This window comes from Mytilus galloprovincialis, chromosome 2 (assembly GCF_965363235.1).
Source record: "Mytilus galloprovincialis chromosome 2, xbMytGall1.hap1.1, whole genome shotgun sequence".
NCBI classification, from domain to species: Eukaryota; Metazoa; Mollusca; class Bivalvia; order Mytilida; family Mytilidae; genus Mytilus; species Mytilus galloprovincialis.
This window is the reverse complement of record NC_134839.1, coordinates 97,874,521-97,926,302: the sequence shown is the minus strand read 5'-3', so window position 1 is coordinate 97,926,302 and position 51,782 is coordinate 97,874,521. Positions and strand designations below refer to the sequence as shown.

Genomic DNA, 51,782 nt, shown 5'->3' with positions numbered 1-51,782 from the left:
CAGAATGACTGGAGAATTTCATCAAAAGTATCATAAGTCATAGGTTATTGGGGACAGGAACATGTTTTTTTTTACCCTCCACCTTTATTTCCAAAGTTCCCAATTTATGGTTTTCTATCAATTTCAATATGAACATACATTTAGTATGTTATGAACATTTATTTAAGTAAGGAGCCTGTAATTCAGTGGTTGTCGTTTGTTTATGTGTTACATATTTGTTTTTCGTTCATTTTTTGTACATAAATAAGGCCGTTAGTTTTCTCGTTTGCATTGTTTTACATTGTCATTTCGGGGCCTTTTGAAGCTGAGTATGCGGTATGGGCTTTGCTCTTTGTTGAAGGCCGTACGGTAACCTATAATTGTTAATTTCTGTGTCATTTTGGTCTCTTGTGGAGAGTTGTCTCAACATGGCAATCATACCACATCTTCTTTTTTTTTTTGTAATCAATGAATTTTGTAAAAGATTTAATGACTGGAGAATTTCAGAAAAAGTATCAAAAGTTCACATGAATAATTTTAGCGCTTATCTGTATATTATGAACATTCATTACTATATAAATAAAGCGTATTTACTTTCAATTCTAAGTTTACTAATCGATCCATGGTGATCATTGATATAGTATACAGACCCTCTCTATTTAATAAACTCTGTGACTGCCGTGGATAGTAAACTTGAAAATGATAGCAGATAAAATTCTGAAAATACACTTTATTCGTAGTATATGTATGTTCAAAGCATACAGAAAAACGCAAACCGGAAGTCTAATCTGACTTAAAATTTCGTACAATGACGGGACAATACCCGGATGCCTTTTTTCTCGTTTTTCTCCTAAAATAACTCAATCTGAATAATCATATGAATGGATGACAAATGCGACTATGCACTGTACCTATAGGACACAGAGGCGTGTTGATTAATTTATTGTGGAAAGAAGAGAAGCGACACCACCCGCGAAATCGCGGGGAAATAGAGCGTATGTAAACTGTAAAAAAAAATATACTGACTGAAGAATTTCAGGAGAGGTATCAAAAGTCAAAGGTACTTAGGGACTGGGCACATTTTTTTTGCCTTCCACCTATTTTCCAAATACCCCGATTTTTATACCTTCTGTTTTTGTAACAAAAACAGTTATTCATAGTAAATAAATGTATGTAAGTATACAGAAATATATCCGCAGTGACCGCCGTTGATATTAATCCATAAGCGGATCCCAAGGGGGAGGGGGGGGGCTGGGACCCTGCCCCCCATTTCGTTGAAAAAAAATTGTTGATTATATGGGGAATCACTGAAGCATGAGAGGAACGCCCGCCCCCCCCCCCCACCCCACCCCACCCCCCGTTGAGGTCAGTCAGCGCCCCCTCCCTCATGTTCTGGATCCGCCACTGTAAACTAATTGATAGTAAATAGCAAATATTATTCATTTTCGTTTTCCTCCCTAAATAACCCAAACTGAAACACGTTAAGCAAGGATGATACATGCTAGAACTCAAAATGATAGCACAAAGCAAATTTATATACTTTATTCATAGTCTTTGTATGTTCAAAGTACAGAAAAACACAAACCGGAAGACTAATCTGACTTAAAGTTTTGTCCAATGACGGGAAAATATCCGGACGCATTCTTTTTCGTTTTTATCCCAAAATAACCCAAACTGAATGATCATAAGAATGGATGACAAATGCGACTATACATGTTACCTATAGGACACAGAGGCATGATGATTAATTTATTGTGGAAGGAGGAGAAGCGACACCCAAAATGAGGTCTTCTCGTTTAATAGTATAGATTTCAAAATTTCCAATACAAAAAGGGAAATAACTCTCATATGGAGCGTTCATATTGCTTCGGTCGAAACTGGACAAATCATCCGAAGGATATAACGAGCAATTATCAATGAGGAGACAGACAGACAGACACATGTGTCATAATTCGTCCCGTAAATGGGCGTATACAAACTGATTAAGACTTTTCCTGTCATGTAGTAAAGTTATATTTTCCGTTTTCATTAATTGAAATGCTGTTTTTGCTACATGAAGTTTGGTTTCTTGAGTAACCTCAACATAGGAAAAAAATCTGAATTAATAAATCAAACAGTTTCTCAATGAATTGCAATTCTAGATTTATCATTTTTTGATAAAGACAAAAAAAGTCTTCCAGTAATTTTTTCAACCCATCCCAATTTCAGACTCCAAACTTTTAAGAAGAAAATGTTTTAAGGGTTCCGCGGAACCCAGTGTCTCGTCTACTTTATGAATCTAATAAATGTATTAAGGACTTTAACTGTAGATTGTATATGTAATGTTAATATACAGAAAAACAGGAAATATATTTTACAAAATTTCCTTCCAGACACTAGCTTTTGATCATAACCAAGCTTCTGTCCAAGTTTGGTAGAAATCCAGGATAGTTTAAGAAAGTTATAAAAATTTTAAAAATTTTAAAAACTAGAAAGAGAGATAACTAATGATTTCTATTTTTGAAACAATTTTGTTATTAAGAAAAAGAAAAGTGTCATATACCGGTATGAGTGTAAACAATATTTTATTATGAATTTAACACATCTTATACAATATAAATCCACATTGTGGCAAATAAGATTCAGAAACATGCAACACGTGCGTATATTGGTCGGTCTCCTTGTTGAATTGGATGCAATGTACAAAATTGACTAATAAATACATGATCTGTTACATATCAAAAATATCATTTAAGTTTCATGATGAACTGAAAAAAGGAAAATATGCAATTATTTAGATGAAATGCTAACAGGCATATTTTGTAAACCTTTTAAATTTAATTATGAGCATTTTGTACCATAAAAATAAATGAATCTTTGCATTGGTAGTATGTCTAATTGTGTACAAGACATTTTCTTTTTAAATTAATGCTCAATTTGAATTTTTGAACATGTGAATGCAGGCAGAAATATTTAAATATATGAAATCAATTACGTTAGTCATGTTAATACTTGATGAATTATACCTGGATACAATTATAAATTAAATATCACATATATTGGTATTTGACAATTTGAAGAACTAATAACCAGAGACTTGTAAGATCATATAACACAATTGTACTATATATGTCTATGTAATAACTACCAATTTCGTAATAGATTTTATTTTGATTAAGAAAAACAATATTCATGTTTAGTGATTTTGTTTGATCTGTAACATAATAAAATAACCTTTGATATATATATCTGTCTGTCCCAAGTCAGGAGCCTGTAATTCAGTGGTTGTCATTTGTTGATATGTAAATATTAACTTTGTTTTTCGTTCATTTTTTGTACATAAATTAGGCCGTTAGTTTTCTTGTTTGAATTGTTTCACATGACCTTTTATAGCTGAGTGACTATGCGGTAGGGGGTTTGTTCATTGTGGAAAGCCATACAGTGACCTATAGTTGTTAATTTCTGTGTCATTTTAGTCTCTTGTGGATGAGTTGTCTTATTGGTACTCATACCACATCTTCTTTTTTATATTTGATACTTTTTTCTTAATTCTTGTTTTCTTCTTTTTAAGTCTTTCCAACTTTAAAATTAACGTCACTGAATGGCCAAATAAAAATATATGTGTGGTTCCAGTGACCCTACCTTCCCTACTTTTTCGTCTTGAAATTAGCCTACCCTAAAGATTTTATTGTCATTTTTCATTAAGCACTGTTAAAGTCAGAATGATGCTCCCATAGACTCAATGTAAAAAAAAAAAACATAAAATAAAAAAAAAATCCCTACCTACTTACTTTTTTTCAGATGTAACTGGAACCACACATACTATTTTATTTGGCCTAATTAACAAACTAAGAATTTGTATACTATAAAAAGAATCTTACTTAAAAACAATGCAACCAAAAAAAGTGAAATAGATTAAAGCAAAGATAGTTTTAAATTAGATCAAGAATTTGATACTCATAAATCCTTGTATGACATTTAGGCAAACAGCTACAATAAAATTGCAGTTGATTTTTTTTTTTAATTCTTTTTAAATTGATTCAAGAGTAAATACTGGGACTAATGTTAGTAAAATAGTCCCAGGAAAATATGAGTGATAAACCTATCAAAATTCATTTAATAATTTCAGTCATTTTATTTATCTTTTAGTCGATCAATAATAACTTTAAATTGCACAATTCAGTCTGTTGCGAAATCCTATCGTCAGTAAAATCCTTATTTACAGTAGTTTGGACATGTTGGGAAGGGATTAACGAGATAATTTTATTCTAAAATCAACACACATTATATTTGAAATTTAATCTTGATTTTTAATCTTGAATATTATGAGTGTCAAAATACCGTTAATGATTATTATCACTATGGGACACGTGTAAACAAATTTACCGATGACATTTAAATATCTTGATAGACATTCTCGGGACTTTTCTTATTTATTTGAATGAAAAGTCCGATGATTTCGAATTATAATCTTGTTGTCCCTCACTTTCAACCAATAGAAAACCAAGCTTTTGATTGCTGTTCCTAGCAACGACTTTGGATTTCGTATAAATACAAGAAGTTATGAAGCAAACATTATTATACCTTATTTCTCACACGACACCTCAAGTCACAGTGAGCGAAGGCCTTTTTGTTCTTATTTCAGTAACAAAACAACTAAATCGTCAACATGGTAAGTCAATTTCAATATTAAAACTTTTTATTGTTGTTTTTTTTTGTAATTATGTATTTAAGAAAATTTATTATTTCGATACCGAATAGTATAAAGGACAAGTTTCTTTTCTTTAATGTTGTTTTTTTTTCAATTAAAATTAACTGAAATTTAAAAAGAAAAGTAAAATGAAAAAAACATAAACTAGGCATGAAATGGAAGAATAATCTTGGAAAGGGATAACTAATCTAGATACTGCCTTATATGAAACATTTGATGATTTTTTATTGCACTAGTCGATTTGTCTGACTGCTCTTGAGGGTGTTTTATTAGTTTTATGTGTAAAAAAAATAGTATAAACCTTGATTTTTTAATAGTTTTGGTTCAATTCAGAGTTTTTGCTGATATAAAAATATAATTCCTTCATGTATGTCAAATCACAGAATAGCATAACTGGTATTTCCCTTGATTTCTAAGACGGTCATGTCAGCTGAAAATGTTTAATGTCAATTTTTATTGATAATGTCATGTTCATAAATGTTTGTATTTGCTTTTTCAGCGAGAGTGTATTTCCATCCATGTCGGACAGGCCGGAGTCCAGATCGGTAATGCCTGCTGGGAATTGTACTGTTTGGAGCACGGTATCCAACCTGATGGTCAGATGCCCTCAGACAAGACCATTGGTGGTGGTGATGACTCCTTCAACACCTTCTTCAGTGAGACTGGAGCTGGTAAACACGTACCAAGAGCTGTCTTTGTCGATCTGGAGCCAACAGTAGTCGGTAAGTTTAAGATTCAGTACTTTTTTAAAATAACTTATTTTGGTATCACAGAAAAAAATATAGTCGAAAGATATTAGCCTATGATACTTATTCCGTCATATGAGATGAGTGAACGTCAATATAAACTATTCAAATTATATACAACTATTATGTTTAATTTTGTCAAGATTTGTCAGTTATATCAAACTTGGTCATAAATCACGTGATACATTGATTAAATGGACACGTTTACTATCATGATTATACATGTTTAAATTCTTTTGTAATTGCTTTTCATTCATGTTTTATTTAATTGATCACAGTTATTATCCGTATCGTCAAGTATACGCGTAAGTGGTTAATTGATTTTATTTAAAGGTAAACGTCACAAGTTTATTAAACCATTATGATAAGAAGTTCTTGATTGGGGTCCTTCATTTGTGATTCTTTAATTTTCTAGGCCATTTTTCTTTGGTATTTATCTGTTTTCTCATTGTTCTCTTTATATATGTACATGTATTAGCATCACATTACTTTCTGTTCTTATTTTTTTAACCATTTTTCTCTATTTTTTTATATTTTTGCCATTATTATCTACTATAGTGTTCTGTAAACCACCTTCCACACACCCGACGACTGAAACTACCATAGAAAGGTTCTTTTTATTAATCATTTTTTTATTATTTACAATTTCAGATGAGGTCAGAACTGGTACATACCGTCAACTTTTCCACCCAGAACAACTGATCACAGGAAAGGAGGATGCCGCTAACAACTATGCAAGAGGTCACTACACCATTGGTAAGGAAATCGTCGACTTGGTCTTGGACAGAATCCGTAAATTGGCTGATCAATGTACCGGTCTTCAAGGTTTCCTCATTTTCCACAGCTTCGGTGGTGGAACCGGATCTGGATTTACCTCCCTCCTTATGGAACGTCTCAGCGTCGACTATGGAAAGAAATCAAAATTGGAATTCGCTATCTACCCAGCTCCACAGGTCTCCACCGCTGTCGTTGAACCATACAACTCCATCTTGACCACCCATACCACCCTTGAGCACTCCGATTGTGCTTTCATGGTAGACAATGAGGCCATCTACGATATCTGCAGACGTAACTTGGACATCGAGAGACCAACATACACCAACTTGAACAGACTTATTGGTCAGATTGTCAGTTCAATCACTGCATCACTCAGATTCGATGGTGCTCTCAACGTCGATTTGACTGAGTTCCAAACCAACTTGGTACCATACCCACGTATTCATTTCCCATTGGCTACATACGCCCCAGTAATCTCTGCAGAAAAGGCATACCATGAACAGCTCTCTGTTGCCGAGATCACCAATGCTTGTTTCGAACCAGCTAACCAGATGGTAAAATGTGATCCACGTCACGGAAAGTACATGGCCTGTTGTATGTTGTACAGAGGTGATGTTGTACCAAAAGACGTCAACGCTGCCATTGCCACAATCAAGACTAAGAGAACCATCCAGTTCGTCGACTGGTGTCCAACAGGTTTCAAGGTCGGAATCAATTACCAACCACCAACTGTTGTACCAGGAGGTGATTTGGCTAAAGTACAGAGAGCCGTCTGCATGTTGAGCAACACAACCGCCATTGCTGAGGCCTGGGCTCGTCTTGACCACAAATTTGACTTGATGTACGCCAAACGTGCTTTTGTCCATTGGTACGTAGGAGAAGGTATGGAGGAAGGAGAATTCTCAGAAGCCCGTGAAGATTTGGCTGCTCTTGAGAAGGATTACGAAGAAGTTGGAGTTGACTCCGTAGAGGGTGAAGGTGAAGAAGAAGGAGAAGAATATTAAACAGTGATATAAGAACATTACATTTTGAAACTACGATAATATTACCATCACAACAGTGTTATAACAAAACCTTATGCACACGGTAAATAAATAAAACTTTAAAGGATCGTTTACATCTTTGAAAGTTAAAATATGTTGTTAATTGTTGACATAAACTTGCTATAAGACCAAAATTAAAAGTTTATTTTACTGATATATACTAGTATTGCTTATTTTCTGCTTGACTTGGTTTGTTTATGACTACATAACTAATTTGCCTTCTTCAACTAATTTGCCTTCTTCAAAATATTGGTATGCATTGGAATGGTTTATATTTTCCCGAACCTATGTGTTGTGTTAGTTTCTGTTGTTGTTGACAAATTAAAGGGCTAAAAGTTTGTTTCCGTGAGAAACTACTAATTGTTAAAAGAATACACACAAACTAAGAGGTGCGATTTTTTGTGTTTTCAAGTGCAATCTTATCCTACAGTATATTGGTACAAAAGCTAGATTTATCTCTTTCAGTCTTATTAAACAGGACTTGTCTCACATTGTTCATGTCGGTTTCTTTTTAAGCTTAATATACGGTATAGGTTATCTCATTGTTGATGGCCACACATTGATCTATATTTCCTTAACATCACGTCTTTTGAGCTTTTATCTATACTGTATACATTAAGAATAAAGTGCGAGTGCTCCCCTGCTTCGTTTTTTAATAAAGTTGTTATGTAAAAATAACCATTCTATTCACAAGAAGACTAACAAGTACACATTGGCTTTAGTGGGGTGTCGACAGTGTTTAAAAACAACTGAAAGTTCAAACATACCATTTTGATTGGGGACTAACAACCTTTTTTTTACTGTTATTGTTTGCTTTTAGCATCTAGTGGCTTACATTTCATGCACGTTCAGGACGTAAATAAGGGGTTAGGTTTTCCAAAAAAAAAAAAAATACCAACTACATGTATACAACTTTTAAAGACTCAAAATACTGAAGACTTTACACGTTCATATATTCACATTTAGATGTTGTCGACCGTTCTCGTATATCATAACATATCAATGCCTTGCTCATTAGATTCGATATATTCACACGAAAAGACGAAGTAAACAAAGCAATGGAAACAGAACAAAAAGCTTTACCAAAGATCATCAATAGCATGACCAATGTCTTAAGTTATAGGAAAACGTATAAATTTAACAGTAACTACCAAATCTCTGCCCTGAACGGCAACTTCTGAACATAAACAAAACATTAACGTAACCATAAACGAGGTTGCTGATTTCGGAAATGTACACAAAAAGAACAAGGTTTTTGTGTACTCAGCCCTGGCTTCTAATATTTGAAAAAAAACTAGCTTGATATTCAATACAGAGACAAAACGCACAATTAAAATCAACACAGAGAAAGGTACACCACATCATTATGAAAATAAGGGAGCGATATGATTACCAATGAGAAAACAATGCACCAGAGAGTAAAGACGTAAATATAAGCAACTGAAGATCACGGTATTACCTTCAACATCGAGGAAACCATTGTAAAGTAAGATATAAAAGTCTCAGAAATGACAAAACGTTAAACAATTCAAACGAGAAACCTAAAGGCCAGACTTAAGAGAATAAACGAAAAACAAATATGACAGACATCAAAAAACGACTTCCTCTGAATCTCGGGCTTCTGAATTGGGACAAAAACCAAAAGGGGCGGTGTTTAATATGTATTAGAAATCTCAACCCTTCCCTATCCAGAGACAATGGTGTAACAGCACAACAAACTGTAAATTAGATTATTTAGAAGCACAAAAATAAGTACCGATATAAGAGTACTCGCTTTCTTCCCCATGCATGATCTCTTCGTCAAAACCATTGTGATAACTCTTAGAGGTGTCTTATTGGTAATCATATCATATCTCCAAGCCTTATTTGCAATTATTATATTTTCTTTTTACAAGAATTTTGACGAAAAAAAACGAGAATTCATTACTTAACAAGATTTGCCGGAATAAGCATGCTTTACAAACGTGATTATTTTATGTTGATGGTCTTACTTTAAGAATCTAATAAACTTAACATTATCAATGGTCGGTGAAAATGAAGAGAAAAAAAAACTAACTAGACAGACATTAAATACCTTACAATCATTCCATACACAACATAAAGTTGACATATAGCTTATAGTCAGATGAACCAGGCCAGATGAACATGTACGCATAAGCATAAAACATTTCTTTAAAGTCGTTTATATATATATATAAGTATTTTATGCTTATGCTTTGGTGTACATGTCCATCTGTCTGTGTTCATTTTTTAATCCATAGGCGGATTTAGCAGTTTTGGTTGATAATATTAGGAATTACTTAAGCATGACTGGAACGGACACTCTCTTTTGGCAGTCAATGCCCCTCCTCCTTTATGAAAATTTCTGGATCCAACACTTCAATCAGTCCAGTCGGACATACTGCTTATGGTATATTAGAAGAGGGTCTAATTATTGAAACTTGACATTGACAAATGAAATGTGAAAACGGCGAGGTCAAGATCTGAATGATGACCCTGACAGACAAATTAATTACTTACCTTAAAAATATTATAGTATAAGATAAGTGTGCACACGCTGAAATGTCTAATCTACTTTACTGACTGTAGATTTTATGTTGGAAGTCTTTTTAAAAGATAAAGGTTGTACTACAAACTTGACATTTTTTAAACTTGAGATCCATGACAATGTCATTTAAATCATGCCATACAGACATGAACACCTACAAGCAACTATTCCTTATACCAAATATAGTTGACCTATTGATTAAGGTGATTAACAATTATTAACCTATGCAATGTGAAAATGAGGTCAATGCCAGATCATACCTGCCAGACAAACACGTATACCCTTCAATGATTCTATACATCAAATATAACAGACCTATTGCTATTAGTAATTGAGAAACAGACCGAAACCAAAAAACTTAATCATTGACCAATGAAAATTGAAAATGAGGTCATGGTCAGATGATAAATGCCAGACAGACAAGTTCACCTTACAAGCATTCAATAAACCACATACAGCTGATCTATACTTATAGTATCCGAGAAACGGACATAACCACATAACTTTAATCATTTGCTTGATCACCGATTCGTAAAATGAGGTCGAGGTCTGGTTAAATCTGTCAAACAGACAAGTAGATCTTCCAAGAATCCCATGTATACAAGTTGATGCCTTCCGAGTCTTCTTCCTCTGAAATATTAAGCTTCATACAAAGTAGTTTACAGCCGATCCTAGCTGTCTCTTATAATGATATTTTCGTAGCAGGCAAGATAATAAGTAACACTAGCTTCACCTGGGGAAAATGGTAGTCTTCTACTGGTGAGAATATCTAATTGCACAAACTAGTCAGTATTACTTGTGCTCCAGAACATTTTGCGATTTACACTTTGAACCTATCATCTATAGTTAGGTATAACGAGAAAGGGTATTGCCTTTTTATATTTATTGATGATCAAACTTTATAGTCGATGTTGTTTAGATAAAACAATAATCTGTGTTTTTAATACATATATTGATATAGCATAGTTGCACAGGATATTTTTCAATTAGAAGAGGCAACGTGATGGCAAATGCTCACTTAGTCCTTCATAAAAGGTGTGGATAATTCTGGTGCAACAACTCCATAACAGGTTAGTCGATTTCTGATTTTTTTTAGAAATTTCAATATAAGATATAGTCAAAAACTGCAAAAAATCTGTCATTTCAGGGGCAATAACTCAAAAGAGGTTTTGCATTTTTCTCCACTTTGAAGGGAAAACCGTATTGTAGTGCTGGTCATTTATTAAATTCCCCTGTTTAACCTTGCTCCTATAGTTGTGAATTTAAAAGAAAGACTGAAAATTGGTATAAATTATTCATTCAGGGGCAATTTCTTCTTGTTTGGTTGTCAAAATTTCGGAAAGGTTTGGGATAGATGGAACAAATCATGTTATTGCTTTTAGCTATTTTTTTTTTACTAATGTTTAAGATGAATACTTGAAATTTATAACCTTGATTATTGTTTAATTACTAAAGATATTTGCCCTTAATTCACAAGTAAAAATAATAAGTATTGGTGCATCTTTATTTAATAGTATACATATTGTACATTTTTTTTTTATGTCTGGCAATCCCTCGATTGAACTTTGACCTTCTTTTCTGAGAAACAACTATTGATTATTGCAGTAAATATCAATACCTGGGCTTGATGAACATCTAAATTGGATATTTACAATGAGGGAAATAAGGAAGTCGAAAAGAATATAGGGTTATTGCATGAATATTGGGGAATATTGGCCCGAGTAGAATTTTATATTGCACAAGCTTGCAGGTGCAATATATATGTTCTACAAGGGACATTATTCCCCAATATTCATGCAATAACCTTTTTATTGTATAGCAATATAATATTTGAAAGTAAAAATTGGTTTAAACTAAGATTTTGTTGTTGATGATGTCATGAATTTTGATGATTTATTGCACTATTGCAATAATATAGGGTTATTGCATGAATATTGGGGAATATTGTCCGAGTAGAATTTTATATTGCACGAGCTTGTGAGTGCAATATATGTTCTACGAGGGACAATATTCCCCAATATTCATGCAATAACCCTTTTATTGTATAGCAATATAATATTTGACAGTAAAAATTGGTTTAAACTAAGATTTGAACGCTGATGACGTCATGAATTTTGAAAATTTATTGCACTAGTGCAATATTAGAATTTATTGCACGCTAACTTTTGGTTACGTTCTGTGGGAAATATTATATTGCTATACAATAATAGAATTTATTGCACGCTTACTTTTGGTTACTTTGTGTGAGAAATATTATATTGCTATGCAATAACAGAACTTTCTGCACACTATATACAAAGTTCATTGCATGTGGCGGTATGGATTATGACATCTTTACATAACTATTTGAAAGTCATGTTCAGTCTGTTTTATTATACAGATGGAGTATTTGGGGCATTTCAGAACACATACATTTAGAATCTGTTCAAATCAAAGCGTGCTGATACTAACTGGGTGCTTCAAGAACTCTTCAAATCTAGCTATAAATAGAGATGTTGGATGGTCCACAGTCAGAACAACAATATGTTTTTTTTTTAACTCTTAAAATATGACCTGACAAAAAGTCAATGATTTAAAAGACAAGTTAAACAGTACTTTTATATCAATAGAATCTGTAAATACAGAAACAAAATAAGAACGTTCAGACAGTACAAAAATTATCTTCAACCGAGTAATTGCGTAAATCCGTAAAGTTTAGAGACTATCGTAGAACTCTATCAAACTTTTGTTGTGGCTCTGAACCAATTGCTATTGAAACTGGACATTACACCAGGCAATGTAATCACCAAGACATTTCACATACATCTCCACAATATTATACAGACATCCAAACAGAGTTAACGTTTCTTTATTCTACATTGCCTAGAGGTATAGGAGAGGGTTGAGATCTCACAAAGCATGTTTAACCCGGCCACATTTTTGTGACTGTACCAAGTCAGGAGCATCTGGCCTTTGTTGTCTGTTCTATGGTCGGGTTGTTGTCTCTTTGACACATTCCCCATTTCCATTCTCAATTTTATTGTAAGTTTTTTATTTTTATGTTTTAGAGTTAAGTATGATGTCCATTTTCACTGAACTAGTACCCATTTTTATTTAGGAGCCAGCTGAGGTGTATGTTTTTCTTGCTGCATTGAAGACCCATTGATGGCTTTTGGCTGTTATTTGCTCTTGGTTTGGGTTGTTGTATCTGACATATTCCCCATTTCCATTCTTAATTTTATTAACTAGTAAGGTCTAGAAAGGAAAAACATTTTTTAAAAACATTGACCAGGGAGCATTGTTTTATAAATAGTGATGTAACAACACATGTACATAACTGTGACACCGTCCAACATGTGTAGTCAATATAATACTCTAAAAAAGGCTCATCAATAACAATAAAGAATCACATGAAAAATATTAATTTATTATCCTTCACAACTGTGTGAAGGGTTAACTGTACATTCTCTCTCTCACATTCACACTTAAAACATTGTCTGGTCCATTAAAATGAAAGACTTATATAAAATACCAATAAACATCGCGTCAATACATATTCTATTATTTTGATTCCATATACAATTGATTCTTTAAATAAACTTCCATTACACCAAATCTAATTTCCCCGATTTCAATAACTTTTTTCTAAGAAGAGAATTTCATTCTTTAAAGCATAATAGGGAAGTTATCATTGACACTAGCATTTAAAACTGCTAATATTATTGTCAGTCTAACAAAATCCTTAAAAAAAAAAATGAAATTAAAATTCTCTATTTTTTCTCTCAAAAATCGATCTTCAGAATACTTAAATGACATATTTATGAACACAATAAAAATATTTTTTTACCAAATGAAATTAGTATCATTCAACTGATACACTACTTTACAATGATACAAAAATCTACAAGTTACTTACAGACTCCAAAAAGACAATTTCAAAGGAAGAAAATAGAGAATAGATAAGAAAATGTATAGAAAAAGTGAAATAAGTTCAAAGGACTGTGGATTTCTATAGTAAAGGAATAACACTGAATTGAAAATTTGTGCGTCTTCCTTCTTTAATCAAGTTACCAATGTCAATAGGTGAATGAATTTGGTCACCCTGATCATTTAATATCACAAGTGGATGGATTCAAAGACCAACACATATAAGTTGCATAGTTTTTCTGATTTGATCAAGTTTTGATTCTTTGTACTATATTTAATCCTATTCATAAGCCCTTTATCTTAAAAGAAAAAATAATGTCCCACATTGATGTTGGTCGAAAGGACAGATGGGCGATATTGGGGCTTATAGAGTGACAAGAACAGTAATCTATATTCCAAATGTTGTTACTTTAAATAGAAGTTTATAAAACTGACAACAAAAAACTTTCTATTCCGACAATAAATATTTTGGCATACTTGCCACAAATAAAATGTGCTTCTTTTACAGCTGAATATATAAAAGTCTTAATATTACAAGCATAATTCTGTAAAAAATTTCTTAAGATATACAACATTTAAAATCTCATGATTAAGAAACAATTTCTCTAAAATGTAAAGGACATGATTGACCAGATTGAAGAGGGACCAACTCACACTTTTGCATAAAACGTGAATCACACAATCACACATTACCCTTCATTTTACACAAACAACTGACACATTTCACTTTCTGTACAATCATTTCATAAAATACAAATCAGTAACAATTCTCACATATCAAACAGCTTGCTCTTCAGGAGCAAACATAGGGGAGATAATATACTGTAATTTGAAAGACATCTAGAGTTCTCTCCCCTCATTTGCCTTTCTTCCTCATTTTGGCAAAGAAATAAAATTAAATTAAAATTTTCATGTAAGACAACCTAATTACATCTTAACTTGTAAAATCTATTGGGACAATCTTGGCACCAAATATTAGGTTGTACCAGATAACTTGCACATCTTAAAAAGTAAAATCTTTTCCAGATCACCATCAGGAGTGTTAAAAGGATGTGCAAATCACTGATAATACAACACATTCTAGCACTTATTAACTAAAATAAATCTTATTGCTAAAATATAAAAATTTCAATAAAAATTGGACAATTAACAATCTTCATCACACCTATTATTTTCTGGTGTTATTCTAAAAATACAACAAATAAAACCGATGTCATGCTGATGCAGTATAGCCTAGATTCACATCTTTATTAAAGATTTATAATATTGTGACGGGAGTATAGTATGTTCAACTGCCAAGTTTGAATAATATTCTAATGTGTGCTTTTTTGAAAATAAAACCCTTGACTTACTTGTTTTCTTGAAAACTTTTTTTATTCAGTAGTGAGCTTAGTTGTATAAGAAAATCTATTTTCATGAAATAAATATATTGAACTACAAAACTGATGGCTAATTTAACTTTAATTTTAAATTTAATCAAGTTAAAACTAATTAATAATTTCATTTAACAAGACATAATATGACCTACTGGTAATAATCATAAACTTCCAGAGTCCAATATTTGATGCAAACAAAATTTTATAACTTGCACATGTGCATGAAAATATATGTAAATATAGATGTATATACTAACAGGAAGTAGCTTGAACAGAATTCCTCAGCATAGCTTTCTAAGTTGAAATCCAATACGGAATATTCAAAAACATTAATTTTGAGTTAAAATGTATAAAAGATTTAAACATGTATGTGTAAAAAGAGAGTGAAAATGCAAAAGTCCTGAAAAAAAATTATAATAACTTTGGGTTATATTTTTCCAAATGTGATATAATATATATGTTAGGAATGTTATTTGCCAAAAGCTGGAATACATTATTTTCTATGCAAAAATAGATTTTCTTATAACAAGATTTTTTGCAGCTTAGAATTGTTCACAGTATTTCCTAATTACAGAAGTTTGAACAATGAAATGTCAAAATAAATACCATAAGAAGCTTTGTAAGAAAATAACCCCAAACAGACTTGATTTTATACCTCTTTCCTATTATACATGCTGCTTTACCTATCATTCCATCCCATGCCCTTCATTTTCCCCTCTCAATCAAAGTGTGCATAACTAACATGTAAACAGACAATTACACAAGCAGCTAATTACACACAGTCATCAGATTCATGTAACAATTAAATGTCCACATTTTACATGGCTGTATTTATATTCAATCAATAGTTTACCTTTGAGAAGAAAAAATGACATCAATTTACCGTTTGACTTTTTTTTAACACTGAAAATGTTCATATATTCTAGTAAACTGTGTATATGTTCATATATTCTAGTAAACTGTGTATATGTTTTCCAATACCTGATTAAAAACTTTTTTATCAAGAAAAAACCTTCTAAATGTTTTCTTTTTTTTTTTATGTTTCATTGTGTTTAAAGTTTTATAATACTTAGTATTAATAAAATCTATTGTGAATTATTTACAGACGCTGTTGCCGCCTGCATAATACCAAAATATGATCCCAAAATATTATAAATGTATACATGTGAATTGATTACGGTAATCATGCTGAAAATAAACACAGCCATGAATAACAATTTACTGGACTTCACAATTTCATGAATTCAAAACAACAATTAACGCTTTTTTGGTTTTCTCCAGGGTAAAGTTCCCTGAACAAAAGAGTCACAGATTGGCAAGTGTCTCTCCCCGTCACAGTTTATCCCCAAATGTGAACGAAGGCTGACTAGGCTGATTAATGCTAGAATTACTGTTTATTCCAATGTGGTTGTAACTACCAGTAGGTCCTTCAATAGGATGTCTGAAATAGAAACATTTTTTTATAAATCATACTTCAACAATAAAATCTGTTTTTTGTAGGATGGCAAATGTAATTCTTATTGATACATCAATTACTTGATATAAACATATATACCTAAACAATTCTCATGAAGATCTGTTTTTTTAAACAAGTTCACAATAAAAGCAATTCTCCATAAAATTCATGATGTTTCTGAGAAATCAACTAAATTTGGTATACAATGAATAATAATTAATCCACAGTAAAACAAAACCTATTAACATTTTCATGCATAAGCTGATTTAAATCAAAGCACAACAGCGCTGTAAAAACAGTTGACACAAAGTTATGTTTATGCGACAAGAAGTTTTCATCTTTATGTAAAAGAATAACAACTGACACAAGATAAATACAATCAAATTCACAGAAAAGACTATAAACATCTGTTTTTATAATATTTCAGAATCATAGGGTAAAGTGGTGAGGCTTGTTTTCTCAATGGCTCTAAAATGGTTGATGTTATCTTGCTGTCTGCATCCTATTTATATAATTCTTTATTTATATTGTTCAAATCCAATGTTATTTCATGCTTGGGAATACCATTACAGTTGTTTCAGTTTATGTCCTAAATTGTCATTTATAGTTACATAATATAATTTTTCCACTTGTCAGGAGCTACCAACTAAATATCTAGCACTGTTGCATATCTAAAGAAAAAAAAAGAAAAAGGAAAATAAATTATCGTCTAGAAATTAAAGTAAAATAAGGAAAACCAATCTAATATATTGATTGTTTTTAATTACAAAATGTATAAATTTAACAAATGTAAGCATCATAAATTGAAACAACATAGTGGCATGAAAGTATATACTTGTATCTGAGGGGATAAAACCAAATGTCTTTTAATGTAAAATGAATGCCTTTTTTCACATTTTGTACTCCCAGTCATCTGTGCCATACATTTATTTATTAGCATAAGAATACAGATTTTGGTCATTGTTAGCCTCCGATCTGTGTTTGAATGAATTTTGCAATGATGGATGAAGGGAAATTTACAAATTGTAAACATTTTTTATTTGAGTTGGACAGGAATATGATGCTTTAAATGCAATAATGGATAAAAAGTTAAGGTGAAAGGCAGTTACAATAACATCTGATGAAACAAAACACTTTGCAGAAAAATCTGAACGATTTGATGTACTCTCAAGTTACAACCACATGCATGGTCTTGAAATTAAATTGTTTAATACATTTCACTAAATAACAAAACTTTTATCATAAAAGAATCTCTATTTTTTTACTTTGACCAGTGTGGCATGATTCTCTGTCACAAATATGTCAGTTTTATGATAGCATAAAGGCAAAAGCAAGGGTAGGTTTAAGATAGTCATGGGTACTGTAAATTCAGAAATTATTGCAATGTTTTTATTATTGCCAAAATTTGTGACAGAGTTATAATGGTTAATGGCAATAATTTAAACTCACATTTTGAAACTTTTTATATGAATCAAACAGAATTTTCTCATGTTGCAAAAATAGAAATCCCATTTAGGTCTAAAATGACAAAATCACAATAATAAATGCACGCAATAATTTCTGAATTTACCCTAGTTTTACAATACTTACCCTTTAGATCTTATAGATGTAGGTTTAAGATAGTCATGTAATGACAACTGCATCACATCTGGTCTTTCCTCTTTCTTATACCTGAGACATGCCCTAATAAAATTCTGCAATTCAAAGAGAATAATATGATACAAATTCTCAATACTCCTGGATATTACTGGTAACATATCTTTATACCGGACACTAAATTTGCATGGTCAGATTAAAAAGTTCAAATGGGAGGGGCAAGGCATAAGGTTTTGCCAAATTTTCTGTATTAAGGTTTGTCACATAGAACTATGAACCACTAGCCCACCATTTTATCTTTTTTTTTCTTTCTATCTCTTCAATATTACATTCCATTACAATTCTTTTTGAACTAACTAGAACTGTGTGTCAACTTACAAAATGATATATCACCATTTACAGGAGAACAGTACTAAATATTGCAATATTGGAATAAGTAATTTTTTCATCTCCCATTTAACAGATGCGACAAGGATTATATTCCTTTAAATGCATCCTAAGGTAATGATCTACATGCAAAATTTCATCAATATCCATTTAGCAGTTTATGAGGAGTCTCATTGCCAATAGAATGCATTACTGAAGTAAATTCCACTAACCCCTTATTGCATGTAGTCACATCCTTACATAGTGTTCTTAAATTTCATCAATATTAATTTAGCAACTAATGAATTAGGCTGACAAAGCACATGCAATTTACTTTTTAGCCTAGCTCTTATAGTTTTTGAAAAAATAGCAGGAAAAAGTCACTAAAAAATAATAATCAATTTTTATGAGGGGCAATAACTCATATACAGGTGGATAGATTTAGTTTCCATTTCAGAGTGGATAGACTTTGTTATGCTGACCATTTTTACCAGTTTTATCTGACTGCTGTAGATTTAAAATAATAAGTCAAAACTGTTGCTCTACTTTATGAGACGGTGGCCATGTTGGTTGATCAACCTTGATGAAATCACAAACTTTATAGTTATAATCAATATGTACACAAATATGATATACCTATAAGCTGTATAGCTTCTGGTTTGAACTAAACATTAACATAGTTAACTTGACATCCTATTTATGAATCAGAAAAACTTCAATCGATTGAAAACTTTCAGAGGAGAACATTTTGAAAGAAGGTTTACAGACAACGGACACTAAGTGATTACAAAAGTTCACTTGGCCCTTTAAGCTAAAATGTTCAAAGCATCACAAGTTTTTTTATGAAGTGTGGACAAACAGATTACTGTATACAATAAAAATTCAATCTATGAAGGACTCACAAAAATTGTTTACACTACAACTCAACAGTATCAACGTCTTAAGAGAATGAACTATAACACATAAGAGTCCAGCAGTTAGTAGACATGCATTTGTTGTTGGCGATACATGTTCCATGTGTTCAAAGAAGTTGATGTTACTGGTTTTACTTGACTGGACCATTTTCAAAACACTATGTTAAATTTAAATTTGTCTACAATGGGGATATTTTTAAAATTACCTTTGCCTCAGAACTGACTGGAGGTTTTGATGGAAAATCCACCTCTGTTGCTTTAAGAATTGTATTTTCTTCTAAAATGGCAGCTTGGGATAAATTATGGCCAAACGGCTGAAAAGAACAAAAACATTAATTGTAGTATGACCAGCACATTTTATAAATGTAACAAGATTGCACAGAAAATAAATAATCACGAGTTAATTAATCTGAACTAAACCTTCATGCATTCCTAAAATCTGAAATCATACACTTCTAATATAAAGCTTGAAACAAAGTGCTTGTGAGCACTGAATGTAATGATTGCATTTATTTTGCATTGGAAATGAAAAAAAAATAAAAAATTGCATTGCATTGAACTTTGGAAGGCATAATGTTCAATAAAATTGGAGGTTTAATTGTATTTTGTTCAACTACTATTATAGACAAAGGAAGATAACTTCAATTTAAATATTATTCAATAATATTTTTAAAACAGATACTAGATTAAATGCACCATGCACAATTCATATACTTTTCTTGACAGGTATGATTATACACAATAATCATTTTGTTACTTGAATATCTGAGTATATATTTTATTGATAGATTTCTTGAAATGAAGATGAATTTGCTGTATAGAATGCTGTGTTCTGTGCACTGTTTTGTGCATCTCAAAAGTAGTGATTAAATTTTGACATTGATAACTGTCATGTTATATTAGGATTTTATTTCTTACTTGAAGAATAATTTTATTCAATCTCCAAGCAAACAACTCCAACACAAATGTCCATTTTGATCTTGGGCTGTGTATAAAGTACAACTAATTTGTTCTTTAAATTTAAAATATCTTTCTTCTATTGTCTAGTAAACTTACCTTTTTACCATATAAACATTGATAAAATATGACACCAACTGACCACACATCCACCTTGGAAGATATTTTTGGTGGATTTTTCCCAACAACAAAACATTCTGGTGGCAAGTACCTAAATCAGATCAAAATAATTGGTACATCAGAATACAAGAAAATGTGTCCATAAGACACATATGTTTGTAAAAATATCCAAAAGTCAACATGCTTATTTTAACCTATTGATGCTTTTATTCTTTGAAACTAAATAAAATTTGTCATTATGTTAAAATTAAAGATTAGTTAGGGGTTTGAGAACTCTCATTGTAAACAAACAGTAAAAATTTGCAAACAGTGAAGGTGATGCAGCCAAATCTTGTTTTTGATCTGTGGTTGGTGGTTATGAGCATTGAATATTCTTTTCAAGACATTTGGTTGTGGCAAGGTCAAGTGAAAATATTCCTCGATCAATTTACCAGCAAATTTCCTGTGAAGTTTTAGGGATCTGAGCTGGAGGAGTTGATGACACAAATTAGGAATCTGATTCTATAACTCCTGATCTTTTTATTGATCCTCTCTATCATGGGTGTGGTCATCAGAAATACAGCTGGCTGGGCCATTATCAATATTTCTTAAAACTGCTTTTTTTTTTTTAAAATTCATGCACATTTTTCCATTGCTAAAAAAGGTATATTTTGGCAAAAGAATCATTGCGAATAACAGATCTAAATATAGCAACAAATTGTCTTCTGAAATATTTCATTTCCCTGCAAACTGAACTATGACCTACCAGTATGTTCCTGCCCCTTGAGATGTGAGATCCATGCCATCAGAGGTAATGTTCTCATCATCCATAATTTTACTGAGACCAAAATCAGTGATTTTGATCTCACCGCTAACAGACCCGCTACCAAGTAATATATTTCCTGTAATAAAAAAATCACCAATTAACGACAATTACGACAAATTATGATACACATACAATACTTTTAATATTCATTTTACATATTATACTATTCAACTCCTTTATAGACCAGTGGTTTGTTGTGGCAAGGATATCCAGTGGTTAAGTTCATGAAGTATTTATTTTGAAAAGGTTTATCTACTAAAGCCTACATCCTTACAATTACTACATGAGCAACATATACACATTCTTAAGGTAAGAATTGTCAGTTAGCTGCCTATCTGAGGATCTCTTTGTCATGAAAGATCATTAATATAAATACTGACTTGATTTACAGTTGTAGTTTAATATCCAGTAGCATCAATACAAAATCAACTATACAATACAATTGGTAAGTTTTGTAAAACATGTCCACCTACAGATCACATCCGTTGTTAAGTGTATGGCTTTCTTCTTACGTAAGGTATTGAATTAAAGCCTCTTCTGATCACACATTTAATGTCAAGAAAGCTTCTGTTTGCATCTGTGTATTCAGATCAAAGAAAATATTTAACTCTGCAGTGTGTATAGGTAATTAAAATTGTGAGTGGAAATGGGGAATGTGTCAAAGAGAATACAACCAGACCAAAGAGCAGATAACAGCCAAAGGCCACCAATGGGTCTTCAATGTAGTGAGAAAATCCCACAACCGGATGGGAGCTTCAGCTGGCCCCTAAACAATGATATGTATATAGGTGTATTTAGAATAAAGTCAAGAATTTTTTTCTTCAGTAAATATTGGCTTATTCATTCCAAAAAATGTATATAGGTGTATTTTGAATAAAGTAAAGAATTTTTTTTCTTCAGTAAATATTGGCTTGTTCAGTCCAAAAAAAAAATTCCAAAAAAAAAATGAGACAAATTTTGTTTATATTGGTGTATTCAGACAAAAAATAAGAACTTCACTCTTCAGTGTTGGTGTATTCAGATAAAAGCAAAGACTAAACTTAATAACATTGAACTTACCTGGTTTAAGGTCATAATGAATCACAGGTGGTTTGATCTCATTTAAATATTTCAGAGCACTAACAGTTTGGGAGACAATGGACCGAGCCTCTTTCTCCGGAATGGATTTATTTTGTTTAAGATAAAAGTCCAGATCATTCCCTTCACAGTATTCCAGTACTGTACAAAATCTGAAAACATTCAATCCAAATTAGTTACATAAGCAATTCTGTTTCATTCTTTGTTTCACTTTATTATAAAAATAATTTCATCGTGTTCTTTTAACCAAAACTTGTGATCTTGAAAGACAATTAATATTTATACTTAAACAATACCACAAGTTCAGACAAGTAATATTTAAACTTATACAATGCAATGCTTCAGACTATCATTTCAAATAATATTTGTATGTTTCAAATCTAGACCATATGCTGTTGTTTAACATCTTTGGTTGACTTAACCTGTCTGCACTCCGACTAAACCTTATATAAAAAAGAAGATGTGGTATGATTGCCAATGAGACAACTATCCACAAAAGACCAAAATGACACAGACATTAACAACTATAGGTCACCGTACGGCCTTCAACAATGAGCAAAGCCCATACCGCATAGTCAGCTATAAAAGACCCCGATAAGAAATGTAAAACAATTCAAATGAGAAAACTAACGGCCTTATTTATGTAAAAAAATGAATGAAAAACAAATATGTAACACATAAACAAACGACAACCACTGAATATACAGGCTCCTGACTTGGGACAGGCACATACATAAATAATGTGGCGGGGTTAAACATGTTAGCAGGATCCCAACCCTCCCCCTAACCTGGGACAGTGGTATAACAGTACAACGTTATAAACTTCTTAACACTTAATGTGCATTAAAAGAGTACTAGAGCACACCCGCAAAATCGTGGGCATTTAGAGCTTGCTTGAAAGTATGCAAACTGTTGTAGGGAGAACTTTTGTAAAAGATTTTTTGTCTGGAAAATTTCAGAAAAGGTATCAAGATTCATAAGTATTTGGAAACAGTTTAAGCCCTCTCCCTTGCTTCCAAAGTCTGTTATTTTTTTCTGTTACATTCCATTATTTTCGCGTTTCTATATACTATGAACATACATGTACTATATTTAAAGTGTATTTGATATTAACTATTGAATTCAAGTTTCTTCTCTTAGGCGATCACTGCTTAATTAATGACAACATCAAAAGTTCAATGAAGGATAAAAAAAAAACTTAATTCACATAGTTTTTTCACTGACCCCCCCCCCCCCCTTCCCCTCCCCCACTTAACTTAATTTGGAAAAAAATTGATTGACCAATATGGATATATGTTAAAATCAATGTCGATAAACAAAACTTGCAGCAGTTAAACCCTCACCCCCAAACTATTTGATTTAATTTTTTTATCCTACATAGATCTTTTGATGTCATCCCTTATATAGAGTCTATATCAAAGTGACTGATGATAATTATTGTCCTGTCCTGGAGTACTCATATGAAATTTATGTGCAAGTTTTAATCTAGGAGTCCTGTTTGACTTAAAGCGAAATCGCGGGTATTTCAAGCTTGGTTGAAAGTATGTTAACTATTTTAGGATGATTTTTTGTAAAAGATTCTGGAGAAGTTAAGAAATGATATCAAAAGTCATATATGTACATGTCGTACATGGAGATAGGACAATATTTTTAAGCCCTCTCTCTTTTTTTTAAAGTCCGTATTTATTTTGTTTTCTGTTATATTCGATCAATTCCATTATTTTCACGTTTCTGTATACTATGAACATATGTATCTATATTATAAATATTAAAGTGTATTAAATTTTCTATTAACTATTAATTCTAAGTTTCTTCTCCATGGCGATCACTGCTATATTATATAGACAGTCTCTATATATTAAAGTAGTATATTAATCATAGTATACATGCAGATAAACGCTAAAATAACTGTCCTGTCCCCGTCCGAGTACTTATGAAAATTATGAGCAAGTTTAAAGCGAGGTATAATAGAGAACTGGTTCTTACGATCTATACACCATGATATGGACAACTTCCTGATTGGCTTATTTATTTTTTTTATCTATCATACGATTGGTTCTCAATATTAAATCCGGAAGTCATATCTGACTTAAAAGTCTGTTTGAATACGGAATCAATATCTGGACACCTTCATTTTCGTTTTTTCCCCAAAATAACCCAAACTGAAGTCATAAGACTGGATGACAAATGCGACTATGCACTGTACCTATAGGACACAGAGTTATGATGATTAATTTATTAGGGAAGGAGGAGAAGCCACACAAAAAAATGAGGTCTTCTTGTTTAATAGTATCGATTCTCATTTTCAAAACACCCTTGCTATGATCATGATGATAAGGAATTGTAAAGTCAGAAATGTCACTCCTAAATTAGCGATACGTAGGGTATTCTCTCCATTAAAAGATAATTCTACGAGGTGTTTAGAGTAATTTAAGCATCTTATTGGTTAAATTAATATAGGGAAATCCCTATCTGGTATTTCCTTCATTCCAACATGACTTAATTAAAATGGCAGATGATGTAGTTTTCAGACATGAATATTTTTGGAATTCCCACTCAAAAATCTATATCAGGATTCTGATGCCAATACTTATACAACTGAATATTAAAAATCATTGCCCGACTGTAAAGTTACCTCATTGTATATATTTTAATGTTATTCATTAACGGACACATATTATGCCAAAAACTTAACTTTGTTATTAAAATCAGATACTTACGAATTATTGTCAATCTCAAACACATCATATAACTTGACAATTCTGGGGTGATCCAGACTTTTGTGTATGTTATACTCTCGAAGAGCATGTCTGAAATAATAAGATAATATACAAATTGAAATATTGAATCTGATATTTTATAGATGTAATTGGACCTTAAAGAAAAACATGAATAAAACGATTTTGAATTATAAGCTCTACCTAAGTAAAATATTAGGTTTGGGATGTGTAGTAACACTTAACTGTTACATGTGAAGTAGCACTTAGTTTAACGAACAAATACAGTTCTTTCCATTATAATGTAAAAATAAACAAAATACTGACCAATATTTTCATTTTAAAATTTTATAAATCACTAATTCCGCAAATCGTTGTTCTCATTTTCATGTCATTGGTCACCTATGGCACAGACATTCAAACATCCAACCTTTTAAGGGCTTTTGATATGTTCAAAATATTTGATTGTGTTGTATTTTGAGTTTTATTTGTTTGATTTTTACTCCATGCCAACTAATAAATGCTGTAATGGTTTCATCAAATCTTATGCGTTCTAGTATTGAAGTAGTAATTTTATTTCAAACATAAAATTAATTTAAATACTTCGAAAATAATGAATATTTAACAAGATTTTTAAGCGGCTAATACTTGACAGTCACGTTTTAACCAAAACATGAACAACTATCTTTAACATTGGTAAATGTCAGTCTATCAATACTCAGACTTACTTGATATAGTTAGCCTTTTTGTCATCCTTCCACTCTCTATTGAGTTGGTGGATTTTACAGGCCACATATCTCTGCTCCTTCAAGTCAAATCCCTAAAATATTTGAACAATTCGTTATTATTACAATGATACTGAATTCAAATAGTGTTTTGTCTCAATTCTTCTTCACATAGAAATACTCAAATATTTTGCAAAATGAAAGTGTATCTTAATAGAAACAATATTGTTATGAATCATGCTTAAAAAAAAAATATATCTTCAAAATTGATTTTGAATGAAGACAGTGTAAAAATAAATGGAAATATTTTAGATCCAAAGTGACTGAATTTACTACCTTCTTCCTTTGGAAATCTGATTTGGATTATTTCTAATGTCCGTAGATAAGAGTATCTGTTGAATATCGACATAAGTTTGTTCAAATAACCAGAATCTACTGTATCAACATAACTTTGTTCATAAATTGACTTCTGTGTGATCTTACTGTATTACAATATCTCTAACAAATCCCCTAACTTAAATATGGAAAAAACATTCCAACAGTGACCTAGCACCACATTCATTTATGAATGTGTGAAGTGCACAAGTTATTTATCTGTGTGTATTTTCAAGGTAAAAAAAATGAAGATTTTTCTTTCTTTTGAATTCATGGATAATTTATCCTTTAATTACATTGTCATTGACCATGTGGACTTTTAACAGAATCAAAGTAGTTTTTCATAAGCATTCTCAATTGTTTTGAAAAATCATTCACAACATCCTTAAAACACACAATGTTGTATGTCAGAGGAATGAAATTAGTGCATATGCTTCACATGTAAAATTATTGGTGAATTATTATTAACCTTGAAAAGTCACAGTATTTCATTACACCAATGTTATAATTACTGACTAAGATCATTTTTGACAAAAATATGTGATTAATTCAATATTTGATAGGTTCAAAGTTCTGATGCTAAGCAATACACTACTGACAAGTTGTAAACAGATAAGATAGAGTAATCAAAGAGCTGAATAGCTCTGAGGGGAAAGACGGCCCTTGTTTCTATTTCATTTTTTTGGGGTGGGGGTTGGGGGTTATCTTTTGATAGTCTTCATATAAAGAATGAAAAAAAGAACAGCTAGAACATGTGGAAGGTTGACACTATTGGAATCAATTGTTGTTTAATGTAATTTCGTTTCTTTAGTTTAGGATTCAATTTAGACCAATGGAAGAGATCTGCATCTTCTAAATCTAAACATTCAATTAAAGTTGATAGTTAATTATCTAAAATTCAACTAGTTGAATTCTGTCATTTAACAACAACTACAATTATTTTTGAAATCTTAATAGTGTACGACTGAACTGTAGGCTAGGGCCATTTTCCATTTTTTGTGACAGTACTCTTTAAATTTTTAATTTTTTTCTTAAGAAAGTTAGGACTGAAAAATCTATTCAGTTTTAAATTTCCATTGATAAAGTTCCCAGTTATATCTCTCATCACAGGGATACAGGTACTAATAAAAATAACAATATGATTGATGTAAACTGTGTGAAGCTTGTTTCCAAATCCTACATTTTGAAATATTTGTAAAATTTCATGAATAAATAGGTTTAAACTACAAAATGCAACATTTGTAATTTTTTTGTAACTATTACAATGATTATGTTGGTACACAAAATTTAGTTTTAATGAAAGACTACTTATCATATACTAAATGTCACATTTAAAGTGTTTATTTTAGTGGATAATTAGCTCATAAATTGAGGTGCTCCTGAATTGGAGGAAGATTCTCAAAAACAGAGTTTTACAGAAAAAAATGGAAAAGATCGTTTCTCTCCCTGATCTCATGTAGCCCCTCGGACTTCCTGTTTACTTTGAAAGTTGTTGACCTACAAATTAAAGTATTGCATGTTGATGTTTAAATCATCTACAGCAAACATCATTATGTTTAAATTCAACAAATACTATTTTTTAATAAGTGCACAATCTTTGAGAATGATTTAAATAACCAGTGAAGGATATCCCTGCTTATGCGTAGTGTGGCATTCCAACAATGACGTCACTATAAAATATAATGTAGGTTGGATATATTTAGAATATCTCGTCATACTGATTTTTCCGGATTGTAAAAGAAACGTAAATAGTGTAAAGGAGAGCTCGATATACGATAATTTCGAGAGAAACAGAAGGGAAATGTGTAAAAAAGTGTTTAAAGTCAATTTATTCATTTGTGTCTCCCCATCTCATCATTCTTAGTAAGATTTGTTGGGGGGTTTTCCACACTATAAAAACAAAATGAATGATGTGAGGGAATGTCACTCTGGTCAACCCCATTGGGGATTGACGGCTTGAAGCGGTCTTCCCCAAAAATTTGCAGCTATTCCAGTAATTGTACTTACTTTATGGACCTCACTAAATCCTCCTTTCCCTAATAAGTTAAGGAGAAGATATCGGTCATTCAATATAGGATGATCTTTAAATCTGTAAACATATAATCACCATTTATTACTTTCACATTTAGGGCAAAACTTTCTTCTCTTCTTCTTTTCAGTATTGAATACTAACTCGTTTTTTTTGTTTTTTAATATTTAGTTATCTATGTTTGTAAAGTGTTTAACAGTAATTTTTGATAAGGTAAAGCATGGAATTATTAAATATTAATCCTAATTGACACAGAAATTCATGAACTTATCAAAGCTACTACCTATGATGAGATAGATGTTTTTCTTGAAAATCTACATTTTTTTTAATGTATACAAGAATCACTAATTTATTCTATATATAAACCTCCTTACCTAGAACTATCTTCATTATGAATTCTTTTTAATTCCCTAATATGTAAATTTCTTTCTCTTTCTAATTTTTCCAGTTCTAACTGTACATCAGAATCTTCCTTCTTGAGAGACGCTTGCCGTAACTTTAGAATCTCATCCAATTCATAATATTCTGGTACTGATAAACTGTTAAAACAAATATTTATCAAATATTAACATATATGGTAAGCATAAAAACATAGTTTCTTAAGGTGACATAACACTAATCTTGTTGGTCGATTGGTTAAGAAAGCTGAATTTTCCCCTATAACTACCACATTTGACAAGCAAACAAGAATGTGTCCCAAGTACACAGAAGCCCCATCCGCATTATCATTTTCTATGATCAGTGGACCGTGAAAATGGGGTAAAAACCCTTATTTGGCACTGAAATTAGAAAGATCATATCATAAGGAACATGTTTACTAAGTTTCAAGTTGATTGGATTTCAACTTCATCAAAAACTACCTTGACCAAAAACTTTAACCAAAACTTTAACCTGAAACTGGACAATTATAAACAGTAACATAATGAAGTTTAATAACAAGATTCTTACAATATCTTAAAAGGAATGTAGTCACAAAACAAGATTCATGAATAAATGTCCAGCCAGTCAGGAGGAGTTGTGCATACAACAGAGATGCAAACAGTTTTTTTTCCTGTCAGACATTGGGGCCTTCAGGGTACCAAGTTTTGCCAAACCCATCACATTTCTGCCAGACCTATATTTTCACTCAAAATTATCTATTTTTGTAATATTATGAAAAAAAAAACCAGCCCCCCCCCCCTTTTTTCCATTTTACCATCCCTTTAGTAGATGTAGAGTATAAAAAGTATTATCAGTTTCACCTCAAGAATTTTTTTATTTTTCATGAATAAATGTTAGTAGTTAATAAAAATGAAATTCTTACTGTTATAAATAACAATGAAATGTAACTGTTTTCTGTTAAGGGGTTTCCCGAATTTTCCCGCCAAAAAGCACATGGCTTTCAACAATTGTAAACAAAGCATTCAATTTGTGATCATGGATTACAGCTTTAATTAATTGAATTTGGATATAGATATTCAACTTAAGGTACAGTCAGGCAATGTTTTTAATTTTTTTATGGATTAAAACTAATTTGAAAGAAAAGTTTAAAAAATAAAACAATTTTTGACATCAAAACAACAGACGATCTGAAATATATTATGAATATTCAGTGACCTATATATTTTTGGAACTCTGCTAGGGGTCAAAGTTACATCATTTTTCAAGCCAATGGTGTGTATTCTCTGTTACAACTAATCAACTGCGTTAGATATAAATATTTCAATAAATTGAGATGTCAAAACTTACCATTTCAAAACAGAAATTTATACTGCAAAAGGTTTATTTTTTTATTTTTTAAGGAGGGATATTTGGAAGTTGTGTCAGGCTATAATATTTATCATTAAAACAGTTTGAACTCCCGATTTCTATTATGTAATCGAAGCCTTGCATGTTGTTCTATCTAATCATGCAACGTGGTTGTAAAATCACAATTTTATAAACAAAATACTCTGCTGGGACCGACAGGGAAATCAGTTTTGGCTGACCCAAGCAGACTAAAATATTGCCGGCCATCAGGTCCTGCAGAGCAACTAGTTTTGCCGGACCTGCATAAATTCTGCCCCTTAGGTCCGACAGGTCCGACGATTAGTTGCATCTCTGATACAAGACACATGGACAGACAGTTGATGATGCAATCTCTTTTTGTGGCAGTTTTCAAGATAAACGACAAAACTTGCAATTTACCAATATGCTCTATTTATCGCAATGTTGGACAGCAGTACATCAGAAACAATTTTTTAATTATATACACCAATATTGATTGTCGCCAAGTTTGGCTAAATTTGAAACCAGTAGTTTCAGTGTAAAACTTTTGTATTAGTGCACAGACAATGTACACCATGTGATGAGAAAAGCTCACTTTGCACTTCCATCAGGTGAGTTTAACATTAATCTCATTACTGAAATGGACATCATTAATTAGTTGTTCATACCTTCTTTCTTGACCAGGTTTTATGAAATCTGGCTTTATACTTTTTGGTCCAGCACCACCGGGTTTCCGTTTTGTTAAAACTTTTCTTTGCCTTTCAATTTCTTCACGATCTGAGGCAACTCTTTCTTGCTGCCTACAAATATTAAATCATGTATAATTTGAACAATAGTACTGGTAATAATCATTTGAACTATTGTACAACTCAATTCACACAAATAACATTTGGTAAAGTATTCACAACCCTGAACTCCCTAAAAAATTTGGTAAACTTAAACCTTGGCATTTTTTAATTAAAATACTTTGAACTCAATTTTAGGAGTTAACAGTCAGAAAGGAGCATACTTAATCCTAACAAGAGTGCACACGCTGAAATGTCTCGCCTTCTATACTAATCATTGATATTATGTTGATAGTCTTAAGTATAAAGCTTTATTACAACTGTCTCATAAACTTAACATTAACCAAGATAACTAAACAAAGACCAATGAACCATGAAAATGAGGTCAAGGTCAGATAAACCATGCCAGGCAGACATGTACAGCTAACAATGCTTCTATACAACATATATAGTTGACCTATTACTTATAGTTTAAGAAAAATAGACCAAAACACAAAAAATTAACACTGTGCAATGAACCGTGAAAATGAGGTCATGGTCAAAAGAAACCTGCGCTACTGACATAAAGATCATAAAATATTTCCATACACCAAATATAGTTGACCTATGGCATATAGTATTAGATAAATAGACCAAAACTTAAAAACTTAACTTTGACCACTGAACCATGAAAATGAGGTCAAGGTCACATGACATCTGCCCGCTAGACATGTACACCTTACAATCATTCCATACAACAAATATAGTAGACCTATTGCATATAGTATGAAAAAAACAGACCAAAACACAAAAATTTAACTATAACCACTGAACCATGAAAATGAGGTCAAGGTCACATGACATCTGCCCGCTAGACATGTACACCTTACAATCATTCCATACATTAAATACAGTAGACCTATTGCATATAGTATGAAAAAAACAGACCAAAACACAAAAATTTAACTATAACCACTGAACCATGAAAATGAGGTCAAGGTCAGATGACACCTGCCAGTTGGACATGTACACCTTACAGTCCTTCCATACACCGAATATACAAGCCCTATTGCTTATAGTATCTGAGATATGGACTTGACCACCAAAACTTAACCTTGTTCACTGATCCATGAAATGAGGTCGAGGTCAAGTGAAAACTGTCTGACAGACATGAGGACCTTGCAAGGTACGCACATATCAAATATAGTTATCCTATTACTTATAATAAGAGAGAATTCATCATTACAAAAAATCTGAACTTTTTTTTCAAGTGGTCACTGAACCATGAAAATGAGGTCAAGGACATTGGACATGTGACTGACGGAAACTTCGTAACATGAAGCATCTATATACAAAGTATGAAGCATCCAGGTCTTCCACCTTCTAAAATATAAAGCTTTTAAGAAGTTAGCTAACACCGCCGCCGTAGCCGCCGCCGGATCACTATCCCTATGTCGAGCTTTCTGCAACAAAAGTTGCAGGCTTGACAAAAACTCAAACAAGTAATCTAATCCGGAAAACTTTAACAAACATTCATGTATCTATTTCTAAAAACTTATCACTGGAGCAAGACAGAGGAACCTGTCATTTGTTAGTTTTGTCACCACAATCATTGGGAACAGTCATTTTAGATTTTAGATTTTCTATACCACATATCCTTATTTTATACAAGCCAAGGTTTTTGAAACACTAATTTGTTTTTCAACTCTAAAATGTATTGAAAAAGTAATAGACAGGCAATATCTTGGAGACATGAAAAATTAGGATAAGTCTGTCTAGGCAATGGAACCATTAATAGACAAAAGCAAAATTTGAACAGATATTTAAAGTCATACTTAAGCAAATCTGTGAAAGCCCATCCATCATTCCAGTTCTCTACAAATGTAGCTCCTTGTCTCTGTGTAACAAACTGACCCAGTCGCAATCTGTTACTCATACTCTTTTGTCGTGTTGTCTTCTTTTCTAATTTACTCTGTAGAAATAAAAACATATGTTTCATGTGTTTTGAGCCTCCAAAATTTAGGCTAAAATGCAAAGGAACTATAAACCAAACTGTATTACTTACAAAATTTATAAGTCAGCAAACACAATTGTTACTTTACATAAAGTATATAATTCCATTTCAAAATCACAATAGATTATTCTTAAAGCCGAGAAGCTATAACTTTCAGAAAGCAGTATTTTTTTATTTTTTCCATTGTAAATTAATACAAGTCTCTCTTGCATTTGGCTAAAACAGATAAATATTTGGAACAGTATCACAGTTTCTGTGTGTAATCATTTACAATAAAGAGCTGCGCTACAAGCGCATGATACGCCTGTTGCCCTTTTAGCTTGTCTTTAAATGATTTTTTTTACATTAATTAGGCTGTTAGTTTTTCTCATTTGAATTGTCATTTCAGGGTCTATTATAGGTGACTATGCGGTATGGGCCTTGCTCATTGTTGAAGGCCATACGGTGACCTATAGTTGTTAATTTTCTTTTAATTTTTGAAAGGAAGCTGAAGTCAACAAATATAAACAATTCACTAAAGTTTCATAAAATTTTGTTAAAAAGTGATTATGAGTGATTTTACGAAAAATGGAAAATCCCCCCTTTTTTAAGCATAAAAATTCATAACACAGAAATGTAAAATCTGAAATTTATAAAAATAGAAAGGGAGCATACATCAATAGATATAAACAATTCATAAAAGTTTCATTAAAGATGGTCTAAGCGTTTTTTAGTAATTGTCCGAAGTGTGGATGACGGACGGACAGACAACGGCCTACCATAATATGTCCCGTCTTAGACGGGCATATAAAAATTATTCAACTACAATTCAGATGAAATTGGTTACATATTTTAAACTACAATTCAGATGAAATTGGTTACATGTTTTTAACTACAATTCAGATAAAATTGGTTACATATTTTTACTTATTGATTAATATAAGGCTCACTGTGAAGAGCCTTACACACAGCTTGTTACTAAGAGGCAAATATTTTGTGTTCAATGACCAAGTGATTGGTCAACGGTTTAAAGAGAAGTGCTGCCAAAAATAAAAGGTTCTAAAAACATGTGTTATGCTGCTCTTTGGTCAGGTTGTTGTCTCTTTGACATATTTCCCATTTCCATTCTCAATTATAATGAAAAAAGTTCAAAAAAGATATGTAGCATTCCTTCTTTCACATCAAAGTACAATGTGAATACAACTTCATTGGTTTCACTTTATTTTGGAATACTTTGGATTCAAGTATGGTCATTGGCACACAGTTATTGTGGAATGAGGAAAAACTACATTTGCTTGATGTTTGGTTTTTCAAAAGTGGATATCATCTTGTAGAAAATTTGTACTTCATTAAACAATTAAAATTTGTGGATCACATTTACCTTCAAAAAATTATCAGGGTAACTAAGAATGGTGTGTTCATGTTGGATAATTTCTACATCAATATGTACTTACCTTTTCAATGAGGAGAGATTTATTTACATTTAAACATTTCTGAAGATTTTCTTTATGTTTGTCTATTAGTTTCTGTTGTGCAGTAATTTGCCGTCGCTGTTCATCATTTTGCTGAAAATAAAATAATAAACAGATATATTTCTTCTGACAAATTTAGAATGAAGCAAAGAAAATACAGTATATACATGGACGCCCAACTTAGGCAAAGGTTTTAGGTTCTTTTAATGCAGATTCGAAGAAGACCAAAAGTGATGATATTTTTATTCCCCAGTCACCCTTGAGGGTCTTTCTTATTATACTAACCAAATTAAAATATGTGATACAATCTAGTCAGATAAAAGATCATAACTATACTGAAAAGATAAATTAAACTTGTTAGAAAACAAATTATTGACCCAAAACGTGGTGTAAGGGAAATAACTCTTTCTCAAATTAATTCAACTATCTATAAAGAAGATTTCAAAAATACAGTTCACCTGACCAGACAATATAGTATACATATAAATAACTATTAGGAAGACATCAGCAAATCATTGTCATATATTACCAAACGAGCTGGTCAACTGATAATATATATGTTAAAAATTACTAATATTTACAGTGTTATGGTCAATCTCCATTTCTTTATTTCATTTAAAAGATCAATATTTTTTAAGGATTCAACCCAATTTATTCTTAAGTAATATTCAGTTACCATTGGCTTGCATGTGAATCTAAATGAGTTTTGACAACACTGTTCCTTGTGGTCAACAATATTGCAAAGCATAGAGGTATAAAACCATCTATAATATGGAGACTATATATGGAGTGGACACATTTGGTGTGTATTATGACGTGACAAACATCATGAGCATTATCGGTGATTGTTGATGTTAAATGTTCAGCATGAGAAAGGTGCATACAGAAGCAATTGTCTGCTTCAAAAAGTTTTTATTTTTACATGTTCAATCAAGGATTTTTCCTTTGTGAGGAATGTTTAAAATCAAGTGTTCCCTATTGCTCTATTGAGGAAGCCATCACAACAAAACACAGATTTAAGTGCACAGTCCAATAAGCTATCACAATTCAAATGTTTAGATCAGAGTAAGCAATTGTTCTGTCTTACTAACAGTACAGACATTTATATATATTGATGTATAAAGGGAGTAGTGTACGGCAGGGCATAACCAGGTGCTCCGCAAGGCGCAGCTTTATACGACCGCAGAGGTCGAACCCTGAACAGTTGGGGCAAGTTTGGACAAAACATTCAAGCGTGATACAGCTCTGAATTTGGATTGTGATCAAATTTTTGACATTACATGGTGTTTTTTTTACACAAAACAAATGTCAAGATTTTACAAATTTTACAATTAAAGATTTCTTCTTCAAACTTTTTAAATCTAAAATTAAATAGTTGACACAGAATGAATGTGGTCTAATGAACTTAAAAGTTTGTTTTTGCCTTTTAGCAATTCACTATGCTGTTGAATATTAATCCTCTCAAAAAAATGTTTGAAGAAATTTTCTTTTTATGTATGAAATCTGAAATGAGAAAAATTTACCCCCCCCCCCCCCCCCCCCCCCCCCCCCCCTTTTTTCACATCCCCGTTTCCCTTTTTTCCAAAACTGATATCAAGTCAAATTTCTAATGGAGTTTGCAACAATAACTACTCTTTTAAATACATCATAAAATATTAAAATGTAAAATAAAGTGCTTGTTATCACTGAATGGTAAAGATTGGTTGGTAGTAAAAGTGAATATACATTGTTTATTGTATAAAACAATAAAAAAAACTTCATCAGCAACATTTTATATTGGCAAATTTCCAATGAAGTTATTTACATAAAGTTATTGGCAAATAAAAATAGAAAATGACATCATAGTCATGTCTGGCAAATGTCCAACATACATTATCTAAAAACATTTTAGATAAGATAAGGAAAAACAGCTTCATCAGCAACATTTTATATTGGCAAATTTCCAATGAAGTTATTTACATAAAGTTATTGGCAAATAAAAATAGAAAATGACATCATAGTCATGTCTGGCAAATTTCCAACATATATTATCAACTACTATTCTATACAAAGAAAGATAACTCCAATTGAAAATTAATTGCTATTGCACAATATTGTGCAATTAGATATTTCTTGCTATTGTGCAATACTGTGTAATTGAAAATTTCTTGCTATTGCACAATACTTGATATGGAATCCTGATTTGGACCAACTTGAAAACCGGGCCCATAATCAAAAATCAAAGTACATATTTAGATAAAGCATATCAAATAAGCCCAAGAATTTAATTTTTGTTAAAATCAAACTTAGTTTAATTTTGGACCCTTTGGACCTTAATGTAGACCAATTTGAAAACTGGACCAAAAATTAAGAATCTACATACACAGTTAGATTTGGCATATCAAAGAACCCATTTATTCAATTTTTGATGAAATCAAACAAAGTTTAATTTTGGACCCCCATTTGGACCAACTTGAAAACTAGGCCAATAATTAAAAATCTAAGTACATTTTTAAATTCAGCATATCAAAGAACCCCAAGGATTCAATTTTTGTTAAAATCAAACTAAGTTTAATTTTGGACCCTTTGGATCTTAATGTAGACCAATTTGAAAACGGGACCAAAATTTAAGAATCTACATACATAGTTAGATTCGGCATATCAAAGAACCCCAATTATTCAATTTTTGATGAAATCACACAAAGTTCAATTTTGGACCCTTTGGGCCCCTTATTCCTAAACTGTAAGGACCAAAACTCCCAAAATCAAACCCAACCTTCCTTTTGTGGTCATAAACCTTGTGTTAAAATTTCATTGATTCCTATTTACTTAAACTAAAGTTATTGTGCGAAAACCAAGAATAATGCTTATTTGGGCCCTTTTTTGGCCCCTAATTCCTAAACTGTTGGAACCAAAACTCCCAAAATCAATCCCAACCTTTCTTTTGTGGTCATAAACCTTATGTCAAAATTTCATAGATTTCTATTTACTTAAACTAAAGTTATAGTGCGAAAACCAAGAAAATGCTTATTTGGGCCCTTTTTGGCCCCTAATACCTAAAATGTTGGGACTAAAACTCCCAAAATCAATCCCAACCTTCCTTTTGTGGTCATAAACCTTGTGTTAAAATTTCACAGATTTCTATTCACTTTTACTAAAGTTAGAGTGCGAAAACTAAAAGTATTCGGACGACGACGACGCCAACGTGATAGCAATATACGACGAAAATTTTTTCACATTTTGCGGTCGTATAAAAATGTATACTAACTATAATATATAGATAATCTATTATTATTATTCTAGTATTCAATATACAGAACTTACCCTTATTAATTCATCTATCCTAGTATCTTTCTGTTCTATATCTGAAGATGCTTTACTTTCCCAAATCTGTATCTGTTGCCATGTTAGTTCAGTCTAAATGGTAGAAACAATATTTTTATCATTTATATAATAGCACTGAATGAAAATGTCCTATTAAATTTTCATCACCAAAGTACTGCTTTATTGATAATTTAAAACTATAGATTTATACATACATTTCACATTAGTTGACAAGACAAGAATATACAAAAGTAAAATGCAGTACAAAATATTGATTTTCTGAGGCAAAAATTCCACGAACTAATGCACACAAGCTTTGGTGAGAAAACAATCATTGTATACAAGTCTACTATCCTCTGAAACATAAAATATACAAATCAAAATAGTTTACCAATCAATGATTACTTTAAACCAACAAGCTATCTTTTTTTACAAGTAAAAATAATGCAAAATGTATTCTCTGTGGAAAATATCTATCAAATAAAACTTACCTGTAACCCTTTTGAACACTGGTACAAAGGTACAGGAGGAAAGCCATGTAAGCTGTCAGAGTTACTGTTGTATATACTGCTTGGTGATGGTGCTGTATATGACTGAAAAACCAAGGGCTATTTTTATCTAAAGCATGTCAAAATATCCACTATGTTCATGAAATCTTATGGAACCTTGCTTATTCAGGGATAATCAAGTATTTTATGTCATGTGAGCTATTAACATAATTCCTATAATCTGATTTTAGTTTAAATGTAATAAGTAAATTGTTATTTACTATTTGATTGTGTTTAATGCTACTTTCAGCAACTTTTGCAATATCATGACAGCAAATTTCTAAAGTGGAAGATTTCAGAGTACAGGAGTGAACTGTATGCATTGAAGGATTTGTAGTTTATAGAGGAATGTAAATTTTGAATTGCTGGTAATTTTTGTTTTTTTTCAGTTTCAACCAGATAACAGGAAAACACTTGATAACCACCATTCCAGAACATTAACTCCTTTAAGCATTTATCCGATTGTTTGATTATACAGGGATCAATTTCATATAAAATCCAACGTGAAAAACACTATTCATATTGGGCATGAAATTTTAGAACTTACCATCATTTTTTTTAGTAATATTTTTTTGTGAAAAGAGACCCTTCCATTTTGTAGGATTAGTAAAGCTGATCATTATGTTGCTGCTAGTTTCTACCAATCTATAAGTTTTGTCAAAATGGTAATATACATGTAGGACATAGTGAGCAAAAAGGGCAAATTGAAGACTTCCATTATATAATTTGATATACACTGATAAGTAAACTTACATAAGATAAACCCTGTGGTGAGGGAGATTTCGCTCCTGTCGTTGGATTTATTGACCCAGTTCTGTTTGGTGATTGGTTCTACAATATACAAAACACTAAATTAATAAAAAAAATCTTTATATCCAAGGAATTCATTTCAAAAAGATTTAGAGCTTATATTGTCATTTACAAAATTTGAATAACCAGAATAAGCTAATATTAATTGCTGAAATAATCCCATATCCTTTCTATTCTATCCATATAAGGTTCTTTTATTCAAACAGGAAAACAGTCAAAGTATGATTTGTATTGTTTGTTATCTATCTTTAACAATAGGAATACTGTATTGAAATCGATAAAAAAAAATCAGGTTTATTAATATATATGTAAAGATATTAAAACTGTGTTCATGTTTGGGCAATTATCGTTTGTTCATTGTTTCTCCCAGGTTTTTTTTAAGTTGAATATGTTAACACTGCCATACTGACCTTGAAATATTCATTGATTTTCTTCCCATTTGCTTCTGGTCTTGTTTTTGGAGTATCTACAATTAATCATAATGGCAAAAGATGAATTAACATGTATTTAAATCAAAAATGATTCCAGTAAAAGTACAACTTAAAGGTTTCTACATTTGGTTAACAAATAAGTACTACCACAAGGTTTTCAACATGGTTAAACATGTTATAGAATGAGTCAAATATTGACTTTTATTTTTATTATTCATTTTATTTCACATTATTGCTGTAGTCATGGTAGTAGCATGCAATAAGTAATGCTAATTCATTTCAAGTTGGAGAATCCCAGTACTAAATGTATGTTCTAACTTCTTAAACTGAAGTGTTATATTTGTTTTTTATAAACTTTTATTGTGTTATAATGCTACTTTTAAGCACACCCTTCGTTTTTTTTTTCCGTGGCGGCCAGTTTTTATCATCGATCAGAGAAAACCATGACCTTCGATGGGAAAACTGACAATCCTAGTCAATTAAGATTGAAGTAGAGCGCACCTGCAGAAGCAGGGTTTACAACCTCAGTGTTGACTGGCTGGTCATTACAGTAGTACCTACTTATACTATTCTGCCACAGTGGCCCCTTCAAGAGTTACATGTATATGTACAAAGTCTGTACAATGTGTGTACCCGATCCAGACAAAAACAGTTTTGAAATTTTATCAAACTGGCTGATAATGTTTAAGACTTGAATTCATTCAACATTACAACTAAAAGTTTAATGCTATGTACACAATGCTATGTCCTTGCTTGTACTCTTCATTCCTCCTAGCACAAATATAGTCAAACATTGATATTTGATTGACAGATCTTGGACATAGTTATAACTCATTTATATAAGAATTTATTTTATTCATACCTGTGAAACTTTGTGTATTAATGAAGTACATTTAACCCTTTCCTCCATGGATACTTTTTTTTTAAATACTTGATTCGCATAGGATTTTTTCAATAAAAAAAGATTCATCAGGTTTGATGTATTAATGCATTGCGAAAACAAATATTTCATCAATGAAATTCCAGTCATAGATTCTCAGGAATATCCTTTCTATATTAGATACAAATTTTATTAAGTCTGATGAAGTTTTTTCATAGGTGAGACTTTTCAAGTACAGCACTACACAGGCGTCAAAAGGCGTCATTATGTAGTAAAGGGGGTGGCATCAAAAGGCGTCATTATGGAGGAAAGGGTTAACTAAAGATCACACCTATTTACATTACTTTAACCATTCTCAGCAAACCTACTCAATAATTTACCAAACAAAGTATTTGTCTCAATTGGCTACACAATGTTATTAATTTCAACCATCAAAGATTACTTGTGTTTCAATAAAAGAAAATATAATTTAGCAACAGAAACTTATTAATAATTCTATATATTTTAGTATTCAAGTCCCATATAACTTTTATAAGTTAAACAATTTCTATTACTTCATACTTTAAAATACAAGTTGTTTCACAACTGTAGACTGGTTTTATACTGGACAAAATGGGCTGCTGTCCATGCTCAGAATAAGTTAAAAGTAGTGTTGTCAAATCTTACAAGTTTTCCTAACAGGTTACTCGGATAATCGTTCGACCGATTAACCGGTTAACCGGTAGTTTAAGTTGGTGTTTGAAAGCTTTATCAATAGTACCCTACACTTAGATAAGATGAGGTATGAGTGTCAATTTGACAAGTTTTATCCAAGTCATAAATTTACGCTTATGGAATTGAAGTTTGTCCTTTGGCATTATAAGGCTTGACAGTGAGGATTCCTGGCGAAATTTGACTTTTAATAATTGAATCCACCATATCAACTATATAGCGATTGTATCAACTTCAGGTTGAAAAATTAAAAAAAAAACTTCTTGATCTCGTAGAATTGAATATGTCTGATACCGATATTCTTTCCTTTTCTCTTGTTGTCTTCAAAAATTATGTGGAGTGTTTTAATTTGAAATGATTAATCATTAAACAAAAGAAGATGTGGTATGATTGCCAATGAGACAATTCTCGACAGGAGACCAAAATGACACAGAAATGAACAACTATAAGTCACCGTACGACATGTTTCTTTACTGTGTTTGCTTGTTTCTTTAAGTATGTTACTTGTACTATCACATATACATTGAGTACATTCACATTGGTTTGCATTTCACAATTTTTGAGTTAGCATTTCGTTTAAAATAAGACTAAGCCTAGCACTACGGAGGTTGCACATTTAGATGTAGGTTTACACAATAATAGATCAAAAACGAAATAATGAAGTAATTAGTTAAATTTAATTGCATCACTATTTAAAGTAACTGTTAAAAAAACATGTATACTAATTATGTTTCTTTAAGATCCTGCCAGAGCTCTAATTAATCTTATGTTTTTAGGATTAATAATAGCAATCAATATACTGGACAATTGTTGTGTCAAATTAATTACCACAACGAATTTTTTTAAATAAAACATAACTATTTATTGATTTCAATACAAATTTATATCAAATCTATCAAAATTGAAAAAAAGTTCGGTTAACCGGTTAGCGTTTTTGGTATTCGGTATTCGGTCGTTCGACCGGTTAACCGGTTAATCGTTGACAACACTAGTTAAAAGTGATATGTAGGTGTAAAAAAATAGCTATTGCTATCAAAAGCTTAACACACAAGGATGTGTCCATAGTACTGGGATACCCCACTCGCAATATTATTTTCTCTGTTCAGTTGACAGTGAAATTCGGGTGAAAACTCTTATTTGGCATTTAAATTAGAAAGATCGTATCATAAGGAACATGTGTACTAATTTTCAAGTTGATTGGACTCCCAACTTAATCAAAAACTACCTTGACAAAAACTTTTAACATGAACCGAGACAGAAGGAATAGACATACAGACACAGAAACATGATGCCCCTTGGTGGGGCATAGAAATTAAATGTAATCCGTAAAAGGCTTAAAAAAATTAAAGATCACACAAAGATAGTTTGCTCTTTCCTCCTTGCTTATTATTGTGTTTATATGGAACAAAATGGTGGGAAATACATACTACTTTCACTTCCGTCACTTGTTGCTTTTCTTTTCCTTTTCCGCTCTGTTGGTGTACGAGGTTGCTTTTCCGGGGTGCTAACACTCACGCCCTAAAAAGAATAAAAACATGTATTAATTTTGTAAAATTTGATGGCATAATTTTTAAACATAAATTACAGCGGTTTTAAAGTCAGCTTTAAATCTGAATGTCCTGTATCTTTTTTAGGAATAAAGGCATTGGAAAGTAGCATCAGGCCTTAATAGTTTTGAGTTACTAAAATATAGTATCTTACAAGCAACTACCACACTTTCACTTTTTTCATAAAAATTTGTAAACGTACGTGTGAATACTCCAACAGACTATGATTGTTTTTATAGTGGCAATATAATACCTTAAATGAACAGATGGAAAACCGTTAAAATCTGAAATATGCATCTATATTCAGTGTTCTCCCCAGGATTTTTTTAAGGCGCAAAATTCAAGAGCGCGTAACTCTTTTTTTAGAGTGAACTTTTGTGATCTGAAGCAATCAGTCATTAATCCATGACATGCAATATGAATTATAATGCTTTGTGTTTGATAATGTAGAGTATTTAATAATGAATTACAAGAATATTATATATGAAATAAATTGATTTTAAACACCAAAGTTATTTATAAGTCAAAATATAAATATTCATCTCTGTACTCTCTGCTCCTTCTAGGGATAATGTTTCAAGATAGTGTTATTTTGTTGGACAGTCTGTTCCTCAATTTTGTCTTTATCCTCTTTAGGGTTGAAAACCCCCTTTCACAATCACTTTTGCTTATACCCCCTTTAACATTTGTAAGCCATGAAAACTCAGTCAGCCACTTGTCATTGAAACCAGAAACATGGTGCTTGCTGTTATCACTCTTGCTAAAACTTATTTGCAGAGAACATGTTAATAAAATCGAATATGGTTAAGATATTTGATCATATTTGGTATACAAATATGTTAATGAACAGCTGACCAGTTTCCGTACTTTTACATTACGCTTCCGTATGTATTATAATATTGTTAAAACCTATCTCTGGCAGGTAGATATAAACGAAACTTTGCAAGTTTGTTAAAGTTGAGACCATTAAAATTATCAACTAGTGACATTATATAAGCTGCAGCAATTCCGTACCCATGTTGATTGTCACATATTTCCCGACGCACGGAATTTTACGATCGATGTTCAATGATCATTTTATTTCTAAAAACACGACAGTTTGAGACAATTTACCTTGCAAGTAACATTTTTTCACTTTCTATTAAAATAAATCACTTCTCTTCATCTTTAATCAAAGTTTATTTTATTTTTTTCAATAACAGATACTCTCATTCATAATTTTCATCGTAAATATCTTTAGCAATGTGTATTCAAATTTATCACGTGTATTCATCACGTTCATTGGTCGCGTTAAAATAGATTCTTCTTCTCGACCAATGAAAAAATTCGTTATTTAAATGGTCAAGTGATCACACACACAATGCGTAAATACAATGTATTTGCGATCTATTTCTTCAATTTCTGCACTGAAGTTTTAATTTTTTTAAATTTTCTTCTAAAAATACCTATCTTCTTGATGATCATTTACGCTATTACATGACCACACAGTCCGATAAGGCTGAGATAAGCGTGGCTCAGGTAAAACTAATTATCAGATATTGCGTAATACTGACCGACCTCTCAGCGGTGATCAGCAACTTGACAATTTTAACCAACATTTATAATGAAAATGTGAAAACTAACACGCTGCGGGATCAAATATTAAGGGACCACGGACAATTAAGACGCTGCGGGATCTTTGAAAATATTATGAAGGCGCTGCGGCACCGCAGCGCCATATCGGCCTGGGGAGAACACTGATATTATTTTAATTACATAATATTCACTCGGGTTATTTCAGAAATAAATATAAACAGGAGTGGAAAATGCCCTTTTTTCTACCCCAAAGCACAAAATCAATACGCCTTTGCAAAACAACAAGAACAACAAACAATCAAATAACAATAGATTCAGTGTTCCAGCTAGGATTTCAAAAGGGCAGGGTGCCAATCCTGAAAAAGATATTATTCAAACATTGTGTTTATTCGTTGAAATCACTGGTTTTACAAGAACTACATCATTAGCCCATATAGAACTCTATCTTTCTACTTTTTAGGCTGTAACTTGTCAAGCAGCTTGTCACACAAGTTTTTAAATCATTGCTTGGCACAGTTAAGCTTTATATGCAGCATGTATTGAAAGGTGGTGTCCTGCTTCATTCTGTTTCTATGGTCTGATACACTTCACCAGTTTCACCTTTCTACCTCTGCTGTACATGTGCTAAATGGCAATACAGCACAAAACAGCTGTGCTTAGTAAATGCACAATGTTAGGATATAGCAACAGTGAAAATTTGTATTAAAAATAAAGAAAACAGAAAAAGATGACCAAGGCACCCAGGACCCTACCAACACTGCTACTAAGACCCTCTTTAACTTTTCCCATAACTCAAAATACCTAAGAAGTATGTACACATATTTTAGAATATGTTAAGTTGGTTACTCAATGCTAGGAAAAAATCAGATTGAGTTATCTTTCTTTATTCGGGTGTGCTCCTTCTTTGGAGGATTATAAACAGAACGTAGAAGATATGTAAGTATGATCAACAATATGGTGGCCGATTTTGTTATTTTGGTATAATAATGAGGGCAGTTAATGACAAATACGTCTGAATTTGCTTTTTATTTCACGGAGAACAAGTAAAACGATGTCTTCCACGAGTTGTTTGTGGTTTTCAACTTTTTGGCATTACGTTTTCTCCATGAAACTACGGTAAACATTGCAAATTGTGCTCAGTTGTCGTATGCACATTTCTTCAAAGACTGATTCTATTTGAATGAATTAATGTTGATGATCATTAATAACCCATCAGATAAACGGATTACCTATAACAACAGATTATGACACCAGTTGTACCCGTTGATTAGCTTGGGGACGTAAACAAAGTCATAAACTTTTCGCCAGGTAAAATTTAGTAATTAGCGGATCATATCAATACAAACAAAATAATATACTATTGATCTTCAAAAAAGGCAGGGCACCCTGGAAACTAAAAAGGGCACAGGGCGTCACTCGGGAAAGGGTGGGCACCGCGCCCTCTGAAAACAGCCTAGCTGGACCACTGAGATTTAATAGGAGTGTCTTCACAAAAATAAGCCTTTTGTACAAGTAGCCTGTTTCCCTCATAAAATTTCAAGGATCTGGATTGATAATTGCAGTATAAATTTATTTCATGAAATCAGCATTCAGTACTGTCTTTTGTAACTTTTTCTCAAAAATGACTAATTTCCCAAGTTCAGAATAATGGGTAAAAAAATCCTCAAACAGCTTCATAATAGAAGGTGACATAACTTCAACAAGTGTGCATCTGTTTGTGCAATTTCAAGGACCTAAGTTGACTGTACAAATTTGGTATCAATTTTTTCCTGCATGTCTGTCCTTTTGCCAGACAACCCCATATACAATAAGCTTATTTTGAACTAAGTTTAATCCCCAACTCGTCAAAAAGTGAGAAACCCCTTCATTAATATCTTGAAAAGCACTTTCACCTGCCACAGTTAGGACAGTTCCTTTTAAGCAAACACAGAACCTAGAAAAGGCGCTTTCAAAATGGTTAAGCCATTGATAAGAGAATTTCACTGTACTTGGCACCTATCTATAGTTGAGATCAATGCAGCCCCTGTTACCCATGTATGTTATTATGGAACAGTCTCAAGTCTTAAATTTGTAAAAGAAATCTCCTGAGAAGTCATGTACAAATGTATGACCAAAGTTTTATTCTACAGAAATTAGGATGTATTTATTATAGTACATTGTAATCTGCAGATCAAATAGTTCCTCAAGATGAGGTGATCATGGTACAATAAACAAATTAAACACTTAAACAGACAAGAATCTATCTATAGTATACAGATGCCCCCCCCCCCCCCCCCCCCCCCCTTTTGCACAATAATTGTCTATGTTCAATCAGTGAAATTGGGGACAAAAATATTATGTGGCATTGAAATTAGAAAGATCATATCATAGCGAACATGTGTAATAAGTTTCAAGTTGATTGGACTGCAACTGCAACTTCAACAAAAACTATGTTGATCAAAAACTTTAACCTGAAGCGGGACAGATGGACAGACAGACAAAAGGACGCACATACCAGAAAACGTAATGCCCATAAATGGGGCATAATTAAAAGCATTGGGATTGTGTTTGATACTGTAACAAATCCAGCATTGCACTTAACCCAAACTGATATTTACAGTGTCAAAGACAACTTATTTCATTATATTCTTCCATAACATTGATCTAACTTATTTTGTTCACTTTACCTCATCTAACTGTTCCACTGATCCTGCACTGTGGTTGCTGTTGTCTTGAGATTGTGTAATGTTTAATGGCTGGAACTATAATGAGAAAAGATAAAATGTTGATCATGTACATCATGTACATACTGAATCAATCTCAATCAGCAGAATACTTGGTTTGTATTTATCTGTTACATTCTTTGCAAAACACTTTTATCATTCACTTCATGTTTCACCCAGATTTTATTTCTGATTTTTTTAAGTACTGCAGTTATATTCATGATATTAAAAATAACTGTGCTATGTATGTTTTGGAATTCAAAATTTATTTAAAATCAGTCCTTACTTGGATACAAAGGCTAATCCGTCATTGTAACTTTTACTTATAAGAAACAGCAGGACTCTAATAACTTGATCAAATTAACAATGACATGTACAAAATAATGATAAAGTGTGTGCCTGAGATTTTAGAATTGTGCATTGCATATCCCATCTCCAGACAATTCTTCAAGACCTATAGTCAATACAGCTGAATAGTCCACATATGACTAAAAACGTTGGCCAAATTAAAAATCTACAAACCCTGCCTCCTAAAAACCGTGCCTCTAGTAGCTCTTGCTTTCTTGGGTCTAATGATGAATGAATGTTTACATTTTCCATAATACTCCCAGCTAAAATATAAAATCAACAACATGTGATATAAATTACTTTTTAAAGAAACATCACAGGTTCGAATAAAACATGTACATTTTATCATGGTTTTTATTTTTAGGTGTGCATTCATTGTACTGTTCTATTGTAAGATAAATGTACTTTTTTGTTTCCTGTTTTGTGTACATATAATGGGTAAAATCTTTAACTGAACATGGGGACTGCATACTTTTATTTCATATAAATAACAATAAGAACAATTCATCCCTAATTTCATGCATATAGTGGTAAAGTAAATTATTTATTTTTCAGTTTTCAATTTCCTAATCAGTAGTTTCTACAAGAAAGGACTCCGGGAATCTGTACATCATACATGAATGATAGATATACCAATTCCTTTACATGCTTCTGATGTTTATTTTCAAATATAACTTTCAGCACAAATCCACTAGCTACACTTTCTACATAGTAGTCCTTCAATAAAATGGTGTATTATGCCGTTGTCAACTGTGGTCTGTTGGAGATATATTTGGTTGAATATTTCAATATATGGACATGTTACTGATCAGTGAATAATTTTAGGTAAAAGGTCAGTAGCATAACATCTATGACTCAATATAGATGGATTTACATATTTACCAAAAATGTATTAAATTTTCAATACAACTTTTCCAAAACTGCTTGCTTTTCGCCTATAGTCTAACTTTCTAAAAGGTTGTGCCAACTTATGGATAACAAAAGGGTGGAAATGGTAACAGGCAACAAGAAGTTTAAAATAGAGGGCATATTGAATTTCAATGATTGGCACAAGCTTCATTTCATATATTTTTCATACCCTTGTTGTTATGTACCAGGTCTATTTTCTTACCCAAAAGAACATAGTGATATGATACATTTAGAATCACATGATTGGGAGCAATAAAGTTAGTACATGTAAATATGCCCTTCGAATAGACAAATTTACACTTGTATGCAAATTTGTCTGCCATTATGTAAATCACACAGGTTCCCGTGAACTTTGACGCCACAATTAAAAAGTACTTGTTGCTTCACGCCAGAGGGTTATTCCGAACAAATCTTCAGGTCATTCGATGATAAAAGTGTAAATACGTTTATTACATTATACATTTTGTATCTCAAATTACAATTATATGTACATTTTTACTCGAGTAAAAATCATGAACAAGGATTCAAGAATTGCTATGTGATTGTCATTCAAAGATAAAAGGGTTGTTTCTTGCAAAATTTTCTGTTACAAATGAAGTAATTCTTCTACTATGGTCTTGTTTCATGGCTTTGGGCATCTCTACGAAAAAAAAAATCATTCTGACACTCATTTATATTTCAAGTTAAAACTCAGGCAATGTATGCTGTATTGAGTGTATAATTTAACAATTTCACTATCATTTATTTAATATCACAACATTTTACTCCAGTCTGGCAAAATTGTAATATCAGATAATGATATCTAGCAGATATCATATATCAGATGACTGATATTCTCAATGATATTTCAAATTGTAACAACCTTAACTGATATTCTCAATGATATTTCAAATTGTAACAACCTTAAGACTATATACATGTAGCTATTATCTCAAAATGCTAGTTTCAATCCAAATACAAAGGCAGGCAGGTTTACTTTATCATATTATAAATTCCAAGACAAGAATCAAGTAGCCATTAATATGGCAGTGCCTGTGGCCAAATAGATTTCTAGAACATCAGACCTAAACTGCTTAAAAACTGCAATGGAAAAGAAAATGTAAAATAATGATAATGAAGAATTTTATAAATAATATGGCACCTGTTCAAGATGGACGCCTAACCAAACAATTATGTGGTGTTACGTTTGTAAAGTGACAATTTTATTTTTCATTATTTTGTTGTTGATTAGGTCAATACACATCACCCTGCATCTACCCTAGGGAAACTACACAGCACAGTTGCACTGCGTTAGAACTGCGGGTTTCTCATATTTCAAACCATGGAGAAATTAGTTGATCAGTATCGTATGATCTACAAAATTAATTGCCATTGCAGCAATTGTCAGTATGCCCGAGAATATGGTAATCCCTTTGAAGGAGGCCATTTTAGGGGGGAAATCACGACTCCATTTTGAACGACTAATTAAAGAAAACGCACGGTCATGCAATCAATCTGACGCTATGGTGCGATAGATGAATAAAAAATGTGTCAATTAATTAATAGAAAGAAATAGTTTATGCATACCCTCCATTATATTCGAGCGAGATGTCGGCCCACTAGCAGAGTTGGATGTCCAAGATGGCGGTCCCCCGCCGATATTATTGAACATTTCTAGTTAAAGTCAGCTATTGACCGATTTGGCCATTTTTGACTCGCTTCCTTGTCAGTTAAATCATCGATCTTTCATCACAAGCAAAATTAACTTTTTTATGACAAAGATAAAAGGTCCTGAAACCACGGTGAAAGATGCTGCTCTCCTGAGAAATCAACTTTGTTGATCACCCTCGTGACGTCACACTGAATTTTAGTCCGCTAAATGTCGCTAAATTTTCACATTTTACATCTAGAATTATGCTTAATTGGTTGATTAATTTCGTACATAAGTCACTAATAGACTACTTTTAATTTTAGGACAAAATTGTCAACATAAGTCACCCAGGTAAACATGCTTATTTTCGGTATATTTCGTTTGAGATCGGACTTAGGTGCCCTAAACCAATCATTCCCGCCTTACAGTTAGTTTCGTAAAAGTTTGTTTACGTGTTATGCAGTTTGCATGTCTAGAAAAAGGTTGTCAATTTATTTTAAATGCAGAAAAAAACATTAAATCATCGCATTTCTTCAATATTTAAAATGTAATTGAGGATATGGAGAAGTATCTAAAGGACTGCCTTTGAGATGACTGTGATTGGTCATATAATATACAGAACCCTCTCTATAATTGTAAAATTGTTCATGTTTTGTATAATTAAAAAGCAGCAGGTCATATTTTGCGCTGTTTATTAAAATAAATAACTTTAATTAAGCAGTCCTTTCCATAATTATTTCAAATTTATTCAGCTCTTTTTTTAAATTTCTTGTTTTATTCTTAAAATTTTAGCGATTGTAAATTTTTGTTGACACATCATTACATATTTGAAACGGGATATACTTATAAACCGGAAATATGAATTAATATGCATTTCCGATTGCACTTTTTTTCTGATTCCCTTTGAAGTTGTAAGGGTACAGAAAGTGAAAAATATGATCTCCCATGCTAATCATCAATCTATTTGACGAGGAGGTCGTATTTAAGGAGAGAAAAAAAAAAACAGGCGCTAATGGACCCCCCCCCCCCTTCTTTTTCTATTTTTTTTTTAATATTAAATATTCATCGGCTTGTATATTTAAAGTTATATTCAATTCTTAAATATGTACTAACTCTTATCCATATGATAGTTTATCAATATTATATTTTACAATTATTTGTTTTTATTTATTATTTATATTTATAATTATCAAAATTTTACAATGATCAATCAATCAAAAAAACGAAATACACAGAATTTGTTATACACTATAAAGATTAACCAAAGAAATGCGCTCATTATGGCATTGACAGAAACGTATAATTCAATTTTGTACTACATCATACATGTATATGAGGGGGATAGGACCTTTATCGGGACTCCGGGATCGGCGTGTTTTTAAGCTCGGGATTTCGGGATTGACCCTTTCGGGATCCGGGAATTCTTTTTTCTTTTTTTTAAGTTTATTTAAATTCGGGACCTCGGGATTTCGGTATCAGGACCCCTCCTACCCCCCCCCCCCCCCCAATCCCCCCGGTACATGGTCTCTGGTTTTGGTATCCCAGACTACAGGCATAGTTTTATTTTTTTTTTTTACAACAAAATAATCATATTACTAAATGTTTAAAAGGATACCAGTCATGTGATCAATTTTAACGTACACATTTGTCTCTTTCCTTCAGATGATTTCAGTCCTAACTCCGAAACAGATGATATATTATTTAAGGATACTTAATTAACTATTTACAATATTACACCAAAATACCTTTATGCTTCTAAATTTTGTCCAACCGCACGATTAACTATTAAAAATCCCAAATTAAAATTTATATGGGAATATCATAATCTGATGAAACTTTAAAGGCAAATACATACTGACGGATCAGTTCAGAGATATTTGGATTTTTTTTTATTTCGTCGACTTGATAAATTTCATTTCATACTTATTTACGATTATGTAATATTACTGATTGTCGTTGTTTATATTGTCAATCAGAGTTGTTTTTATCAATGGTTTATAATTTTGTCTTTATTTGAGATCCTGGTAACCTGGGATTATAACCGGCTTAATCTGTTATGTAAAATATTACTCAGAGCCGTTTCCTTCTTACTTTATTAGAGTTTCTTTATCATTATTTTATAAGCTAGAGATATAAGATATATTCTTTAATTATTCCTATAAAACTAAAAATTGAAGTTTGTATAAACATATATACTGACTGTTATGACCA

General features: G+C 31.9%; 2 protein-coding genes across 7 annotated transcripts; one reads left to right on the top strand and one right to left on the bottom strand.

Moving 5' to 3' along the window:
* Positions 1–4,489: 4,489 nt before the first annotated feature.
* On the top strand, positions 4,490–7,391 carry LOC143065038 (tubulin alpha-1A chain). Of its 2 annotated transcripts, XM_076238333.1 has the most exons (3): positions 4,490–4,630; positions 5,169–5,391; positions 6,067–7,391. In XM_076238333.1, exons 1-3 carry the CDS (start codon positions 4,628–4,630, stop codon positions 7,194–7,196), a joined length of 1,356 nt encoding a protein of 451 aa, XP_076094448.1. In that variant the 5' UTR covers positions 4,490–4,627; the 3' UTR covers positions 7,197–7,391. The 2 variants fall into 2 exon arrangements, with proteins under 2 accessions (XP_076094448.1, XP_076094449.1); XM_076238334.1 differs by lacking the exon at positions 4,490–4,630 and having other exon boundaries at positions 5,192–5,391.
* Positions 7,392–13,168: 5,777 nt separating this feature from the next.
* Positions 13,169–51,339, bottom strand: LOC143065036 (serine/threonine-protein kinase tousled-like 2). Of its 5 annotated transcripts, XM_076238330.1 has the most exons (22): positions 49,508–49,975; positions 47,207–47,295; positions 46,649–46,723; positions 42,288–42,378; positions 39,249–39,304; positions 38,782–38,859; positions 37,972–38,088; positions 37,481–37,573; positions 34,160–34,270; positions 32,548–32,684; positions 30,617–30,748; positions 28,577–28,741; positions 28,181–28,262; positions 25,802–25,893; positions 25,077–25,166; positions 22,339–22,508; positions 21,220–21,355; positions 20,454–20,565; positions 19,604–19,711; positions 18,112–18,215; positions 17,133–17,192; positions 13,169–16,506 (listed from the first exon to the last, which is right to left on the bottom strand). In XM_076238330.1, exons 1-21 carry the CDS (start codon positions 49,590–49,592, stop codon positions 17,168–17,170), a joined length of 2,148 nt encoding a protein of 715 aa, XP_076094445.1. In that variant the 5' UTR covers positions 49,593–49,975; the 3' UTR covers positions 13,169–16,506; positions 17,133–17,167. The 5 variants fall into 5 exon arrangements, with proteins under 5 accessions (XP_076094445.1, XP_076094447.1, XP_076094443.1 ...); XM_076238332.1 differs by lacking the exons at positions 17,133–17,192; positions 49,508–49,975 and adding an exon at positions 51,317–51,339; XM_076238328.1 differs by lacking the exon at positions 17,133–17,192.
* Between the last annotated feature and the right edge of the window lie 443 nt (positions 51,340–51,782).

What these genes read in the sequence shown, in the direction of transcription:
- LOC143065038 (XM_076238333.1), top strand. An exon ending in TCTGGAGCCAACAGTAGTCG is followed by an intron (nt 5,392 to 6,066) that starts GTAAGTTTAAGA and finishes TTACAATTTCAG; the next exon opens with ATGAGGTCAGAACTGGTACA.
- LOC143065036 (XM_076238328.1), bottom strand. Translation starts at nt 49,592, where the DNA reads ATGTTCAATAATATCGGCGGGGGACCGCCATCTTGGACATCCAACTCT. An exon ending in TTTGAGATTGACAATAATTC is followed by an intron (nt 22,509 to 25,076) that starts GTAAGTATCTGA and finishes GAATGTTTTCAG; the next exon opens with ATTTTGTACAGTACTGGAAT. An exon ending in CAAGGGGCAGGAACATACTG is followed by an intron (nt 20,566 to 21,219) that starts GTAGGTCATAGT and finishes GATCTGATTTAG; the next exon opens with GTACTTGCCACCAGAATGTT.